This window comes from Sceloporus undulatus, chromosome 6 (genome assembly GCF_019175285.1).
Source record: "Sceloporus undulatus isolate JIND9_A2432 ecotype Alabama chromosome 6, SceUnd_v1.1, whole genome shotgun sequence".
Classification (NCBI taxonomy): domain Eukaryota; kingdom Metazoa; phylum Chordata; class Lepidosauria; order Squamata; family Phrynosomatidae; genus Sceloporus; species Sceloporus undulatus.
The window spans coordinates 5,456,149-5,527,326 of record NC_056527.1 but is presented as its reverse complement, the minus strand read 5'-3'; the positions used below and the strand labels follow the sequence as shown (position 1 = coordinate 5,527,326).

Genomic DNA, 71,178 nt, shown 5'->3' with positions numbered 1-71,178 from the left:
ATAAGCTGATCTTGCCATCTTTGCTTGACTTGTTTTCATGGCTCTTAACCAGCTCACAGACCCACCAGTCTTAGATAATTTTCACAATACACAGTACTTTGATACCATTTTAACTGCCACTTTAAGTGCCAAGACCCCACTTTATGGAATACTGGGATTTATAATTCTGTCGGGTATTTAGAATCTTGCTCTTGGCATCTGCCTCTCCTGTTTCCACACCTCTCTTTACTTGTCCTCTTCACCTCTAGACTTCTGTGGATGCCTCTTCTGCAGTAGTCACTCTTCTGCAGCGGTTTGGACTTTTGTCATTTCCTCTGGATGCCTAGAATTCCAAAAACTTGGCTTGATGCAAAAACCTCATCTGCTTTGTTCAAATATTTGTTAGTCAGCCTTCACAGTGGCTGTGAAGTCATTCAAGCTTACTATCTACCACAACACACACACACCCAAGATGTACTTAGTTTTCTTTTCTGAAGCTCCTGGCTTCATATCCACTTTTAGTTTCATCCTCTAGTTTGCCTTTTTACTATTCTTCTCCTAGAAGATTAACTTATACCTTGTCAAATTATTCATATATCTGGTCGAATATTGTCTACCTTGACTGGCAACAGTTCTCAGGAGCTCCATTCAGATAAAATCTCTTTCCCATCGTCCTCTAAAAAAGTAGAAGGAGTCCCCTTGACATGAATGTCTAGTCGTAACTGACTGTATGGGGCAGTATTCATCTCTGATTATAAGCCAAAGAGCCAATGTTGTCCAACAACTGCTCTGGTGGTCATGTGTCCAACATGACTTCACCGAACACTGTTACCTTCCTAATGAGAAGTGGTACCTATCAATCTATTTGCATTTGCATGCTTTTGAACTGCTAGGTTGGCAGAAGCTAGGACTAGTGATAGGAGCTCACCCCATCATGCAGCACTTAGCCTTAAATTGCCAATCTTCTTATTTTCCGATCATCAGAACTGGCGCCTTAACAATTTTACCAGAAATGCCAGGGATTGCTGGAGTGCCCTGTGCCTTGCCAATGCGCTAAGTAAGAGTTTCCTCCACCCAGGCAGAAATCTGCCCCCACTATAATTTGAACACATAATGTTTTGAGCTGGAGTCTGCTGCCATCTCAGCATGAAGACAATGCAATGGTTTTCATTATGATATTAGAGTAGGTCAACCAGTAACAACCAAAGACCATTCTGCCTCCTGCTGCTGTGATATTAGAGTAGGTTGGCCACACCAGCCCTTTAGCAGATTATGATTTAGCTGTCAACAATACTAAGGTGCACATACGGGGGACCCATGTTAGTTGAGTTTCTGCTGAAATAAATCTTGAGTAAAATTTCTTTGCTTTCTGTTGGCTTGATTTGTTAAAGCATGCTCAGACATGCACATAGGATCCACTGTGAAGGAGCAAAAAAATGCTGAAATGCTTACTGGCTGGGGGGTGCCACTCACTAGTCTGTCCTGCCCCCCAGCTACCCAATACACACCCTGATGCCACAGCAATCTGGCAAGACACATGTTGCAAAAAAACCCCCAGGAAAAGTCTTTTTCTCCTGAAACTGCAGAATAAAAAGTTTTTTCCTAGATTGCATTACCACCTAAACGAAACACATTCACTGTGAAAATGGCCATACGTTGTATGTTTCAACAGCACCAAAATCAAAGTGGGTATGGAATTTTTTTTTGCTACTGTAGATCCAGCCTAAGGTGCATATCAGGCCTCCTTTACTTTCTCAGGTTTACTGTTGCTGCTACTTGTTTTGAAACCTCAAAAGGGTTCCTTCCTTCCTCCTCCTTGAGCCAATTCCCTGCACTTCATCAAAGAACCTTTTCATCTCTCTCGGAGTAAAGAGGCGGCTATTCTTTCCAGTGGCTGGGTTGCTACTAGAAAGTTTCTTCAAATGTGACTCAGAAGTTTTGGAGGTGATACTTTGCCCCTGGCAGTTTAAAAAAGTAAAACAACAACTGATGGGGGCGGGGGGAGGGAGGGGGGCAACTACCAGCCAGTGTGCTTTAACTCATCTTAATGAGCAATCTTAACCTTGCAAATGAGTCACAATTTTAATGGGTTGCCATTACCTTGCTGGAGATGTGCAAGGAACATCTGAGTGATAGCTACCAGGCTTTCCTTGTGAAGGTCAGTGCTTTTTGTGCTCTTTTTCTTTCATATTACACTTTGGCTGTGAGTGTTCTTTGCCTTACCCTAGATATATGTTGGGGTTGTTAGAAGCAGAAGTTCCTTGCTTTGCCAGTCCTGGATTAAACATCTGCCATCATTTTTTTGAAATTGTTATGTGTTTCAGGTTATGAATGGAGTTGGTTGTTGTTGTTGTTAATTGTTGTTAATTGTTCTTGAATTGATATCGAGTCATGACGACCCTGTGGATGAGACATCTCCAAAGCCCCTTAACCGTTCTCCTCAGGTTCTCCAGATTGTATGCCTTTTACTACTTCTTGCCTGTATTGTTTTGTTGCATTTTACTGAACCTTTCCATTTAGGGGTCTGATTGACACCAATGCTCCATTCTTCCTGACATCAAGTTAAAACATGGCTTGTTATTAAAGCCCTGGGGATTTTGTTTACTCACACTACATGTACATGTAGTTTCCAATTTATGGTAACCCTAAAGCAAACCTATTATAGGGTTTCCTTGGTAAGATTCCTTCAGAAGAGGTTCGCCATTGCCTTTCCCTGTGGCTGAGAGCATGTGAGTTGCCCAAGGTTACCCAGTAGGTTTACATGGTTGAGCTGGGAATCGAACCCTGGTTCCCAGAGTTGTAGTCCAATGCTCAAAGCACTACATTTTGCTGGTACTCTGCCTCTGTGTGGTGTAGGGGGTGCATTTGGAGCATATTTTTGTTCTTGCACCATTTTAGTCACAAGAGAAGTTGTTTACTAAAAGAGAAAGTGAAGAGGAATCCTCAGAGTATATTGGGCCCTTGGTATTTGCTGAGGTTTGGTTCCAGGACCCCCCTTCCATGGATACCAAAATCTGTAGATGCTGAAGTCCCATTATATATAATGGCATAGTATAGTTGGCCCTTTGTATGCACAGATCTTTGCACCCACAGATTCAGTCATCCATGGCTTCTTCCCAGCTTTTTTGGATATTTAAAAATCCAAAAAGCAAACCTTGATTTTGCCATTTTATATAAGGGACACCATTTTACTACACTATTGTATTTAATGGGACTTGAGCATCCAAAGATTTTGGTATCCATGGTGGGGTCCTGTGGCGAAACCCCAGCCCACTATGAAATGATATCCCTTATTTAAAATTACAAAAATCAAGCTTTGCATTTTGGATTTTTTTAATTAAAAATATGTACAAGCCATGGAGCAGATTTTCCCCGGTGGGTCTTAACAGGCATGAGTGAATATAGGTTAGGAAGCAGAGTCTTAGGCCGTTTGAGGAAGAAGAAGACAGGACTTGAGTTTTCATACAGTTTTTCTTCATCTTTCTTTTTTTCATTCTCCTCCTGCTTTTTTCCTGACAGCTGATAGTTGAAAAGACGACTGACTACCCAACGGCCGAGTACTCCTTGGTGGAGGATGTAGCTCTCCACTTCACTTGTTTGATGGACAGACTGAATGAGCAGCGCCTCTTTCAACCAGACCTGTGTGACATTGACATTGTGCTAGTGCAACAGAAGAGTGTCTTCCCAGCCCACAAGGGTGTCCTTGCTGCCTATAGCCCATTTTTCCACTCACTCTTCACCCGGAACAAGCAGCTCCAGCGAGTGGAGCTTTCCCTGGAGGCCTTGACCTCCCAAGGTCTCCAGCAGATCCTGAACTTCATCTACACCTCCAAGCTCTTGGTCAACGTGTTGAACGTCCAAGACGTCCTGAGCACTGCGGCTGTCTTGCAGATGAGCAACATTGCTTCCTCTTGCCAGGAGCTCATCAGCACCCACTCTCTCAGCTTGGCCATGGCAAGCAATATGGCATTGCCACCGGACACCTGCGGCAAAAGCGTCCCGTCTCAGTACTACTGTGACATCAAGCAAGAGATGGATTCTCCTCACCCCAAGATCTATGCTCGGGAAGGGAATGACCCTTATTCAGTGAGGGTGGAGGACGGCACCACACAGGGAGGCAACCAGAACCTCTCGGCTATAGCTGGGAAGAAGTATTACAAGGAGGAGACAGAGGGTGGCCCTACCATTTGCAAAATGGAAGGTGAAGAATCCGAGGTGGACCTGGATGGTCATGGTTCTTACAACCATGGTGAACAGATCATTGTAGAAGTCAATCTCAACAACCAGACCCTCAATGTCTCGAAGGGGATGGAGGGAAAACCCACAGGTGCCACCCAAGTGGCAACCGTTACCACAGTGATTGAACATCCTGAAGAGGAAGGGCATGGTGCCAAGGAGGGTGGAGAGGAGGAAAACGGGAAAGGGGGTGAGGATGAGGAACCTGAAGCAGAGGAGGAAGAAGAGGAGGAAGAGCACACAGAAGAGGAAGATGTGGAAGAGACTACAGAGGAGGAAGAGGAGGAGGAAGAAGATGAAGAGACTGAGGAAACAATGGCTGAGATGAAAACGGAGAAGTTGGGGGCCACTCACAAGCCCAGCAGTAAGTCAACCAAAGCCACCAAGATGGCTGTGTCCTCCCAATCCCAGGAGATGGCCACCATTGCAGTGGTGCTGGAAGAAGAGGAGGAGGAGGAGGAGGAGGAGGAAGCTGAGGAGGAAGGAGAAGACCAAAGAGGCAGGGAGAAGTTGAAGGAGCAAGACGGCCAGAAGGTCAAGCTGGAGGAGAAGCAGCACTACCCCTGCCAGAAGTGCCCACGGGTTTTCAACAACCGCTGGTATCTGGAGAAGCACATGAATGTCACGCACAGCCGCATGCAGATCTGTGACAAGTGTGGCAAGAGGTTTCTGCTGGAGAGCGAGCTGCTGTTGCACCACCAGACGGACTGTGAGAAGAACATCCAGGTGAGGCCTCCTCTGCCCCCATCATGGCTGGTGCATTGGTTCCCCACTGAGATGCCATCTGTCACCACTGGGCAGGGGTGTCTCTAGGGGGTGCAGGGCGCACTCTAATGGTGGGTGATACCACTGGTTCCCAAACATCTGCCTTTTGGTGGAAACAGGCTGTAATGTTTGTCTGCATCCCTTTAAAACACTGGAGCTCAGTGGAAGAGATGGTGTGAGTGGGGCAAAGCCCAATGGGAGAAAAAAGGGGAGGCCTTGGGATTTTTTAAAAACTAAATATTAAAATTATAAATTAATTTTTTTTTAAAAAAATAATTATTTTAAAATTTCCTTTGAGCACACCTTACCAAATTTTCACTTTAACCACCTGAAACTAGGTACATGTAAATACATTTTGGTTGTGTGTATGATATTGTATGATATTGCAACTTAAAAGTGTACTGATATACTCATGTATAAACCTAGAAATTTTAGTCAAAAAATGACTTCGAAAACCTGGATCAACTTGTCCACAGGTCAGTGGACGTTCTGTACTTTAACTCTTATTTTAAAAAGGGAGGAATCCCCTGGTGAAAGGCAAGAGCATAATCTGTCCTGGAAGCACTGATTCCGTTCTGTTCTCTCATCCATCCAACCTTTAGTATGAGCACAAACAGTTATGTTTGCTGGAATTTTGTAAGTTCTTTGGCATTGCTTTCCTTTGCTTCATCCTTTAGATCTTTTGTTACATGCCCCTAGGTTTTACCCTCGACTTATCTACAGGTCATATCAAAATTTATAAGTATAACTAGTGATACGATAGCCTTGTGTAAATATTTTAAAAGATCATATGCTGAAAATGGAACAAGTTTGTACTAGAACACAGAGCAATGGATTCAAACTACAAGAGAGATGGAACTTCATGTTCCACCTCAACATTAGGAAGAAGTTCCTGATGGTAATAACTGAGTGGAAGATGCTGCCTCAAAGAGTGGTGGAGTCTCTATTTTTGGAGGTTTTTAAAGAGAGGCTTAATGACCATCTGTTGGGGGGGCTTGGATTGTGTATTCCAACATGGCAGGTTGCATTTAATGGCCATTGGGGTCTCTTCCAACTCTCGGAGTCTATGATTCTATTCTGTGTATGGTGTGGTATTTAGAGGAGATCAACGGAGGTGACACCATAAGTTACCACACTGAGTAACTCCAGCCCTAGTGATGCTGCTGCCACTGGGAGTGTGAGTGGGGTGCTGTGTGTTACTAGAAAGGAGGACAGCAGGTTTTTCTTTCACTGTCCAAGTAGCCTGGTTGCAGTTCACCCAGGGCTGGGAAAAGTTACTTTTGTGGACAACAACTCCCAAAGCCCTAGCCAAGTCCTGTAGCCTTCTGGGAGGTGTCTTGTAAGACAAGAACTTCCGCAAGCCTTGAGGGTAATGGTGCATCAGGAACATTGCCTGGCTATAGCAGATAAGAAGCCTCATTCTAATGACCACTGTCTACACTCTGGAAGGAGCAAGTCCCAGGCCAGCCTTCCTCAATTTGCTGCTCCCCATGTGTCTGCATCTTCCTTGTCAATGTTATTGATAGGAATGATGGAAGCTGTAGTCCTACATACTTCCAGGCTGCTGATTTGGGGAATACTAATCCCTGGCATTCCTCTGTCCAAAAGCTACCGGAGCAATGTATGGAGAGGGATTATAGAGAATTGCTGCTGAGAATAGCATGAAGGTCTTGCTTCAATCTGCTCCATTGTGGGTTCTGCTTCCTCAGAAGTACCCGGTTGCCTTGGTACAAGGGGCAAAATGTGAAATCTAAAGCTATCCTCTGTAGATCTGTAGCACCAACTTTGATCATATAGCAAGCAGCAGGCCATCAACTAATTTCACTTAAACTTTCCTCTAGCTCATTACGGTGTTTTGTTAATAGGGCCGGGTGGAGACCCATATGTAATTACATAGTGTTCACACCAACTTTAATATTGCATGCAATGATATTGCTTTGGTTTCAAGCAAATAACTTGGTGGGTTTTTTTAATAAGCATGTTTCTAGCCTCTAAGGCTAGAGTTGGAAGAAAGAGCCATCTTGTTCAGTAACCCATTTCCCAAAACAGCCAACCAGAAAACTTCTTAGAAGCCCTCAAAAATGATCATAGGGACACACTCCCACCTGTGTTCCCCCACAACTGGTATGTAGAGATACACTGCTGCAGAACATGGAAGTTCTATGTAGTTACCATGGATCCCCGTCTAATTATTATTATTATTAATGATGATTATCAGAATCAGCATCAGCATCCTGCTCCCTCCCCCAACTGGGATTTGGAGCAGTTTACAGCTTAAAAGAACAGCACAGTTAAAAATGGAATTAAACTATCACAATATTAAAACTGATCACTCATTAAAAGAATAAAATACATTTTAAAAAAGATAAAAGTGCTTTAAAATAGTACATTTTACAACAATACAGCACATCCCAGCCCATTCTTTAAAGGCTTTCTGTTTTAAAAGCCTGAGTGAATAAAAATGTCCTAGTTTGCCGATGGAGAGACAACAAAGCGGTTTGAGTATAAAGGTCAAGTGTTCTTCATTTGGAAATGCAAAATCTCCAAAATCCAAAACCACAGATGTGAAATTCATTTATGTTTCATATACACTCTTATACATGTAGCCTGAAGGTCATTTTATGCACAGTATTTTAAATAATTTTGTGCATTAAACAGAATCATCAGAAGGCGAAGATGTCACTATCTCAGCCCATCAGTGTGGACAATTTTGGATTTTGGATTATTTTGGGTTTGGGGATTCTGGATAAGGGAAAGTCAAACTGTTTTGGTTGATGGTTGTGCATTGAAATGGGCTGACATTGTAAAGGGTTATGTACCATTGGTAGAACTGAATCTTCTTACCCCAGACTGATATCCTGGGGGGCTCTTGCTGGGCTGATCTGAATGTTACAAGAGTTTTCGGAGAAGGGATTTGTCATCCTCTTGGCTCACAACTTCCAAGTGTGGCTTTGCCTTTTGCAGCAATGCCAGTTAGTGGCAGGAAGCGGAATTGCAGTCAAAGTGGGTAGTTTGAGTTTTGAGTATTGAGTGTTTTGTGTTGATCAGCAGCTGAAATCAGTAGAACAAAAAATGTGAGTGCCAGCATGGCACAGTGGTTTAGTGCTGGGCTACAACTCTGGAGACCTGGGTTCGAATCCAGCTTGGCCATGAAGGCCCCGGGTGACCTTGGGAAAATCATATTCTCTTAGCCTCAGGGGAGAGCAATGGCAAACCTTCTCTGAATAAATCTTGTCAAGAAAACCCCATGATAGGTTCGCCTTAGGATCGCTTAAGTGGGTTTCCATGACCAAGGGGGGAATCAGATCCAGGTCTCCAGAGTTGTGGTCCAACATTCAAACCACTACACTATGCTGCCTTTAATACCAGAACCATAGAATCATAGAGTTGGAAGAGACCTCCAAGGGCCATCCACTAAACCCCATTCTGCCATGCAGGAAGACACAATCGAAGTACCCCTGACAGATGACTCTCCAGACCTCCAAAGAAGGAGATGCCACCACTCTCCGAAGAAACATCTTCCACTGTAAAGTTGAAGGCTTTCATGGCCGGCATCCATAGATTATTGTGGGCTTTTCAGGCTATGTGGCCATGTTCTAGAAGAGTTTCTTCCTGACATTTCACCAGCATCTGTGGCTGGCATCTTCAGAGAAAGGTGTGGCAGGCATCTTCTGAAGAAGCCAGCCACAGATGCTGGCGAAACATCAGGAAGAAACTCTTCTAGAACATGGCCACATAGCCTGAAAAACCCACAAAAATCTAAGTTTTAGTGGACACTTCCTTCCTCCATAATGGTTTGTGGGCATGATTTCTTTGCAGTGCATAACATGTGGGAAAGCCTTTAAGAAGCTCTGGTCCCTCCACGAGCACAACAAGATCGTCCATGGCTATGCAGAGAAGAAGTTCTCCTGTGAGATCTGCGATAAGAAATTCTACACCATGGCGCATGTGCGGAAACACATGGTTGGTGAGTGACATAAAGGGACAGGCAGGGATGTGCTTAGTGCAAGGATAGATATCCTGCCTGCCAGATGTTTTAGACTCTTAGTTCCCATCAGCCCCAGCTATCATGGGCCATTTTGAACAATTTAGTGAGTTGTCCCAAGTTGCAACACCAACATGGGCTTTAAAGGGCAAACTAACTGAAGAGATAGGTATGTACGTGGATGGATGGATGGATGGATAGATAGATAGATAGATAGATAGATAGATAGGAAATGGGTTATAGACTTTTTGGACTAGAAATGTTTTGGATTTTACATTTTTTAAAAAAATTCAGAATACCTGTATTTATAAACATAATGAGATATCTTAGAGATAGGACCCCAAGTTGCTGGACATAAAATTCATATGTTTCACACACACCTTATACACATAGATTGATGGCAATTTTGTGCAATATTTTAAAATGATTTTGTTCATGGAACAAAGTTTGTATACTGAATCAGAAAGCAAAGAAGTTGCTATCAGCCATCCATGAAGAAAGATTTTTCTGAATATTTTGAATATCAGAATTCTGGATAAGGGAGACTTAACCTGTAGTAATTTTAGCAGGATTATCTAGTTATCTAGTTGTAATTGTAATGGTAAAATGATATACTGTATTTTGTTTTTCCTTTACTCCCCCCCCTCCCCAACAGTCTGGATGTGGGAGATCAGAGTCCTTTTGTGTTCAGCTAGTTAGTCTTCTGCATGTTAATTAGTTAGTCTTCAGTGTTTTAGTATTATGGACTAGTTTTCATTATATATGTAGCTGTATTTTGCTTTCTGTGTCTCTTTTTTAGTTTTCTCTTTCTCTTTTTCTTTCCAAATATTTATGGGTTTGGTTGTGAATTAGATTGTGTTAAAGTTACTACATATATAATTTAGTAAGGTGAGTTGTAGTTGGGAAAGATGATAACCCTTGGTTGAAACAAAAAGCAATAGAAGAAAAGGAAAACTGTGGAGCAGGTGTATTGATTCAGTCAATGAAGCCATAGCCCTAAGTTTGCAAGATCTGAGTAGGGCAGCTATTGAGCAGTACCAGATTACTCACTAATTTGAGGCCCAGATTGCATCTACATTGTAGACGTAATGCAGTTTGACACCACTTTAGCTGCTATAGCTCCATCATACAGAATCCTAGGATTTGTAGTTTTGTGAGGCACCAGCACTCTTGGGCAGAGAAGGCTAAACAATTTGTCAAACTACAAATCCCAGGGTTCCATAGGATGGATCTACAGCACTTAAAATAAAGTGTCAGACTGCATTATTTCTGCAGTGTAGGTGCACCCTCAGAAGGAGCAAGGAGAGGAGAGAACTGCCAGAGGTTGTTGCTTTGCTTTATCGGTGAACTCCTAGTGGCAAATCATTAAGCACTCTATGGTTACAATTGTGTAAAGTCTGGACAGACCACCCCAGTTAACAACATCACTCAACCCCTGCCATTGCCCAAACTCCAGTCAGGATTATGTACACTACCAGTTTAGAAAGGTTGATCCGGGACTTGGTTGCTCTAACAAATTTGCAACTAATCTTCACCCTAAATTTCCTTTTTGCTGTGCTGCCTGGTCATAACTGCAACAGGACTGTGCTTGCTGGATTGTCCAGTTTGATTGCAAAAGAAGGATCTTGACTAGTTGCCCATTTCTAAATTTCAGATAAATCTCCCCACATACAGAGGGTTAGAGTGCTGGAGAGAAAATTTCTAACACATCCTCCTTCTTGAGTCTGCTAGTCAAATGGCAAAAGTGTTCAGATTTATGTCCTCTTGCCAATGCAGTTGAAACGGTGTGTTCTGGACTTTCTTATCCAGCTTTAGACAGTAACCTCTGTTCCTCTTTCCTTGCTCTTTAGCGCATACCAAGGACATGCCCTTCACCTGTGAAACCTGCGGGAAGTCATTCAAGCGAAGCATGTCGCTGAAGGTGCATTCTCTCCAGCACTCAGGGGAGAAGCCATTTAAATGTGAGGTGAGACTAAGCATCCTTTCTTTCCTAAGGGTCAAATGATGCCTTTCCTCCTTCACCCAATTAGCAAAGGCACGGATGACTTCCTAACAAAAAGTAACTTGCAGCCCAGAACCCAGGATTGGAACTCGGGCTCAAGGTATCATCCTTTATTTCCCATTTTGTTTCTGATCTGGATTGGAGACATCATCATATGTGCCAACTTGTTTATTTTTTTAAGTTCAAGCAATAGCTGATGGTGCAAATGGCATTGTGTCTAATTCGGCTCTAAAATCTTTCTGGTATCCAGTGTCCCTCTGAGCACAGTATAGTGGGCTCTCCATATTCACTGATTTTGACATCCAAAAGAATAACTACAATGGGCCCTTGGTATCCACTGGAATTTGGTTGCAGGACCAAAATCCATTGATTCTAAAATCCCATTAAATATAGTGGCATAGTATAATGGTGCTCCTTATATAAAATGGCAAGCTCTGGATGACTGAATGTATGGATTCACTGCCTGGAATCCTTCTTTGGATATGGAGAGCTGATGGTATAGCAGGCCTTCCACATTCACTAGGGTTAGGGTTGCAGGACCCCCATGAAAGTGGGGGGGGGAACCCTACAAAAATAAAAAAAACACTTTTTTAAAATTCTGAGAGAACGCCTCTCTAGGAATCTGAAGGTCCTTCAGTGCAACTCTTTGGCCAAAATCCAGCAGACATTGACCATAGAATTACATTGGAGGAGCTACAACAAATATCTAGAGAAATGTTTCCTCTAGGAATCTCTAAGTCCTCCATCTTGAGTCTGTGATTAACATCTGGCAGAATCGTGCTGGAAGACCTAGAGATTCCTAGAGATAATATATTAATGAAATCTGTGAATAATCAAATCTGCAGAAGTCAAAGCCACAAATGTAGAGGGCTGGCTGTATAGGAAAATAGATTGACTGACCTGTATTTTGCTCGGTTTATTCTGCCGTTTTGTGCCATATGTACCACTGACGGTTCCATTCTAACATGGTGTCCTACCATTTCTCTTTCATTTCCCTCCACCATTTCCACTAAAGCATGGTGGGAAAAGTACAGATCCCCCCCCCCCCCCAAAGCTGTGTTTGATATCCCAGGATCCTCCCCCCAAAAATAAATTGTTATGTACCAAAATGACCTCTGATTTCCACCATGGTTTTTTGAGCTGCCGTGGGCCAGCTTATGCCCAGGAGAGGCCTTTTTTTTTCTGACAAAGAAGGTTAAATATCTCACAAAATGACAAAGCCCAGAACTCTATGGCATTGAGCCATGCCAGTTAAAGCAGTGCCAAACTGCATTAATTTTGCAGTGTAGATGCCACCATACAGCAGGAGTTGTAAAAGCAGTAGCCTAGTTGGCTTGCAATATACTTGTAGAGCTCTGAGCAAGACAAATGGCTTAAAATTGAACTTTATTTGCAACAAACCCTTGACTGAATGTGCATTTAAATTATTCCTTTCATTTGTCCATTGTGCTGAAATTAAGGAAAACTCTTTTTCAACATTTGTACTGTGTTTTCAAGCAACCCTTTGCATAACACATTTGCTGTGCTTTTCCCTTCCAAGAAACAAAAACACTCTTGAGCTCTGGGTGTGAGTCTTGTCTGCTGCTGCTCCAAGGGAAAAAACTTTAGAAGGATCCATCCTATTTCTCTATTTGCAGTGAAGACAGGTTGCCAAGTAGAGGAATTTCTGAAAGGGAACACCAAATGTGGTGCTGCTCAAAGGACTTCTTAGTCATGTTCAAAATGGAGGCTATTTTTGAATTCTTTCAGGACAGAAGGTTGAAAGGTAGAAGGTTGACATGTTCTGGAAAAAGAGAACCTCTGGTCACCTGGTGTACTGGACTAGACAGACCTTTGGTTTGACCCAGGAGGATTCATGATACACTCTCATGTGTCATTCTGTCTCCCTTTTTCTGCTGTATTTATTTTATTCTTCCTCTTTCTCATTCCAGAACTGCAACGAGCGTTTTCAGTACAAATACCAGCTCCGTTCCCACATGAGCATCCACATCGGCCACAAGCAGTTTATGTGCCAGTGGTGCGGCAAGGACTTCAACATGAAGCAGTACTTTGATGAGCACATGAAAACGCACACAGGTACAGGTCCTATCGTGCAGCTGGTTTTCCTCCCTCCTTTCCCACAGTCGCCATCAGCTCTTTTACTTGGAACGTGGTCAATTATTTTGATAAGATTTACACTGGGGTCCAACACATTCTCCCAGTTGAGGTTTCAGGGGCTCCCAGTTTAACACCTCCCAGTGTCTGCCCCTTCAGGTGAAAGGCCTAGAATCCATTCTTTATGAGGAGTGGCTTATGAAGCTGGGTGTGTTTAGCCTGGAGAAGAGAAGGTTAAGAGGGGACATGATAGCCACGTTTATATATTTGAAGGGACATCATGTTGAAGATGGAGCAAGCTTGTTTTCTGTTGCTCCAGAGACTTGGACACAGAACAGTGAATACAAGCTGCAGGGAAAATATTCCACCTTAACATTAGGAAGAACTTCCTGACAGTAAGAGCTGCTCCAGAGATGAGAACCTGGAGGAATGGATTCAAGGTACCAGAAAAGAGATTTCACTTCAACTTCATTTTTTAAAAAATGATTTTTTAAAAAAAAAGACACTCAAAACATAACATATGTACATATATATACATAATATTTTTTCAAAATATCCATTGAATTCTGGGAGATTTTTTTTGCAGCTGCTGCAGCAGCAGAGACTAAATAGATTACTACACATGGCTTTTAAACGGCGATTACACCAGGGAAAATGTGGCTTTAGTGAAACTGATTGCACAGTGCCGTCTCCAACCATAGCTGCTCTGTCCCTGACCTGTCCCTTTTTCATTGACAGGGGGAACCCATCAATGACTTCACAATCGTGCTAGTCCCCAGGTGTGAAACACCACTGTTCAGGCAGTTGCACAGTTGACAGTCACATGATATCAGTGCTCCCTAATACCCTAAGATAGAAATAAAGCTTATCATCATGATTATCTTTTGTTTTCCCCAGGGGAAAAGCCATACATCTGTGAGATCTGTGGGAAAAGCTTCACCAGCCGTCCCAACATGAAGCGACACCGCCGTACCCATACAGGAGAGAAACCCTACCCATGTGATGTCTGTGGCCAGCGCTTTCGATTCTCCAACATGCTCAAGGCCCACAAGGAGAAATGCTTCCGGGTCAGCAACCCTCTGGCCTCAGATCTTAGCAGCAATAGCGACGTGAACTCCATGGATCTGGCAACTCCTCAGAGCACCAACTCACCTCACTTGACGGCCGGAGCTCCACTCCACTCGACGCCACATTCCCACACACTCCCTTTGCCACTCATGCATGCTCATGCTCAGAGCATCCCCCCTCCTCCCCTCTTACCACCACCGCCTCCTCTCTTTCCAGGCAGCAGAGTGAACTTGAATAACTAAGCCTTGCATCAGTCTGTTGTGGGTGCACAGGAAACTGCTCTGTAATTCAGTAAGTGCCCAGTCGGTGTCAGTCTTGAACATTACTGACCGTTGGAAGGGAAATCACTTAGATTCTGGGGTGTGGTTGTTTTGAATGGGATTAATGGTTTGTTTTCTGCTTGAAGGGCTGGAGGTTTTCAGCCCTGAGTGGGAGCAGCCAGAGCTCACGCGTCACCTTTCATGTCAAATTACGTAAGATAAAAAACTAACGTTCTGCTCTGTTCATCCATGGAAGGGTGTAGACCAAGTGCTGCAACTGTTCATTGTCCTCTAGAGATATCTCAAAGGTCTTGTCTAATGGTTTCCTAACCTGTCCTGCCAAGCATTTCAGGAATAGAATGGAAGGGGAATGCATTTCCTTTGGAGCCTGGAGGAAAGGGTTTTTTTCTGCCCGAGCTGAAAAGCTTGGAAGAGATCATTGTGGCTTCATGGTTTCCCCTTGCCAATAAGTAATGCTAGTACCTGCTAACTTGTTATTCCTTTGGTAATAAGTGCAACAAAATTAGATTTTAAAAGCAATGCAGTGTGTGAGAGCGGAGCTACTTTATTGTTATCACAGATGGTAGTTCTTTTCAAAAGTTACTATTAAAAAGGTATTTTGAGATACAATTTCCAAATTCTGTGGCATTCTCTTACCAGTCCTAAGGGGGTTTAGGTCTCAAAAAAGTTGCAGAAAGGTAGTGAGCAGCGCAGGAAGAAATGTGACAAGTTACTTGCCCCTCTACTGTTGGGATTTGTAACTGCAACACCAACCTTTCCAAATTCTGTAACAAAGAACAGGAAGGAATTATTTTTTAAAAGGCAAATTTCCAAGCATTCCTTGAGAGGAATGAGGGAGATACAAAAACATCTACCCATGGAGTTGAGAGGAAATGGGAAATCGTAGGGTGATGGTATGAAATGCAAGCATTCTGGGAAAGTCTTGGAGCATTTGATGCTCTGCTTAGGAACCTTTTACACAGTCGTGGACTGTGTCACACAGCCACTGATTCTGAACATCAACACTTGGTCTACATCCTTCTTAAATTCCATTATATATTCCTCTTTCACAGGTTAATGCACTAAGACAAGCTCCTCTAGAAATGTACCATCCTTGTTTCTCATCCTTTAGCTGCTTTTGAGCTGGCTTGAGAAAAGGTATCTGGCCTTTTAAAAAAGAAAATGTTGATGATGTACTTATTTTACCCTTTTTTTGGCACTTTATTACTCCATTATAATAACACTCTCACAGCAGGACGCTTACACATTATTCTAGACTTTCTTGTAAGCTGACGAAACTCCTGAGCACCATCAGTCCACCAGCATGCCACCGTTGAACCAGCTGTGCTCATATTCAAAATGTATGCTCCCATTCAAATGGGCAAAGACTGAGCAGCAGTGGCACATGGGTGTGCCTGCAGGTCTCTGTGTGTGAACAGTATATGGATTTCATTGGATATTTGCTTTCTGGGGTTCCCCCGCTTTATGCCTCCCACCTCCAAAACCTGCGTTATTCTCTTCAACTAGGACATCCAGACCACTTTGCCTCTCTACCATGTTTTTGTTTGTGTGTGTGTATTTGTTTATGTGGACTACAGCAGGGCTGGCCCCTGGAACAACAGCCATAACACGTGAATGAGGAAGACATGACAACAAGGTTGTGGCTCAGATGAAAATAAAAGGTTGAGATAGTGCAATAAACCGCGAAGCAGAGGGACATTGAGACAGATGGCACAGTATTGAACTCGTTGGAAAGGCGTATTGACCTGTTAAAAGTTTGGCTTACCCAATAAGCCTTACTGATGGTTTCCCAATATGACCCTCCATGACAAAATATGTTCAAGAACAGTGGTCAATGTTGGGGAGTACAGTTTCCTGCCTTGAGACTTCAGTAGCATGTACCAGTTTAGAAAGAAGCGGTCAGAGATGAGGAAAACAACTTTACACGGCCTCAAAACTGATTTTCTGAATGCCTCATGTTTGGGCTTCTGCTAGTATTATAGCATTCAGTATCTGTGGCCCATGTATGCCAAGAAGCAAAAGAACAGGCGTGTATCGGTGACTCTCCTTTAGCGTGAAAAAGAAAAATATTTACAATAAAGCACTTTATTCTGTACAGAACTGGTGGGACTGGGATGGAGATGGGGGGGCGGATTTAAATTCTGATACTTTTTTAAAAAATTAAAGAAGCGGCTTAAGAAATAGGTATTTCAGAAGATAGGTTGAGACTTTGGGTTTAACACTCACGTGTGTAATCTGACTAAGTTTTTGTTTCTAACTTGCAAGAGAAACAGGACGCCATCCTAAATGATCTTGACTTCTCTCTTTTCTATGATCTCTGGGTTATCCGCAAGGCAAAAGTGAGAGGGTTTGGCGATCCAGTTTGTCACTCCCCTTCTTCCACGTGTAACACGATTAGGGAGAGAACAGCCCTCAAGACCCAAGTCCTCATTTCCATTTTTTCTGCAGGCAATTTCTTTGGTACCAAACCCATCTGAAATGGATTGAAACTATGGCTTAGAACCCACCCACCCACCCAAGTTTTAAGTACATTGGGTCCTCCACATTTACTGGGGTTAAGGTTGCAGGACCTCCGTGAAAGTGGGAAAATGACAAACTAAAAACAACATTTTTTTAACCTGAGAGAACTCTCTCTAAACCACATTGAGTTGTTGACCAATAAACCATGCTGGAGTATTTACAAATGTCCAGAGGCGAGCTTTCTCTAGGAATCTCTAGGTCCTCCAGTGTGACTCTGTGGTCAACTGGAAAAACTAGAGATCCCCAGAGAGAACATACAAATCAAATTCACAAATAATCGAACCTGCAAAAGTCAAAGCTGCAAATGTGGCGGACCAGTTATATGTGAAAAAGGTGTACCTTCCCTTTTGTTGGCTGGAAACAAAACTAAGTGATGTTGTTTGTGGTTGTAACTGTCTGATCTCTGATGCCGACAGGGAGTGCAGAGGGGCAAAATACTTCCCCATCAGAGAAAGAAGATGCCAGCCACAGATGCCGGCGAAATGTCAGAAACAAACTCTTCTAGAACATGGCCACATAGCCCCAAAAAGCTATGGATGCCAGCCATGAAAGCCTTTGGCCCACTGTACCATTGACCAGTAAATCTGTTTGAGGTACCACATAGTATCATTCCAGAAGATTCCAAAAAATGGCATCAAGATTGGGAATATCTTATAGGTTCCAGGCCCTGCAAAGGTATTTTGCATCCCATTGCTTTACCCATGCCTTCACCCTACTGCCTGCTACACCTATAAGAACATTCCCAAGTGTTCTCAATGACAACGGGTGTCCTAATATGTTGAGATACCCTGTTGAAGGGCAAATATATATATATATAATCAACCACTGTGAGATATTTCTTTGCATTTTGGGTTGGTGAAAATTTTTGCACAAAACATTGGCTTGGATTTTATGTGTTCTGCCTATATCATGTCCACCCCACTTATGTCTTGGCAGGGGACGCAAGGGGCTATCTTCTAGCACAGTGGCTCTTAACCTTTTCTTTGTCTTTTGTTGCAGAAGAGCCCTAAGACCTAACTCAAGGTTTAAAACCAAAATAATCGTTATTCCTGATCACTGAACCATTGACAATTACACCATCCATTTAACCTTCCCTCCTCGGATTTACCGAGGGGGAGAGAAGACTTTTCTCCTTTTTATTCCCCCCAGATTCTGGCTGGAGCTGAATGAAGGGCAATGTGCAAGGCCAGCCAGCCAACTTGCCTTTGTCTAGGCTCCTCGTGCATTCCTCCAGCACTCATGCTACAGGGGCATCTGCCTCCACCTTATTTCACCTCTTATTAAATAAATAACAAGGGCACACCAATTCCATTTTGCATTTCTTTGTCACTTTCAGACATCAACCCTGATACAACATATAATGTTGTTGGATTCTGTGCAGCTGAGGTTAAAATTTGCCAGGCAATGACCTCCACAGCAGACTAGTACCAATTTTGTCTTACTATACTGAAGCTGTGTAATCTGAAAGGGTGTTTTAACCTGTATTTTTATCTTCTTTTATTCTGTATCTCCCTTTTTATCTGTGTTGGTTTATGACCATAATAAAGATCCTTCTTCTTCACTAGGGAGAAGATGGGCTGAGCAGTCTGCAAGCCTTCATGCACCCCTTGCCAGGGCATCACAGCCCCCTGAGGGTCAGCGGACAACAGGTTAAGAACCAGTTTTCTAGCTCTTAGCACCCTGCAAATATCAAACCTTGAAAGAGGCTATTCCTATTCACTGGTTGGAATGGAAGGGAATGAGAAGACAAGGTAGACAATGAGGAACCAGCTTAGATGGGGACGAACATGTTAGTGCAATAGTTCCCAAAATTTGGTACTCCAGATGTTTTGGACTCCAGCTCCCCAGAATTCCTGACTGTTAGCCATGCTGACTAGGGCTTCTGCGAGCTGCAGTCCAAAACATCTGGAGGATCAAAATTTGGGAGTTGTTGTGTTAGTGCATCCTCCCATCCTTTCCTTGTGTGCTACAGCAGCAACAACATCCCCTCTCAGGGGTGACAGCTGCACTGGGGAAAGGTTTCAGATGTTGCACAAAGGGCTAAAAAAAACCAAAACCTTTGCTCTGCCTAAAAAAAGATACAGCACACCCTCCAGTTGTCCCAATTTGGCAGTGATAGGCCTGATTTAAGCCTGCTTTCTTGGTTGGTTTTAAAATGTCCTGGTTTCTCCCTCCTCTTTCCAATTTCCCCCTTTATCCCCATCTTACTTCAGTTGTTGCAAACTGAATCCAAAGTGCAAACAGTAGTTTGGACTCAGTTAACTTAGAAGAGGGAGAGAGGAGAAGAGATTTTTCCCTTCGCAATTGGCTCAGGCAAAAGCAAACTGCTGCAACATCTCTGAGCTTGCCTGTTCATTCTCATTAATACCTTTAGGCAACTTTACAGCACTGTGTTGCTTTGCTACGCATCCCAGTTTTCTGAAATGTTGGATGATACAATGTAGGCATGCACAAGAATATATCTTGACCACCAGCGTGGAATGTTAAGGTTAGGACTCCAGGAGAATAGGATTTGAATCCTTGCTCAGCCATAGAAACCCACTGGTGATTTTGGGCAACTCTCACTCTCTTAGCCTCAGAGGAAGGCAAGGGTGAACCCCTTGTGAACAAAGTTTGCCATGAAAACCCCATGAGAAGTTTGCCTTAAATTGGAAATGACTTGAAGGCACACAACAACAAAGCCACACTTATAAATGCACACGTCACTCGCAGTGTTCCGGCCATAGATTTTTTCCCTAGAAAAATATTTCACGTTTTTGCACCAGCAGCGCCACCCCCCCAAAATATAAAATGCCCTCTTAAGAGTCCCAAAGTGCAAAAAGTTATCAAAACAGCATGAACACGTAATCTCACCCGGGGACGGGAGGGAGAAGACTTTCAGTATCTTTCTGCTCTTGCATGTGTGAACAAGATAAATGAAGATTTACATCCCTATTGCTCAGTGAGATATAAACCTTTCTCAGAAATGGTGCTTTGCTTTTTTCTTTAAAAAAATAATTAAAGTCGGTTTAAATAACTTCAGACCCATTCGTGTGCTTGGTCTTTGTTGTGTTTGCAAAGGTTTACGTTAACTCCTGCTCCTCTCCCCTCTGTATCTGTTGCCAATTGCTTCACTTTGCCTAATGGCAGAACCAGCCTTGATACCTGGATGGGAGCCAGAGGATATTTGCATCTGCCTGTGTATGATCTTACCCTAAACCCAATGGATGTTCCTGGATGTGGTGTGCATCTGCTTGGTTGCAGTCTCGCTAGAGATGATACTATGCATCTTTTGTTGTTATCTGCTCTCAAGTCAACTTCGACTCATGGCGACCCTGTGGATGAGACATCTCCAATATTCTATTATCCACTGCTAAGTCTTGCTGATTCATGCCCCTGACCTCCTTGACTGAGTCTATCCATCAGACATGTGGCCTTCCTCTCCTGCTTCTTTCCACCTTTCCTAGCATTATTGTCTTTTCTAATGATTCATGCTTTCTCATGATGTGACCAAAGTAAAATAGCCTTGGTTTGATCATCTTGGCATCTAGGGCTATTTCAGGCTTGATCCGTTGAAGGACCCATTTGTTTGTCTTTTTGGCCATCCACATTATCCTCTTCTCTAGCACCACATCTCTAATGAATAGATTTTCTTTTTATCCACTTTCTTCATTGTCCAGCTGTCACATGGGAACATAGTGATGGGGAATACCATGGCTTGAATGATTCTAACTTTAGTGTTCAGATGTATATCTTTGCTCTTTAAAATGCATCTACACTGCAGACATAATGCAGGTTGATACCACTTTAAGTGCTCCAGCCTATGGAATCCTGGGATTCGAAGTTTTATAAGGTCTCCCGCCTTCGCTGCCAAAGAGTGCTGGATTCTGTAGGCTGGTGCCATGGCAGTTAAAATGGTGTCAAACTGCATTATTTCTACAGTGCAGATGCACCCTTAGACTGGGGATCTGTTTGGTACATTTTCCTAACATAATAGTTTGTTCCAATGCAATAAAGCACTTGTTGGAGTCATATACAACAGTGGAAGGAGGAGAACAGAGAAAATCATTCCTGTCATCAGAAAAAGCCACTCTGCCAGTTTTTGTGTGGTTCACCTTTCATGCCTGCAGCCATTTTATCACCATTCTTTCCTCTAGAGATCTCAGATCTCTGGGCTTGGCCTTGATTCTCAAGATCAGGATCTGATTTTTGCTTCTCAAGGATAAGGGGAGGAAGAAAGAGTGAGAGCATGTGTCTTCGAGTGACTGTGCATGTGTGTATTTTCCTCATTTCTTAGATTTCAGCTCTGATGTTGCTTGGCTACATGCAGTCGGGTTTTCTTCTGTTGAAAGGCATGCAGTATATACAAGCTGTGGGTGGCATGTAATACACATTTTCAAGATTCATCAAGGGCTGCAGAATTGTTTGGCACCACTTTAACTGCCATGGCTCAAGGCTATGGAATTCTGGGATTTGTAGTTTTGTGAGGTATTTAGCCTTCTCTGTCAGAGAGCTCTGGTGCCACAGCAAACTACAAATCCCAGGATTCCATGACAGTTGAAGCGGTATCAAACTGCATTAATTCAGCAGTGTGGCAGCAGTCATGGTGTTTTTTTATTGGAATGGTGCAGTGGTTTGAGCGTTGGGCTATGACTTGGAGACCAGGGTTCAAACCCCACTTTGGCCATGTAAACCCACTGGGTCAGCTTGGGCAAGTCCCACACACTCAGTCTCAGAGGATGGCAATGGCAAACCCTCTTTGAAGAAATCTGCCAAGAAAGCCCCATGACAGATTTACCTTAGGGCCACCATGAGTTGGAAACGACTTGAAGGTACACAACAACAACTCTGTGTAGTTGTGGCTGATGCTTGTTGTATCATGTTGAATGATGTTGCCACAGACCACCTCCTGTGAAATTGCAAGGGTCATCCCTAGATCTGAGGTTTCACAAGGGTCCTTGTGAGGATATCACAAGGGTCACCCCTATGATCTCAGGGCATCATATCAACCTAATGGGCAACACTATCCACCACTTTGGCCAGTAGGACCATGGCCACAGACAATAGTGTCAGTGCAACACAGCATGGCAACTTGATCAATGGAAACCTGGGAGGTGATGCCCTAAACCAAGAAGCAAATGGAAAAAACACAGAGTTTAGGGGGGGAAAAAGCTAAAAAAACTGTAATTTTATTGGAACAATGTGTTAAAAACTAAACAAGGGCTAAAGCCAGCTGTGAGGCTTTAGCTGACAAGTATTTGTGGCACACCCCAGCCTTAGGCACGACTCAAGGTCTTAGTTGACCTTCCACTTACCAAAAGGACAGCTGGTTTCCACATGCTCTACCTGACAAGGTGGCTTAATTCTTTGGACCACTGATGAAGACAATTGTCGAAACGCGTTTGGTCTTTTTTTGATACTTTTAACACTTTTATCTGTTTTGGGCATACTGTACATCCCTTTGTACTGTACAAGCCTCTGTTTGTGCACTCTGTAAACTATATTTATATTGTGTTTATTTGTTTCCATACATGGTGTGAGACGCAGAGGAATTGTTATAGTTTTGCATTATTCTGGGAATTGCAGTTTCCAAGCCCAGTTCTGCTCATCAACTTTCAGAGTGTGGCTTATAGGCCAGAATAAGCCTCACAGCTGGCTTTAGCCCTTGTTTAGTTTTTAACACATTGTTCCAATAAAATTACAGTTTTTTTAGCTTTTTTCCCCCCTAAACTCTGTGTTTTTTCCAACTTGATCAATGGCCCACTTACCCGAAAAAAGTAGCCACAACCATTTTTCACTTCCTTTTGTGAAAGCTCATCCACCTTTTGGGGGTTTCTCTTCAAGTCTAAGATGCTAGGCAAGAAATAACAAAATTTGCATGTTTTTCCTGGTTTTATCTAACAAAAAAAAAATGGCACTGCATCATCAAATGTTTAAATGTAGACATACAAAAGTAAGTGAGGGATGGGAGTGGGAGACATGGGGAGCCCAATGGTCAAAAGACAAAGTGATGCCCCAACATGATCACATCTTTGTTAGTCTCAAGATGTTGAGCCGCACCGGAAGAAATGTAGCGCCTGATGCGTACTGGATCTCCCGGAGGACACCTTCCCACTTCTTTCCTTCTTCATCGTATCTATAAATTCAGAAAAACACCTGGGTAAGAAATGGACAGATCCTCCCATTGGTGTAACATCTAGAGAGCCTAGATATTACAGACCTAAATACAATTGCTAGTCCCAAACAGAGTAGGTCCATTGAATAAATGGAACTTATGCAGGTTTTGAATCAGTGGGTTTATTCTAACGAGATTTAAACATTGAATTTAGGCCTTTGCTACTTTATTTTTCAATTCTACCTGTCTTCTATAAATCAGACTCTAGTGGATGTGCATATAGGAATGTAAATATACAGTCAGCCATCTATATTCACTGATACTTTATCCATGGATTCAACTATCCACGGTTTGAAAATATATTTTTACAAAAATACCAAAAAAGCAAACCTTGATTTTGCCATTTTATATAAAGGATACCATTTTACTATGCTACTGTATTGCAAAAAAAAAAAAAACCCAAAACCCTACAGTTCCCAGAATTCCATAGCCTTGAGCCATGGCAGTTAAAGTGAGGTCAAACCAGATTATATTCTGCAATGTGGATGCCGCCACTGTCACCATGTGATTGTGCAATCCCAGAACTGCTGCTGGAGTAATTTACCGCATTTTGGACTAGTGCTATTGGGATTTTATTGTCAGGTTTTTCTGCCAATGGGAAGATGTTGGTTATCTACACTTCACAGATGAGGCAGCAAAGAGAGGGAGACAGCATTGCAATAGGTATGGCCAAAGGCACTGCTATTGAACTTCTATAGTGGTTTAAAAGCCACATGTGATAAAGTCCTTAGACAATAATACTAGCGCCTTTTATAAAGGATGTGTGGAATCTCCACTTTGGTGCTTTAATGCCAGCAAAGGCCAACACTGACATTCCTTACCTCCAGACATCATTGAGCTCAGTTGGCACCAATTCTCCAGACTCTGTCTCTACTGTGGCAAAGCCTCCGATGAGGAAAAGTGTCCCAGCCAGGCTGACCAGGCTGACAGAACTGCGCTCCTGGGGGAATTCAGTGAAGGCTTCCCATCTACCAAAGCAGAGAAGACCATGAAGTTTAGAAAACTGAGCTTGCCATTCATATTACCTGCTAGAGATGCTTTAGCTAGAGATCCTGCATTGAGCATGAGCTGGATTCGATGGCCCATGAGGATCCGTCCAGCTCTATGACTCTATGATTCTACTCCGTAACAGACGTCTCAATACATAGACAATTTCAACATACGGCTGGAGCAACACTGATCCCACATGGCTAACCACACACAGAGGAGCCAGTGTGGTGTAGTAGTTTGAGCACTAGACTAGAACCCTGAGTTTGAATTCCTGCTCAGCCATGGAAAATTTGAAACCCACTTGGTGAATTTAGGCAAGCCACACTCTCTCAGACTCAGAGGAAGGCAAAGGAAACTCTCCCTGAGCCGATCTTGCCACGAAAACCCCATGACAGGTTCACCTTAGAGTAGTCTTAAGTTGGAACCAACTTGATAACATATAACAACAACAGCAACAACAAATTAAACAATTCAAGGAGTTAAAAGAAGACAGGTTAAACCAGTGACTGTGGGCCTGTCAATCTCTCTACTTAGTCTCTCCTACAGGATTATCCTGAGAGATATGACATGCCAAAATATATGTTCCCTATGACATGACTTGGGAATATGTTTAGGATATCAATACTGTATAATGAACAAACAGAGGTGCAGGTTTTTCATCCTGGCAGTGGTATAGTGTGGCTCTCCAAAGGTTGTTAGACTACAAGTCCCAGCATTATTTGGGCTATACCAGCTAGGGCTGCTGGGAGTTGCAGTCGAGCAACATCCAAAAAGAGGCATCATTCCTACTTCTGCTCTTTACACTGTGCTGCCAGACATGGCCAGTAAATTCTGTAGTGGTCAGTTATAAAGTGCTTGCATCCATTGTAATGGTCCCTATAGATATGCCCTCAAAGAATGTCCAAAAATTGCAGGTAGTATCTATAAGTTTGTATGTTTGCTGCTTCAAAATCCTTTGCATTGCAATGAGGATCACTTGGATTAATGAATCATCGCCTGGAAACACCCCACACAGAGACCCTTTCTTGGCCTCCAGGCTCCAGCTAAATTCAGAGGCAGCTTTGAGGAAGGTGGCAGATGGCATCACTGGCCCTGCTCCTCAAAAAGTCCCAGCACTTTGACCCCATGGGCGCTGGCCCTACTACCACACCAGGCATGGCACGTACTTGTCAGTTGCAATGTCATAAACTTCCAGTGAATTGGTCAAACCCGAGTCGGTCACGCCTGCCGCCACATAGATTTTGTCATTGTGTATGGTTGCCCCAAAGAGTGAACGGGCATTTTTCATGGGTGTCAGCTCCTTCCACTCAAATTTCTTTGGGTTGTAGACCAACAGTGTGTTCAGGCACTTCCTAAAGGAAAGGAAAGGACATTAGTCAACCCCTGTTGTCCCCAGCTCATAACACGGATCTTCCTGGTGGGCACAAAGCACTAACCTCAGAGCCATCCCAAAACTGTCAACAGGTCTCACTCAACAAAATCTTTGAATTTGAGCCTGTCACCTGAGGTATTAGCTAATATGACACCTAATATGGTGTCATCTGCAAATCTGATAAGCATGCCCTCTGTTCTTTCATCCAAGTCATTGATAAAGATGTTAAATAGCACTGTGCCCAGGACAGAGCCCTGTGCACCCCACTGGTCTTATGCCTCCATTGCTGGTGGAATAGTAAATTCTCTCTGTGGCCTGGATCCTACTGGTTAGACCAAGTAGTCTAGACCCATTGCTTAGTGAGTTGTTGAATGCTGAGTCAACAGATATGTAAACTCCAACAACTCAATGGATCTACTCTAATTGGGAATTACAATAGGAGTCAGGCCTAGGTTTTACTTAGCCTGAACTTAAAGGAACTATTTAACGAACTGAACTCTCCAAACCAACCACTGAAGCCAAGGATCATTGCAGATCAGATTCTAAACTATGATGTGACACAACTTGGAAAAGTTACTACTTTGGAATACATCTCCAAGAATCTCCCAGGTGCCGGGGCCAATGGGGTGTCACTTTATTTCTGCAGATGCTAGCCAGTTAACAGCCCAACCTTTTGCTTAATGTTTATTCAACTGTAAGTCTCTTACACCAAGGTATCAGCTGTCTTTGTTGCCAATGCCATTCCACTTCCCTCTCACTTACTTATCGTTTCCTTTGCCTCCTATGACGTAGATGAGGTCATTGTGGGACACCACTCCATGGCCATAGACTGGGTAAGGAAGAGTGTCTGATTCTCCCCATTTGAAGGACCTGGTGGAGCGGAAAGCAGTATTTTTTTTTAGAAGATGTTCAAATCCACATTCCTGTCCTTTGCAAAACTTAAAGGAGGTAACTATAACTTTGAGAACCACTATGCCAGTGTGACCATCACTTCCCCCAAACTTTTATGCTAATTGTAGCTGCATAACAGTTAAAATTCAACAGATAAGAGAGCATCCATTTTCTTTATCTAGGCGCTAGCAGCTGCTTTTCTTTCAAAGGTCCTTTTTGGATCTTTCTATCTATCCTAACACCTCCTAGGCAACGCTTGGAAAAGTTACTTCTTTGAACAACAACTCATGCCTGGCTGGAGGATACTGGGAGTTGCCATTCAAAAAGAGATTTTTTTTCAAGCTCTGCAGCTAGTCTCCAAGCTTCCTTATGATCCCAGACTTTCAGAAATCCTTTTTAAAAATTATGTTGTGAATGTTTTTTCTAAGGCTGCCTTTTACATTCATTAATTACTTTCTTGATTATCGCTGCTTTGCTGTGTGTTTCATGAGCTGCTGAATCTGCTCTGGGATTGCTTTGCTTTTTTTAAATAAAGGGGATTATAGCAATGTTTTCAACAGCCCCCGGGACCTCTTCTGAAGGTGAAAAGATGCTCTTGAGGTCAGCATTCGGACTGTAAAACTGGAAATGAATAGTTCAAGCCAGCCTCCTTCAATCTGGCATCCTCCAGAGGTTCTGGACTGCCATACCTATCATCCCCAGAATGGCACAGGATTTTAGTCTGAGATGTATGGAGGGTAGCAGTCACATTGGCTTGGCCCAGCTCAAACTAGACCCATAGATCCAATTGTTCAATGCTAAGGCAATAGAAAGGAGAATTCTGTTTATTCTATGGACCTACTTAGTTGGGTTTCATTCAATCCGTTTTTAGCACATGCCACAGCAGGCTTTATTGGTCAATGTGAAGTTTATTTTTAGTCCATACAGTTGGTCTCCATATCCAAGGATTCTTTATCCAGGGATTCAACCATCCATGGCTTGAAAATCTATCTATCTATCTATCTATCTATCTATCTATCTATCTATCTATCTTAAAATTAAAAAAAATGATTTTGCCATTTTATATAAGGGACACCATTTTTATATGCCATTATATTTAATAGGACTTAAGTATTCACAGATTTCAGTATCCACAGAGGGTCCTGGAACCAAGCCCCAGGGAAAACCAGGGGTCCTCCAAAATTTACTTTCCAATGAAATCCATAATCTACCCTTTCTGCTTGGAGGTCTTTGGTACTCACAGCCTGTCATAGCACATGACTGAATCCAGTGTCTGCTCGCCTTCCTTCAGTTCCTTTCCTCCTACCACAAAGATGGAATTTTCTGCTTCACCAAGTCCAAAGAGGCAGCGCGGAGATGGGAGAGGTGGCATCCCAAGCCAATCTGAATCCAAGTGATCATACTGTAGAGAAGCATAAGGAGACCATGGTACCATCGTCACCATATGAAATGGGTTAAAAAGAAACACAAAAACCCTAACAGGGCAACACAGGAGCCCATATGTAAACCCCATAATGCCCAGGAAGTGAGATTGGGTCTAGGCTTATGGTGGTTGTGTGCCTTCAAGTGGTGGTGACCCTAAAATGGCTCTATCATGGGGTTTTCTTGGCAAGATTTGTTCAGAGGGGGTCCATGTCCTGCGCATCAGCTTCCAGAGCCATCTGACTGGGCTGGGCTAGACAATCTTTTTCTCTGATCTAGCAAAGGTTTTGTTTCATTTTTAACAAAACAGTAAGGCTGCCACCAGTATTGTGTATTGAGAAACAAAATGGTTCCCAATTGGCAAAGGGGTTGGGCAAGGCTGCATTCTATCACCCTCTTTATTCAAGTTGTATGCAGAAAATATCGTATGCAGATCAGGCTTAGACCCAAAGTCAAGAGGAGTAAAGATTGGCGGAAGGAACACTGACAACCTAACATACACAGATAACACCATATTACTAGCAGAAACCAGTTACTGGAGCAATTCCTGAAGAAGATCAAGGATGAAAGTGCCAAGGTAGGCTTAATGCTGAACATCAAGAAAACAAAAATAATGCCCACGGAAGATCTACAAGAATCCATCCTAGATAGTGAGAAAATCAAAACAGTCAAAGAGTTCCCATACCTTGGATCAAATATTGATTAGAAAAGTGACTGCAGTCAAGACATGAGAAGAAAGCTAAGATTGGGAAGGGCAGCTATGAAAGAACTGAACAAAATCCTAACATGTAAAGATATAAATCTGAACACCAAAGTGAGGATCGTCCATTTTATTCCCTATCTCCAAGTGGGGATGTGAGAGCTGGACAGGGAAGAAATCCGATAGAAAAAAAAAATCAACACATTTGAAGAAATAGGGTGCCAAATAAGAGTGCTGAGGATACCGTGGGTGGCTAAGGAAGCAGATAAATGAGTTCTAGAACAGACCAAGCTTGGACTACCCTTGGAAGCCACAGTGCTTGAATTGAGGTTGTTGTGCTTTGGCCGATTCATGAGAAGGCATGAATCATTGAAAGAGACCATGGTTCTGGGAAAAGTAGAGGGAAGTAGAAAGAGAGGAAGACCATATGTCAGATGGTTAGACTTTATCAAACAGGCCATAAGCCTGAGACTGCAGAACCTGAGCAGAGTAGTAGAAGACAGGGGGTCTGGAGATGTCTCTTCCATGGGATCACCATGAGTTGAGGTTGATTCGAGGGCAGTTAATACAACTAACCCTCTGACCATCTCAATTTGGTGGCCACAATCCTGATGGCTGCTCTGTCACCCCACTTTCTCATCTACTTTTAACTTGTATCTTTCTTCCTCCCACTTTCTCTCTAGCTTACTTCCATTACTGGAAACTGAATTCAAAGTGCAAAAGTAATTGGACTCAGTTAACTCAGAGGTGACAGATTAGAGGAGAGGGAAGAATCTTGCCTTTCCCAGTAGGTGAAGGTAAAAGCAAACTGCAGCAGCCTCTGCTAGATCATCTATTCTAAATAATAACTTTCATCATTTTTCCCATGCTCTGATGTTGCTTGGCCACATGTGCCCTGGTTTTGTTCTGTGAAATGTTGGAAAGCTGTGGATGGCATATAATACGCATTTTCAAGAGTAATCAAAGGCTGAAGAATTAATGCAGTTTGATACCGCTTCAATTTCCATGGCTCAATGCTATGGAATTTTGGGATTAATTGTTTCATTAGTTATTTAGCTTTCTCTGTCAGAGAGCTCTAATGCCACAACAAACTACAAATCTCGGGATTCCATAGCCTAGATGGAGCCATGATAGTTAAGGCAGGGTTAAACTGCATTAATTCTTCAGTGTGGCATCAGCCACAGCCAACCCCTCCCCCATAAGATAACACATACTTGAAAGAAGGAGTCAAACCAGTCCCAACTGGGACTTAGCCAAACCTGGGCCCTAAAGGTTTACAGTAACATGTGGCTGATGCCCCATTCCAACAAGAGGCCAATACAGCTCTTGTCTCAGAAGCAAAAATTTTACATTGGAAAAAGCTCTCCAGTACCTGCAGAAAATAGGAATTCATTGGGTCCTCTTTATTGCCCTCATTGTAGTAAAGTCCACCAGCTATGAAGACCTGGTTCTCACGGGTGACCAAGCTGACATGGTTCTTTGGGATCTGAGCCGAGAGGGAGGCGTAATAGCACTCATTGGCCCCCGGGTCATAGGCCACCGCCCCAGAGTCACTGACCATGAAAATGAGATCTTGAAGGAACATCCCAAACCGCATGGTATCATTTAAGATCCCTGGAAGGCCTTCTTCTTCCTCCTCCTCCTTCTCTTTATCATCACCTTCTTCCTCTACTCCTCCATTGATGACATTGTCCCCAGGCTTCTTCTCCCCCTTTTTCTTTACCCTTTTCACCACTGTGAATTTCCCCTCATGGGCATCCTTCACCATCTGCAACTTCTTAAGCAGTTCTGGGTTGGACTTGACCAAAGGATGCTTCTCCACCTTGTCCCTGAAGTAATCCTTCTCCATGAGGCGGAAACGGATGCTCTCAAAGACTATCGGCAGGGACTTCCCTCGACTCTCGCGGTCCTTGGCTGTGGCCCATTTCATTACCACCTCAAAGACAGACTCTTCCTTTTCGATATTCAAAGAATCACTGGAGATGATGGCAATGAGCTCATCAGGCGAGAGCTGGGAGAATTCCTCATCCCGGGAGATCAGGGCAAAGCGGTCGCAAATGAAATCCCGGGCAGCAATTGCCAAGCGGGCACAGTCCAACATCAAACCCAGCCTGAAAATGGCCAGGCAGTTGCTGAGGCATAGCCTCTTCTGAAGGAAAGAGACACAGACTGTGAAAATGGAAGGGATCTGAAACATGTTGGCCACAGAAAAGATGTCTTGAACGTTCTGCTCTGTGATCTCCAGTTCTGAGGTGTAGATGTAGTGGAGAATCTTACCCATCACTTCTGGATCCACATCTTCTAAGCTGATCTCCCTTTTCTTACTCTCTTCCATGTCGGAGAGGAACATGGCCCTGAAGTAGGGACTGCAGGCTGCCAGGACCAGGCGGTGACATGGAAACTCCTTCCCTTTCACCTTCAAGACACAATCTAAGAACTTGTTGTGATCTAGCAAGTCCTTGAGCCCATCTTGGAGAAGAGTTTGCTGGTAGAGACGCAACTCTTCGGCTTGTTCTAAGGGGACGGCCATGGTCAAAATACTGTATTACTTCCTTCTCTTCTTCGATCAGATCTTCCAGCTCTTTTGATTCTGGGAACGTTGGGGTGACTCTTTTTTTGATTCTGGAGAGAGCGCCGTCCAAGAATAAGAGTGAGAGCCTCGCTGCCTGTACAGCTGGCTGTGTGGCTCAGTTTCCACAGTGCGAGAGGGTTTTTATATATAGCAACAGCGTTACAAAGCTTAGGGAATCCACTCGGGAGCATGTGTAAGCCGATCACCTTTTAATATGACAAACTGGCCCACCAGGGAGGGATGGCTGTTGTGGGAAGGGGAGGAGGGATGACACAAAGAGGGTGAGCAACAGCTGTAAGTGTAATTCTAGCTCTATGACAGAAGCTATCCTGATGATTCACTATGGAGAGGTCTTTTCCTAAAGGACTCTCATCCCCCTCCCCAAGACTTGAGATAGCCAAGTCATAGTGTGTGTGGAACAGATTACGCCTTGGAGTAAATCAAAGCAAAGAAGCCCCTGAAATCAGCCATAAGAGCCATGAGAAATGTTGGATTCACGTCTCTCTGTCTTCACCCTGCACCACCACAGAGGCGCATACACACAGATGCCACATCCCTGCTCTCCTCTTCTAAATCCAGAGCAAGGCTTAATGCGCTAAAAATACACTGTAAAGTCAGAATTGAATAAACAGGGAAGAAATACCTCTGACTATTGCTTGTAACATAAGGAAACCTCTTCTCAATCATGGATGCTGTCGATCCTTGCTGTCCTTAAAGATCACTCATTTGGGATCTGATTCATTCCCACCTATATTGTTCTGGGCTTCTCCAAGTATCTGGATGTTTCACGGGGAGTAGTTCTTTCCGATGCCACATGAGATACAGTGGAGTTAACATCAGACACATAGCCTTGCTAGGTCTGGAATATCAGTATGCAAAGGGATCTTGTAGCAGCTTTGAAACTAACTGTGCGGAAGAAGTTGTAGCATAAGCTTTTGTAGACTTGGGCTGCTTCTTCAGATGCATGGAGTGAACTGGTGCCAAGGAAGGACTTTTATAATCTGACTGTATGAATAGCCATAGAAATGCAAAACTTGTGGGTATGGTGATAAGGTGACAAGTTGAAGTTATCTAGGGCCCATACAGACAGGCCAAAATAAAGCTGCCTCGGGTCACTTTGGAGGTATGCTGTTTAAATGATGCATGCATCCTAAGAGGCCAGAAGCTGCACCAAAGCTGCACTCCAGTTCTTAGGACTGGAGCATGGCTTTGCTGCAGTTTCAGGCCTCTTAGGATTCATGCCTCATTTAAACAGCATACCTCCAAAGTGACCCGAAGCAGCTTTATTTTGGCCTGTTTGTATGGGCCCATAGAATCATAAGAATTGGAAGAGACCTCAAGGGCCATCCAGTCCAACTCCCTGCCATGCAGGAATACACATTCAAACACTCCTGACAGATGGCCACCCAACCTCTCTTTGAAAACCTCCAGAAAAGGAGATGTCACCAATCTCTGAGGCACCATCTTCTACTGTTAAACAGCTCTTATCATCAGATACTTCTTCCTAATGTTTAGGTGGAATCTCTTTTCCTGTTTTGCATTTCTACGGCTACTCATCCGATCTGATTATAAAGGTCCTTCTTGGGCACAATTTCACTCCATGCATTTGAAAAAGTAGAAACAGTCTACAGACGCTTATGCTACAACATCTGTTGCTTGGTGAGTCTATGAGATCACTTTGTGTAGCAGAGTTAAGGGGATATTTGTAATAAACTTTTTATTTATAAAGGTGCTACTTGAGGAGACAGGAAACAAACATCTGAGGCTTGCTAGTCCCTAGGCAACATCAATAAAGTAAATATCACAATATACTATGAACTACTTCTGCAAGCATGAAACTTCTCAGCAACCTTTTCCAGCGAATGTTGAACTCAGAGTGTATTTCAGATTCAGATTCAGTTTTTCCATCTCTCTGGGGATTACACTTCCTCATGTAAAATGTTTGCATTGCCAAATAGGCAAGAAGGGATAAGCGTCAAATGAGTCTCAGCTGTCTGATAATTACAACCTTCTCTGATCTGGATGTTTCAGATGACAGCTCCTGTCATCCACAGGCAACAGGACCATTGTCTGCGGATGATGCAATTGTAGTCCAACACATCCAGAAGATGCCAGATTGAGGAAGACTGATCTAGATCATTGCTATTGGCCAGGCTAAAGCTAAAGCTAACCAGAAGGTTGTATGCATGCAGGGCACAGTGGAGGGTGGGCCCTAGTGCTACAATGATGGGAAGGGAAGGAAGAAACTAAGTAAATACACAGACCATTTGCAAGCCAGTCCAGTGGCGGCCCTAGGGTTGGTGTCACTCGGTGTGGTAACTCATAGTGTCAGCCCTCCATTGACCGTCCGCCCATTTCACACAGTACAGAATCCGTAGTAATGCTTTTTTTGCACTGATGTTACTCATAAATCGTAATTCCCATATACCACTGGATATAATGCTAATAGTTGTGACATACACAACTAGCAAAATTAAAATTATACCTTCCAATTCCAATCTCATATGCACAACCTAAATGTGTTTACATATACATAGTGAAGATTTGGTTGAAATGTGATGTGTTTTTTTTTAATTTAAATTGGAAATATTAGTTTTAAAATTCTGAGGCCTCTTCCTTCTCCTCCCACTGAGCTTTACCCCACTCCCACCATCTCTTAAAACCTTTTAAAGGGAAGCAGATGAATGCCACAGCCAGTTTCTGCCAAAAGGTAGGTGACTGAGGAGCAGTGGTGTCACCCCCTTTTAGGTTTTCACCTGGTGAACCCCCACACTCCCCTAGTGATGCCACTGAGTCAGTCAATGAAGCCTTGCAAATTGTAGCAAGCTGCTGCTTTAATAATTCTCACCTAGCCCTTTCCTCTTGCCTTGGGTTTAGCATGACAAAACTGGAGAATTTGGTCTTTTGTCTCCTGAGTGAAAATTGGAGACTTGGAGATAGGCCTTGAGATCTGGCAACTGATATAGATTCCCCCCCCCCCCCCCCGCAGCCCCTAAAAAAAGAAAAAAGTGGATTTCTAGTCTCTTTAAATTTTGTTGGGATTATTATTATTATTATTGGTGTTTCTAGCAGTCCAGGTAACGGGCCCTTTCCTATGTCCTAGAGGCAGAAAATTGTTGTCTATATCTGCTAAAGTTTTATACCCTGTGCTACATATTTGCCTGTTTTTCTCCAGTTTAGTGCCTTCCCAAGGTTTTTGGTCACATCTCTCCTCATTTTAAGCCAGTGGCTGGTTTGAGGCAATGGGGCTTTGTAATCCAGCACATTTGGAAAGTACAAGACGTGAACATTGAGAGTGGATTAATTGTAGTTACACCCAGAACTTGGAAACATTAATATTTTTGGACTGCATCTCTTTGAATCCTTCAACCCATGTGACTGAGAATGCAAAGTGTTATAGTTCAGACTCTTGCCTCTGCTGAGACACACACCTGTGGTTTGGAGGTGAGGATTTGGAACTAATAGATGGTCAAAGCCAAAGAAGTTCTCAAGCTACATTATCTTATCATGATTCCAGAAATCAGATTTTACTGGTTACAGGCCTGAGTCTCCTTAATGCAAGAATACACAGACTCCCAATTATTCGCACTTACAGGTGTAGCCTTCAATGTGTAACAGCTGCAGCACATAATCCAGTGTGTACTTGGCATGCCTTTCGCAGGGAGCAAAGCCTTTGCAGAGCTTCCCAAAGCCGCGCATGGTCTTGGCTCCAAGCCATGTTCTTAATCCTCTCTGCTTCTGTGGATTATATTTCCCCATCTGCATTAATTTGCCCCTTTCCAAGGGGACTTAACGTTTGACTAGCTCTTTAATCTTTCAAAAGGCCCAGTTTGCCCTGTGAACTGCTACAAAGGCAAGTGATTGTGCAAGATCCATGAGCAGCTGCTTTGTCAGCCCCCAGCTTGGCCTTCGGCAGGCTGCTTGGCTGAGTGACAGGCCTCAGCAAACCTATGCGTGCTTCACTCCCCATTTGCCATGGGTCCAAGAAAGGCTTTGGAAGCTTTCATGACTGGTTTTGATTAACCACATTTAACATTGCCCCTGTACCCTAATCTATACTTGATCTTAACCTTCACTATACAGTATTATCAAAACAACCCAGTTTCATAAGCCACAGTTAAGGGTTGGCTTGTTTCAGCAAATCATAGTTAAGTCTACAAGTTTTTGATGGGTTGAAAGACAGATAAGTTCTTCGTCATTAGTAACATTTACCTATTTGGCCACATCCTGACATAGCTTGGCCACACATCTCAGTTTTCACCTACTGGCTCCAAATCCTTACCTCCAACTCATAGATGTGTGTATCAGCAGAGCCAAGATTTTGGACGATAGCACTGTGCATCCTCAGTCACATGGGCAGAAGGTTTCAAAGAATTGCAATCCAAAAAATACTAATGTTTCCAAAGCTCTGGGCATCAGTACAACTAATCCATTATCAACCTTCACATCTAGTACCTTCTAAATATGGAAGATTACAAAACCGCATTGCCCCATACCAGCCACTGGTTGAGAATGATGAGAGGCGTGTCCCAAAACCTGTGAAATATTGAAACGTATTATGCAGGTGTAAGTGAAGATTATACTTGTATATGTCTATTTGTAGTATTGCAGAGGCTGGTGTTTCCTTCCTTCCTCTATAGTGATAAAAACCCACCATTAACCTACTGTAGAGCTATTGAAGCCATCTTCCCAATGGCTATTCTGTACCAGCTAGGTGGGGAGAATCACAGAAGCGTCTGACTATGTACCTGTAACCAGATGCAAAATGAATTCTTCAACTGCTTAGACCCCGAGAGGACCTTGCTGGATGTCAGGAGTTGCATAGGCAACTGGCTTGCCATAACAATGCTGGGAATTGTGTGATGAGTTATACAGTAGAAATTGTATTGCTAAGTATATGAGAGATTGTGACGCTGTACAGACCGGCCACTAAGGCCAGACTGTGGGTAGATTCAGGGCATGGCGTCCATATGACGCATGTCTTGACTCTGCCCCTGGGCCAGTGTGATACCATGTGCCACACAACACGGTGCATGGCATTACAGTGCTCCTCTGGAACAGCATCTAGATGATGCAGTGCCAAAGGAGCACTGAAAGCTGTGGCACCGGCAGCTATGGTGCCCTTTCCGCAGTGCAGAAAGGAGCCATTTTTAGGGCTCCTTTTTGCACCATGGAAAAGCAAGATGGGGGCTGCAGTGTGTGGTTGCCACAGCCCCAATTTGGCACTAAAAGGGGTGGTCTGTACAGCCCCTATATCTCCCCATACAAACCTGCTAGAGCCCCAAAGATCTTCAGGATAAGGCTTTCTCTTGGTCATAACAATGTGGCTTTTTATATGGTGTGCGCATGTGTGTTTTAGATTTTGGCTCTGAACAGACCAGCGATAAACACCAGGATCAGGGCAAAGTGGGGTCATGGCAACCGTGTATCGCATGCCCTGACTCTGCCTCCATGCTGGTGTGTCACCGTGCACCCCACCACATGGTGGGAGGCATCACAGCATTCCCCTGGCGCAGCATGTACATGCACTGTGCCAAAGGAGTACTGAAAAGCCGCAGTGCCAGCAGCTATGGTGCCATTTCTGAGGTGCAACCTCCTGCTTTTTGCAGCTTCTTTTTGTGAGGTGGACCTGCTGGGTTGGGGGCATGGTGTGTAGTTGCCACATCCCCAATCCAGCAGGGAAAGGGGCGGCATCCCACTTCCCCTTAAAGGCCATCTGTAAAGCCCCTATGTTTTTAAACTTTTGTATGTTTTCACTCTTAATTTTATATTGTTTTGACTAGGTTATTTTAATTGCTTTTTAAAAATGTTTTTAATGTGGTTTTATCTTGTGAGCCACCTTGGGTCCCTTTTTGGGGGAATGGTGGCATAAAAGTAAAATAAAATTTGGTGAGCTCAGATACAGGTGCTGAGATAATGCTGGAAGGGAGGCTGTCAGGAGCCAAGATTGTTCAAGCTCATTTCTGTGAAAGAAATGTAAGCATAACAACAAAAATAAGGTCAGCATGGGAATGAGACAAGAAATGTGTTTATTAATTGTAATGAATAAAAAATAAGCCTGCTTGAAGTTTGAAACTGCATGCAGTTTAATTAGGGACGTTTAACATTTTCTGGTTATTATTCTGACAATGAATGTCACTGGACTGGATCTACATTTCCTTAATAAAGGTTTTCTGAGTTTTAACTTCTGAAGCCTGAATTTCCAAATTTGGTATCCCTCTGGACTTGACAGGAGACCTCAGTGGACAATGCAATTGCTTTGTGACTGGCTACAGAGACATAACCTGGTGTTTCTGCCTTATATCTCTCGGCTTTTCACCAGTCACAGAAGGGTGATGATGGCTCTATGGGAAGTCCATAGGTTGGCAAATGGCTCAGCATAGCATAGCCCCATAGATAAGAGCTGTTTGACAGTGGAAGATGCTTCCTTGGAGTGTGGTGGAGTCTCCTCCTTTGGAGGTTTTTCAACAGAGGCTGGATGGCCATCTGCCAGGAGTGCTTTATGTATCCCTGCATGGCAGAACAGGGATGGACTGGATGGTCCTTGGAGTCTCTTCCAAACTCTGGGATTCTACGATTCTGTGATTCTAGGTGAAGCAACTCCAGTATGCTGAGCCATGGGAACCTTGCCTGTCAGCCTCCTGTTTAGAATCTCACTCCCCAACAGTCAGCTCATCGCTCAGTTGGTAGGTGTCTAACTTTAGATCCTTCTGTAACATTCCAGCAGATCTAGTTCCTTGATTATATTTAGGTTCATTGTGGATGGAGCCATTTCTGGGACAGGGTTTGGAATTCACTCAGTCACTGATGCGTCACGGAGCTTACTACTTCGTCTTTCTGCTCCAAAGCCAATAGGCTGGATGGCTCCATTTCTTTCGCAACAATGATCCATAGCCTGAGTCATGCAAAAGATCTGGAAAAGGAGCAATTGATGAACCCAGCAGTGTTCAGTCTTATTTATGCAGGGCCCAGTCATTCAGTTAGTGCAATTGCTCCAGGACCCTCACAGTCAAAGGGCCCAGTGCTGAAGAAAAAAAAAAGACATGCCTTCCTTCCTTCCTTCCTCAATCACATCCCAACTCAACCAATATTTCTGCTGTCATCAACATTTTGTGTGTTTCATAACTGAATAAAAATGCATTGGTTCAGGCCTTACTGAGAATGTAGAGATGAAAAGAGGTTGGGACATGAGGACTTTTGTGCTGCTGCCTACGTACTTTGGATTTTATTCAGTATTTATTCATGTATTTCATTTAATTTCTATGCTACAACTAGGGTTGCCAGATATCAGGGCCTGACACTGTGCCTCCTGTTTTTGTGGGTCATTCTAAGCAGGAGACTAGGGTACAAATTCTCCAAATCTGAGGAGCTCATCTCCAAGCAAGAATAAAAGGCTGTGCACTTATCTTCAGGTTAGTTAGTAGCTTGGCTTGCAGTAATTTGCAAGACTTTGTCGATCTGTTGCTTGCAATTGACAAAGACTCCCCAGGTGGGGGTGTGTGTAGTTAACTTTCTCCTTCAATCCCAGTTGTTCTGGGACCAGGGCTCCCCCTCCATTCTGCTTTACATACACCTTTTGACTAGAAGCAAGTAGGCTAAATTAAATTCTCCTTCTCTCTGTGTGTGTGATTGCATCATAACCTGCAAATAACTGTGTTTGGCACAATGCACAATGCTTTATGCATTATATTATGCATTAATACATCACCAGGAGCTGTTCCTAGGTCTCAGGTTTCGGTCCAGAAATCTCAGAGCCTGGGATCCTCTTCTGGCCACCCGTGATGGCTAGGGTTGCCAATCTGGGATCATCCCTGAGTTTTCAGAGCCACTTGGAGATTACCCCTTGTTATGTCACAGACCCTGGTGATGCTACAAGGATGAAGTTAGCAGGACCAAGGCCTGGGGGTGACATTAAATGCAATAAATTAAGCACTAATCACAGTTACACAAAGTACTTCATTCAGATTTTTTTAAAAAAAACCCACAAAAACAAATAATGAGGAAAATATGTATACACACACTTTTCAAGGAGGGCGTCTCATACTTAGATTCTTCCTTCTTCAGAATTGGTAAACAAGGTATATATTCAAGGCCCATTCACACTACACCATTATAGCACTGTGGCTGCTGTCACGCTGCAGAATTTCACACTGTGTTAAAGTCATGCCTCCATCCTATAAAATCCTGATATTTGTAGTTTGTTGAGCACCAGAATCCTCTGGCAGTGGAAGGCTAAATGTCTCACAGACCCAGAATTCTACAGGATGGAGCCATGGCAGTTAAAGCGGTGTCAAAATGCATTCAGTGCAAATGCAGCCAGAGTGAAAAAGAGATTGATTTTCTGTCTTGGCCAGCCTTGGCATTAGGCAGAGGGAGAGAGAGGGAAAGATGTAGCTACAGTACAGTTGCTAGTGTGAAAACTGGAGAGGGCTCTTGTACCTTTAATGGTTGTGAAGAAGAGAAAGAATCAGCAGGTGTTGCTTGTGACCTGGTTGCTTGATCAGCAGCACCTGCTAAAAATCCTTCCTCTACACACCATTCGAAGTACAATGGGCCTTTGGAATCTGCTGAGGTTTGGTACCAGGACCCTTGTGGATAACAAAATCCGTGTAGGTTCAAGTTGCATTAAATACAATGACACAGTAAAATAGCATCCCTTACATAAAATGGCAATATCAAGGTTGATTTTTTGGAATTTATATTTTAACAGATTTTTGTTTCAAGCCGTGGATGTTTCAGTCCATGGATGCTTGAGTCCATGGATGAAGATTCCATGGGATATGGAGGGCTGACTGTATAGGTGCCTCCTCCGATTTTTATTCTGGCAACTCTAAGCTACAGGGGCCACTGAGGTTGTTGTCACCTGGAAAAGATTACAGGGCTGGAGTGGACTGTCCCTCCCTCCTGGTACTGAGCTAACTGGCCCCTCCTGGCTGACCACCCACCACCTGGCCAGACCACTGGGGCCTCCAGAGGATTTCTTTGGGGTCTGGTGTGGCTGTTTGCTCAGTTGTTACTCCTGAGCAGACAGAGCTTTGACCTCCAGAGGGCCTGTTCGGGATCTGGCACCAATGTTGAGTGTGCAAGAAAAGGAGGTGATACTCTTTGTTGCTCACCTAGGAACTTATCACTCGGTCAAATAAACCGGCGTACTTCTTCCAGCTTCAGTTCTGGATCTGGGATGCCCCTGAATGTTATCAGACCTAAATCACTGCCGATTTAGCCACAATGCTGCTGCCCGGATACATTTAGGGTCAAAGCCTCATTCAGCTGGTCAGTTTTTGAAGTCATAAGCTCCTCAACTTCAAAAAAGTGCTGGCTGAGCAAAGCTTCGACCTGGGATGCATCCGGGCAACAGCATCATGACTAAACTGACAGTGATTGAGGTCTGATAGCATCCAGGGGCATCCTGAGTCTAGATGTTACCGAGTATGGATTTATATAAAATTTTGGGTGCCATACAGTCTGAAGCTATGACCCCTGACCAACCCCACAGCAATCCGCCATTAACCTAAAGGCGAAGAGACCGTGTAGACAGCTGCCCTGCCAAGGCATGGTCTCAGAAAAAGATAGAATTAAAATCTTCCAGAGGAAGTTTGGGGAGTTGCAAAACCAGATCCGCAGGGACCAATACCAGGAAGACAATAGATGTGGCTTCCTTCGTAACGAGCCAGTGATTAACTTAACGGCTCGGCCATCAAGGTAGCTGCTCTCCTGAGAGGTGTCAGACCTCATGCATTGTGCAACTATTGTGTAACTTCTGGCTTAACAAAGCCCAAGCAATCAATGCCTTTGTTTAGCAAGTCCTATAACCTGAGGATATGTTTAGCCCTATATATACCCTGAGTTTTCAGCCCTTCTTTGGGCTTTTGAGCATTAAGTTGTTTGAGCCTTAGTTCTCCGAGCCTTGTGCTCTGCTTAAATCACTGAGCTAAGCCAAGCTCACACTGTTACCGGGCCTCAAGTTAGCCTTTGCCTGCTTGAACTCAGCTCTTAAGCCACTGGGGCCGCTCCTCCATTCCCGTTCCCACGGCCGTGATTCGCTATCCATCCAAGCATCGTCCGACTTCCTGGAGAAGACGTCTAAGGTAATATTCCCAGCGGTGCCTCTTTCTTCCATCCTTTACCTCCCGAACTCACCCCTCCCAGCTATAGTATTGAATGTGTGTGTGCGTGTGTGATCCCTTTTGTTGTGTGACTTTAATAAATGTTCATAGTCTAATTGTACCTCATTGGTATCTGAGTCTCATTCTCCTGGGGGTGGACTAGGTGACCTCTGGTATACACATAGGGACACGATCCCGTGTGTGCATTGTTAGGGCATGCCTCTTGCAAATATTTGAGCTAATTAAAATTCCCCTAATTCGATCCTTCCTAACATAGAACTAAAACTGGAAGAGGTAAGCCATTTTATCAGACCATGCAATAAGCTCCCCAGTTGCCCCACCAGTCCCACTGGTACACTTTCAAAAGTGTCACCCAGTGCAGTCCGCACCCTTGCACCGCATAGTGATGCCTCTGTCAGGGACTGGATCAAAATGAGGGCATTGCCCTTCCAAATAAAGAATTCTGCCTCCCCCCCCCCCAAGTAAAATTTTCCATCAGTCTCCATAATTATAGCCTTGCAGAGTGAAACACTAGCATTCATTCACACCAGGAAGTATTCTACTTGCTGTGTTCACATTCCCTGGGTCACTTTGCCTGTCTCTTTTCTTTGAGTGCCTACACTGTATTTTTTAAAGCTCTGCTGAAGTTTTAAGTGACTGCAAAGCTAGAAAATTGGTGACTGAAACAAATTTTTTTACTGGCGCTGAGGGTTCTGATTTGGAGGGAAAGATGCTCTCATTTTCCCCCACAATAAACACACCCTTGGCACTGATTACATCAGGCGGCAAATTTGGGATGCCATGAAAATACAGGAAGTGGTTTCTTTCTTTCCTGTGAACCTATCACACAACATTGTCCTAGTGTCACACCCCACTTTAACTGCCATGGCATCTTCCTGTGTAATCCTGGGGTTTGTAGTTTGGTGAGGTGCTAGAGCTCTCTGGCTGAGAATTTTAAATGCCCTTCGCTAAACCGCAAATCCCAGAATCCCACAGGATGTTGCCATGACAGTTAAAGTGGAATCATTGCACTATACCAGTTATTGCTGTTGATTTTTACATTGCCAAGAAATTGGATGAGTCCTTGTGAGATTTTTCTGTCTCTGGTATCGGAATAACCTGACCGGCCAAGGGGCTCACCTTGACTTAAAAATGGGGTGGTCATCACTTTGCCACTTGTGACAGCCCAATCCCTTGGACCTGACCACAGCAATAACTTTGATCACAGACATGTTCAAGTCTTATAGAAAATATCTTTTTATTTAAACTGGAAAAGGATTTGTATTACACAGGTGAGGTTGTCCACAGTGACAGAGGAGCTTTGCAGCTGGCTGTGCTCAGTACCCGAGGCGTAAAGATCCGGTGCTTTGGCTTAGTGGATCCAGGAAGACAGTGAGAGGCAGTCTCCATTTTGCAGACCAGCCTTCCTTCATTCGTCCTTTACTCTGCCTTTTCCTTGGCTTCTTTCTCCTCCTCTCGGATGGCCAGGATCCGTTCTCTTTCCTTGATCAGCTGCACACCACAGTAGGTAATGAGCCAAATGGAGAGAGTGCTAATGGGGAAACCTGAGATGCAGAAAGAGAGGGAGAAGAAGGAGAAAGAGATGCTATCAGGATGGTCTCAGGGCAGGTATTGCACAGCTGAGCCCGGTTAGATAATGTCCATCCTGTGAGTGTTGAGGACCGGTAACATTGTGAGCAATAAAGCATATCTGGGCCACAGAATTAAATGCAATTATAGTGGTTTTCCCCTCTGTCCAAAAGATAGTGGGCCTATTGTTCTGTCAGCGGTGTCATCATCACCATCTTTGGGGCAGTGTTTTCGTGGCGGAAATGGGCCACAATGTTTGCCTGCATCTGGCCTCCCAAATACTGAACTGCTAGTTTTTAATTTCATCAGTTCATAAATGGAAATGACTTAAAGACACGCAACAACAACAAAAACAGTATATATCCCTGACTGATGGGACACAGAGGAGAGTCTCTCCAGCAGACTTCAAATCCTGGGCAGTATTTTTTGGAGAGAGATGTTCCTTCTTATATCAAGGTCCCAAGCTGTTTAGGGCTTTAAATGTCATTTACCTGTTAGAAGAATTCTCCTGGAGACAAGAAGTGCAAAGTCTAGGCTGTTGAGGGCGAGGATATTATAGAGGACAATGGCCCAGAAATTGGCCGCCCCAAAGAAGGCCCGAATCCGTCGGGACATTGCCTCGGACAACATACCCTGCAAAGAGAGAAGATATGAAGCATGAGCAAGGAAAGAGGACAAAAGTAAAACCCAAAGACCAAAGAAGGAGTAGGGTGGTCTGCAGTGGTTCTTGGGTAGACAATGAGGTGTTGCAGGCCAGGAAACCTCCACAATTGCCTACTCCTAAAGTAGAGGGTCTTAGAAGGCTGACAGTACATTAAGAGCTGCATCTACATTGCAGAATTAATGCAGTTTGATACCACTTTAGCTGTTGTGGCTCAGTGCTATGGAATTTTGGGATTTGTAATTTGTTGAGGCACCAGAGCTCTGTGAAAGGGACAGGTAAATACCCCGGGAAACTACAAATCCTGCCATTCCAAAGCATTGAGCCATGGTGGTTAAAGCAGTGTCAAACTGCATTGATTCTGCAGTGCAGATGTAGGCAAGGAAAAGTGTCTTACCTCTATCCAGGCAAATGGCTTCAGCTGAAAAAACTGCTGAACCCACAGCTCAAAATTGAGGCCAAAGCAGTTGCAGATGGACCAGATGTAAACAATTTCGCAAGGGCCCAGCCAGAGAGTAGTGACAACAAACGTGGAGATAGTGGCCACCAGCTCTTTCAAGATGTTGTCATGGTTCCCCCCAAGATAATCATAGACATACCTGGGGGTCAAAAACAAAACAAGTCACATCACTGGAATGGTGTGAGATTTCACTGATCCAAGGAATTGTGGAGAGTCAATGAACTTTAGTTATTTCCCCATCCTAATAATTTGTTCTGAGATATGAAAATCTCCTGGAGAACCCAAGAAAGAAAGCCAAGAGACATTAGTAAAGAAACTTACTTGCACAGCCAGTCATTAATTCCTCTGTCGAAGTGCCTGTAACAAAATGAATGCAAAGGTTTTTAAAAATCAAATCTTTCCAATTAAGCAGCATTTCCTAGGGTCCTGCCTAAAGCTGCATCTGTTCATGTTCTTATAAGGCGCATTTCCAGAATATTAGTGAGGTGTTTTTAATAACTGAGATTCTCATCCACCAATACAATACTCATGATAACTACATGAAGGCTGCATCAGCGCTGCAGAAAGAATCCAGTCTGACATCACTTTAACTGCCATGGCTTAATGCTTGGGTAACTCTAGATTGTGCAAGTATACATCACCAGCAGAATTCTGGCCAATGGGCATTATTTGGCCTTTAAAATTTCCCAGGGTTATTTTGTTTTTAAAAGCCCTATCCCCTGAAGCGGTTAGCCAGACCATGGAAGGCAGTGTCTGGACCATCAAACTGTAGCCACATCAAGGAGCACTCACGTTTCTGCAAAGACGTAGAGCATGGTGATGCACTTGGGGGGCTGAGGTGGGTCCAGGTGATCCAGCCTGGCGATGGTGTTGACAACCCCAAACATCACAGCAGCTTTTACCCAGTCATACACCAGGTTGGAGTAAGCCAAGCCAGCTGTGAAAGAAAAGAGCAAAGAGGAGGAACTATATGTTAGAGGCTTGATGGCAATCTGGCAGGAATGCTTAGATTGTATGTAGTCCTGCATGGCAGGGTGTTGGACTGGATGGCCCTTGGGGTCTCTTCCAACTCTATGATTCTGTGTTTGAAAAACAGAAAATCAACAGCAGAGGGATATATGTGCAACATTCAACAGGGTTATGTTTCTAAGAGCAATAGAGACAAAACCTAATGCTAAAGATTTTTGGGCAGTAAAGGGAGCATAGCTTGATAGGAATTGAAGCAGACAGAACTAGGAATAGCGTAATTGACCTCAAAGAAGCGAATAAGGTTCAGCAAACATGGTTTTCTGCTGAAAGACCTGGCTTTGCCTGAGATAAAAAGCAAGAATGATGCCTTCCTATTCCATTCCAAGTACAGATGCTGACCAGATTGACATTTGAATCTTATTTAAAAATGGTGATGTTCAGAGCTTGAGGATACAGGTTGAGGCTCCCTTCCTTGGAATTCCAAAATCTGAAATATTCCAAAATCCAAAATTGTCCACATGGGTGGCTGAGATAATTACTTTCTGATGGTTCACTCACTGTACACAAACTATATTTCATGCACAAAATTATTAGAAATCTTATTTTAAAAAATATCATGTATAAAATTACCACCAGGCTATGTGTATAAGGTATATAGAACATAAATGATGTTCGTGCTTTGACTTGGGTCCCTTCTCCAAGATATGTATAAGCAAATATTTAAAAATTCAAACAATGAAATTCAAAACACTTCTGGCCCCAAACGTTTCTGATAAGGGAGATGCAACCTATATTTTGAACAGCTGCGCAGGGCCTCCACACACAGTTCTTTCACCCAATATAAGACTGGGTCTCAACACTCACAGCAGCAAGTTGCAACTACAGATACCCTTCACAATATTGTGTATTTGCATGACAAAAGCTGACTTGATGCCAGTTTCAAGTATGGCATCAGAATGCAAACATGGCTCATACTGCAGTGGGGTTGCTAGAGCAGCATAGAAATCAGAAGAGCTGGGAAAAGTAACTTGGATTACAACCCCTGAACCTCCATCTAGAGTGGCCACTCCAATGGTCCAAAAAAGTAGTTCTCCGGCAGTGATAGACTCCAAGGCATCTTTCTTTTATGTGTTGTTCTCCAGATGTCTTGGACTCCCAGAAACCCATAGCCAGCAAAACATCTGGGAGCTGCACTACAATACCTTCAGATGTCATCAGGTTGGGGAAGGCTGAGTAATGTGATGACTATGCCAAGGAAAACAATAGACCTGGCTCTTCCCCTTCATTCCTTGTGGTAGATTTGCCAGACATACAATTCCTCTACTAATGTGGAACTGAGATGACAGAGACAGCTGAAGGTCCTTGCAAAATGGGGTAGGTTACAGTATATGGGGTAGGTGGTCAGAAGAAGAAGAGTTGCTACGAGTGGAGCCCTTTCATCCATGGAGGGCAACTTTTGATTCCAGCCTTGCATATGCAAGCCCAGATATGACAATAATGATGATGATGATGATGATGATGATGATGATGATTTGTAACCCGCTTTCCCCACAAAATTGGGAGGAAGCAGTTTGCAGTTTAAATTGCAATACAATTTAAAACTTACAAAAGTGACAAAATTTTAATTTAAATTTTTATTGCATTTCTATTTACATGTATACATCAACGTGGCATCATTTATTTGTTTCCCAGGTTAACAATGAGAATTAGGAACAAAAATTTGAAGAGCAAAAGCTAAGTGGAGCCCTTAGACAAATCCTGTTTCATGTCTAGTTTTTTGTGGGTTTTTTGGGCTATGTGGCCATGTTCCAGAAAAGTTTCTTCCTGACGTTTCACCAGCATCTGTGGCTGGCATCTTCAGAGAATGCTTTGCCTGGAAAAAATGGGTGTATATATACTGTGTGAGCCTGGGAAGGCAGGAGTGATAAGAAGAAACCCTAGTGAACAAAATTTGGCTACCAGTCCTGAGGAATAGCAAAATAAGAACTCAGCAAATGCAAATGGGAAACCATTCAGAGTCAGGGGCTTTCCCAGCAGATAATGATCACCAATTAGCAGACATTAATCCTCTTTTGCATTAGCCTCCCAGGCTGAGGCCAGCCATCAACACAGAACAAGACACATGCAAATCACTCCTGCATTCCCAGGCTCACATAGTATATATACACCCAATTTTTCCAGGCAAAGCATTCTCTGAAGATGCCAGTCACAGATGCTGGTGAAACGTCAGAAAGAAACTCTGCTAGAACCTGGCCACAGAGCCCGAAAAACCCACAAAAAACTATGGATGCCAGCCATGAAAGCCTTCGACCTGTTTCATGTCCCTTGTAATATACAGAATCTGGTGAAGCAAGGAGTCTGGCATGTGCCTATGTGGCTTGTTTTTCTCCTCTCTCCTCACCAGGCATTTCTTGTGAAAGTAATTTATGAAAATATATTATATCTTTAACATAAGAAGCACCTTTGGAAAATAAATCCAAGCCACTTACCCAAGGCCCAGTCCGAGAGTTGGCTTACAAATTTGATGTCTGAAGGGAGAGTCAGAATGTAGAAGAAGTGGAAAAAGACATCCACAATCGCAATGGCCAAAAGATGGATGACAGCATGGACTCGGATGTGCCACATCTCATAATCTTTACGCCGCAGCTCACTGATGTGGACCTGGGGGCAGAGGATTGGGGGAGAGAATGATGATGAAGGTGCAGAGAATACACTATAGTATATGGGTAGCAAAAGAGTACCATGGGGAAAACAATGCAAGTGAAACCTCCTAGTTCCTGCAGAACAGACATGGAAATACTAGCAGGGCCTTCCCCACCTGTTGCAGTCTAGGTGTGTTGGTATCAGAGCATGGGAGATATGCGTTACATCACACAACACAGAGCCTTCCCTGGGTGCATCTACACTGTAGAAATAATGTAGTTTGTCTCCACTTTAACTGCCATGGCTCCATCCTTTTGAATCCTGGGATTTGTAATCTTGTGAGGCACCATCACGTGTTGGCAGAAAAGACTAAAGATCTTGTAAAACTACAAATCCCAGGATTCCACAGGATGGAGCTGCAGCACTTCAAGTGGTGTCTTGTACATTTGAGCAGCCATAACGGGACAGGGTCAGATGCAACTATGGGCGGGAGCAAGATGAAAGCATTGCTCTGCCAAATAAAAATTCTGCCCCTGCAAATTAAATGTTTCCTTCAGTCCCCAGATTCAGTCAATTGAGCATTTAGAAATGCAATGTAGGCAACCAAAGAAAAGAGTAACAAAAGTAATGTGGATAAAATATAAGACTTCTAAATGCAGCTTTGGAATGACAGAGGTGTTGTGGAAGGAGGTACGGGTTACTAACTGAATAGGAACAAACTTAATAGGACAGATGTGCATGTAAACCCATGCTACATGCATGTATGCCACTCACACGACCCTGGCTCAGATCTGTTGAGCTACCATTTCCAAAAAATCTCCTGAATTGCACTTGGGCACATTTGGAGGTCACCAGGTTGGGCTAAGCTTTCCTGAATCATGTTACATGTTGTATTGGATTTTTGTGCACACAGGTATTGACAACAATCATGTCAGAGGGACACATGAACCAGCCCCTAAAAGGGGCAACAAGGCGCATAGAGTGGAGGCATCCCACCTGCTCACAGAATCGGTCGAAGGTCATGACTGGCCCAAAGAAGAAGAAGGGGAGGTAGAAATTGTATTTCAATAAGGCGAAGATGGAGTAGTTGCCTTCCTTCTTCTCACAGTTCTCCAGGGCGAAACTCATGCAGCGCATGATGCTGAAGCCACTCCCTCCATAAAAGAGAACATCTTGAAGATCAAAAGTTCCTGTTACAAACCCATTCTGGACAAAAGAGAATAGTTACCACATATACCAAGGAAAAGAGCTCATTTCAGAGTCTTGTCAATTCTAGAGGACCCTTTGGGTGCTAGATCCTTCCTCTATCCCTGGTTTAAATTGGAAGCCACCTTTGGTCACTGCCTGGGAGAAAGGTGGCATATAAATAAATGAGTAAATAATAATAATAAATTGCATTTTAAGGGGAGAAAACAGCATAGTCCTAATTACATTGCAAAAAATCATATTATTTTCTAAGTGGAAAATGCTGTTCCCTGCACAGAAAACACAGTTTTCTGCACAAACTCCCCATATGTGTGAATTTTGCACAGAATAAGTCCCAAACTGCCAATACCCTTGAAAACTATGCAGTTTTTGAAGACCTTCTCACAGTGGGAAGAAAACTGCTAAAATACTCATTCTTTCTTTTGAGAAGCAAATTAGGAACAAATTAAATACCTAATGAGAGGTTTAGGCTCAAATATGCTGGTAGTTTTGGGTCAGAGAGCCAGTATAGTGTCGTGGTTTGAGCATTGAACTCTGGTCCTGGAGACCAGAGTTCAATTCTCTGCTCAGCCATGGAAAGCTACTGGGTCACCTTGGGCGAGTCACACAATTGCAGCCCTAGAAAGCCTTGTGATAGGTTCACATTGTTTGTATGTTGTGTGCCTTCGAGTCATTTCTGATGTATGGTGACCCTAAGATGAACCTATATGGGGTTATCTTAGCAAGATTTGTTCAGAGGAGGTTTGCTATTGCCTTCACCTGAGGCTGAGAGCATGTGACTTGCCCTATGTGGTCGAAATGGGAATACTCTGGTCTCCAGAGTCGTAGTCCAACATTCAAACCACTACCCCATGCCAGCTTAGGGTCACAGTAATTGAGGAATAACTTGAAGACATGCAACAGCAACAACATTTTGGGTCCACCACTTTTACCTTTGACCCCATCACCTACCACTGGATTGTGTCCACCAACCCAAGATCTCCTCTGGAATGGAATCAAGCACTCAAACTCAGAGAAGTTCCTTGCCTGAAGTATTTGCCAAAGGCCATCTTCAGAAGGCACCTACCTGCCAGGTGCTGAAGGGCTCCACCTTGAAGGAAGCCAGGCTGCAAAGGCCAGCAGCAAAGCACAGCCACTTCTGCTTAGTCAACGCAATGGTGTAGAGCACCAGGCAGTGGGAGAGGATGATCATCAGGTAGGTAGTGCCCATTGTGCCCAGCACTGCCAGCATCCCATACACCATGTATACCACAGACCTGTACTGTGAGGAAACAGAAGAAGAAATGTTATGATTGCAAGTTCCTAGTGCACTGAAATGTGAGGTGGGCCTGCGGAGGTTCTTGTGAGGCTTCTGAGGTCATTTTGTCCTCCATGTGGCCGGAATAGTTGCCTCACCATGCCCAGCTTTCAGAAGGGATCTTAAGTGAAAGCCCAGAAAAGTTACTGCATTTTGTTTTCCTACTTTATAGTAGTGGTGGTGTTTGAATATGACTCTGAAGATCAGGGTTCAGTTCTCAGCTCAGCCACGGAATACCATTGGGTCACTTTGGGGACATACTCTCAGCCTCAGGGGAATGCAGTGGCAAACCTCCTCTGAACAAATCTTGCCAAGAAAACCCCACAATAAGGTTTCTTTAGGGTTGTCATAAGTCGGAAACAATTTGAAGACACACAGTGACAACTTCTCCAGCAACAGATTTCCTTCAGGAAAAAAAAGGCCCACCCGGGAATCCCATTATTTTATTTATTTATTTAACGTATTTATACCCTGCTCTTCAGCCATTAGAATGTTGTCCAAAATAAGAATGAAAATGTGTATCAAATGGAGAATATTTTAATCCTATTCAACAAACTCCAATATGCAAAAGTCTCACACTACACAATTATCCAGTTATTGCACTTTGATCAGACTTTAACTGCTATGGGCTGCATCTGCACTGCAGAACTAATGCAGTTTGGCACCGCTTTAATTGCCATGGCTCCATGCTATGGAAACATGGGATTTGTAGTTTGTTGTGGCACCAGAGCACTCTGACAGAGATGGCTAAATATCCCACAAAACTATGAATCCCAGAATTCCATAGCATTGAGCCATGGCAGTTAAAGCAGTGTCAAACAGCATTATTCCTGCAGTGCAGATGCAGCTATGTTTTGAAATCCTGGGATTTGTAAACTCATTAAACTACCAGACCCAAAATTCCATAGTATGTAGCCATAGTAGTTAAAAGTGGTATTATAGTTCTATAATTGTTTGGTGTGAAAGAGACTTAAGTCAGTTTGCAAAACGTAAATATATTTTGGCTCGTGAGCATTCATTTATTGGGTATCTCTGATGTGTTTCCTCTGCCAGTTTACTTGTCTCTGTATGGCCTACCTGTTTTGAGAGATTTAAACAGACAGAATTGCTTTTACATTAGCTTGCAATGAATCCTTCCTTCATTTTGTATTCCCATCTATTTCTTTATTTCTTGGATTTATATCCTGTTTTTCTCCCAAAACAGGACTCAAGGTGGCTGCAAGCTTTTTACCTCCCCTTCTCCTCACCCATGTATGTTTGATATTTTTAAATGTAAGTGAATGCAGATATTTGTAAATGACTGCAGTTGTAAAATTTACGAACAGTCACCCTTTTCCCATTCCAGCCATAGATAAATGCTTTTCAGTCCCATTCTCCAGCTAAAAGCAAATCACACAGCTTTGGATGAACCATCATACATTTTTTTTCATTATCAGTGATTTAATGCCGAAAGCTATATTTCTGAGGAAGGAACTGGCAAAACCGCCTCTGTGTATTCCTTGCCTAAGAAAACCCTATAAAATTCAAGAGGTTTCCGTAAGTCCATAGGCAACTTGAAGGCACATACACACAGTCTTTGTGTAATTTTTGTGTAATTTAAAAGAATTTCACTAGATGGTGGTGTTGCTTTTGTACATGTATGCGTCTTCACATCGCCTATCAATTTATGGTGACCCCATGAATTTCGTAGGGTTTCCTGAATACTCAGAGGTGGTTTTGCCAGTTCCTCCCTCTGAATCTTATTTTGGGAGAAAGGCAGGATAGAAATCTAATAAATAAATAAATAAACAAATAAATAATATAGCCTTTGTTGGTCATCTCTCATCCAAGTATTAACCAGGGCTTTCCAAGATCAGGCCAGGACTTGGGGTCTTTAGGGTATTGGTGGCAACTTCTTGAATGGGGCAGAGAGCTTCCTTACCTGAGGGACAGTCATGGAGCAGATCTTGGCAAAGAGAACATGCCCTGAAAGGGCAAAGATGATGAAGTTTCTGAACGAAGTGAACCACATGGCCCATTCAAAGTCAGCAGAGTCCTATGAGAACAAAGTCATGCCGATAAAAGCACAGAATAACAAATGTGATGCTCTTAGCTCTGTCTCTTACAATATATCGGCAGAAGCACTCAGCACAGAAAGTAGTGGATGTTCTGCCCCTGTGTCTTATGGAGATACATGAAAATGTACAGCGCCGCTCACCCTCCTCCATCAGGGCAGCGGCCCAAGAGGACTTCTCTCCGCTGCTGGAGCGGCATTTTTGGAGGGGTGGGGTTTGGTTAATTTGGTTAGTAATGCTGGGCTTATACTGTTTGGATATGTTATTGCTGCTATGTAATATTGGTTGTTCTGAGACATGTATAGATTTTTATCTTGTATTGAATTGTATTGCTGTCCTGTAGTGAAATGCATTGTTATTTGTTATTATGTGTTGAGTTGACATATGTAATGCTATGCCATTGTTGTATTTTTATCCTTGTATTGTAGTATTTGCTTTTTATGCTGCTTGTAAATTGCATTGTATAGTATTTTATTTGTTGTAAACCGCCGTGATCATGGGAACGGCGGTATATAAATAAAATTTCATTTCATTTCATTTCAAAATGACAGCTAAAGCTTCAAGTGTTGCTTGGAAATGCAATTGCATTCATCATTTTTCAAAAAATCTTTCATTTGTTGTTAGCAATGACAAAGCATCCAGACAGGCAGCTGGAGAGTCCTGCTGCAACTGCTTTCCCCAATGTATCCAACAATTAGGACAGTGTTGTGGTCATCATTTCCCAGCGTCATATTCTTCAGTGGCTCAGAAACACTATGGATGGGGTACTGCCTGGCTTAAGAAGTAGTTTTGGGGAAACATGTTCAGAGCATAAACGAGAATCCCAAAAGGAAGGCGCGTATAAGTCTATCTTATGATCTTATGAATACAGTATAACCCCCATATTTGCATGAGATATGTTCCTATGTGATCCCACTACTGCATGAAAATCATGGATAATAGTGAACCCTATATTTCTGGCAGAAATTGACCATATAGTCACGCTGGAGGACCTTCAGATGCCTAGACAGGCGTTTTCTCTAGACTTCTTGAGGTCCTCCAGCTCAATTCTATGGTCAACCTCTAGCAGAAGTTAACCATAGAGTTGCACTGGAGGACCTTGAGGTGTCTAGAGGGACCATATTTTTTCCAGACATGGGTAAAATGAAACCATGGTTATTAGACCTGTACATAAGGGGTTCATACTCTATGTATTTTTGCTCTGGCTTCTGCTTTATTGCTTTATTGCAAAAAAAGAGTGGTCAACAGAGGGACCTCAGAGGGAGGTCAGAGGGAGCGATCAAGCAGACCCAGCAACATCGGGGACTGCCTGAAGGAAGAGGCCCCTCCCCCCTCAACTGTCACCTCGGCCTCAGAGGGAGCGATCAGGCAGACCCAGCAACATCGGGGACTGCCTGAAGGAAGAGGCTCCTCCCTCCTTTAACTGTCACCTTGTATTTTGTATTATATTACAATTTTTACTGTACACCACTATGATCATTGCGGAATAGCGGTCTATAAATAAAACATATTATTATTATTATTATTATTATTATTATTATTAACATATTGCATCACTTACCATTTTCCTGCCAAAGTAATGCCATCCTGGTTTTATGTTCTCCCGAAAGGCCTTTCGGTTCATGCTCTCTGGGGGAAATAAAAGAAGAATAAGCATCATATTGAGGTGCCCCCAGCAATATTGAAGGAAACACCTTTGCTACTTGGCAGGAAAAAGATATACATCAATGATGTCTTTAACACAGGACTACATGCAAACACATGTTCTGAATAAGGTTGTTTATGGGTTGTACCTGGAAGAATCAAGAAGTGCTTGAATAAGACAGATTAGGAGACAAACAGATAGAAAGAACCATGGAACAGATTGCTATGTTCATAGAGACAGCTCTTGGGAAAGATCCTTTTTTGATCCATGAGCCAGGCAAGAACATCTCCTTAGAACTCATTGACATGGAAGGAGGTGGGCCATGTTTACTAGTGGATTTGGGACCAGGAGCCCCAAATCCAAACGTTTCCAAGCTCTGGTTGTGATTCAACCCAGGGACATTTCTAAGGCGGGTGCAAGGAGTGTGAACTGCGGAGGGTGACACTTTGGAGTGGGGGCATCTTCTGGTGTGTTTGTGGAAAGGGACTATCTTCTGGTGTGAACTGCTGCACCTTTCCAAGGGTAGACTGTGAGTCCTGGAGAATGAAGGTTCAGGGGAGGACTTGGGTGGCAAGGAAGAGTGCTGGGACACTGTCAGCACATCATGGTGAAAACCTGGAGGCCACTCCCTTCACCGAATAGTGCCTGGACCCCTTCAGGAGTTGCAAACAAGGCAAGTAGACTGGAATGGCCTGGGACACAGATGATCCCTTCAGGTGCCCCAGTCCACCAGCTATCAGAGCCTTTCCTTCCAGAAAGGAATCCCGATCTACTCCTGTGGGACCAGTGACAGCATGAGTTACAGCAAGCCTAATGATGCCATTGACTCAGCCTGTCCTGACTTAATGGATTCAACTGAACCTTGCATGGAGAGGAAGGCTAGAGGTGAATTTTTATTCCGCACTGTTAGGACCAAAGTTCCTCCAGCATACAGTACTTACATTGAGGGTGATGATGGGGAGGGATGGCTACTAGCCGTTTGACACTCAGAGGGAGTTTTCCCACCAGTCCCCACAGCTAGACAGTGGTTGTTGAGATCTGAAGGATGGAGCTGCTGTCTGACTGCCCTCTGGCTGCCACTACACAGATGTTATAAGGAGGTACTGAATACCTCCTTATTTGTGTACATGTTACCTTCAAGTTACCTATCCACTTATGCATGGAGTCTTGTCCTTCTCAGTAGGCTCAGGCAAAAGCAAGCTGCTGCAGGCACTTCTAGTTTGTCTGTTCTCTTCAGTAATAACTTTTTGCCAACTTCACCACAGTCTGATGTTGCTTGGCCACATATGTCCCAGTTTTCATTTATTAAATGCTAGTGGGTATGTCATGCACACATCTCCAATGGGCATAGTTTATTGTCTTGTATCCATCTCTTTCCACAGACAACAAACGAGGCCAAGTACATCCTCTAGGTCCATGGAGGGAAGCCAGAACCTGCCAGGGATCAGGAAATCTCTGTTCTGGGCCAGGAATAATTCCTCCATAAATAGCACCCCATCATGGATTCCATTGACGGAGGACGTGTCCAGAGATTAATGCTACAGCACCAAAGTCAGCATGACAGAAGCCTTTGGACACAGTTTCAAACTTTTAAAGTGTATGGCTTGTCTATTCCTGCTGCAGCAGAACACATGCACAAGAATATTATTTTATAAGGCAATGTGTGTGTGTGTGTGTGTGGGGGGGGGAGACCTGCTTTTGTTGTTAACTTTCTTTATATCTCACTTCTTCATATCCCAAGACTGGGAGTCAAGGTGGTTTACAGATTATAATGACTTTGTTGTGGAGGTGTGCCTTCAAGTCGTTTCCAATTTATGGCAACCCTAAGGCGAACCTCTCAGTGTTTTTCTAGGGCTGAGAGTGTACGACTTGCCCAAGGTCACCCAGTGGGTTTCCATGGCCAAGAGGGGAACTGAATCAAAAAATAAAATGAAAAATAATAAACATCAATGATGAAAATGACTAATGAAAAAAATAAAATGATTACCATATACAGTTGGCCCTCTATATCCACTAATTCTTTATCAATAGATTCAACCATCCATGGTTTCAAAATATTCCTAAAATATCTAAAGGCCAAAAGCAAACCTTGACTTTGCTATTTTATATAAGGGACACCATAGTATCGTTTTATAGTATGGTATTTTAACGGTTGGTTTTATGTGTTTTCTTTTTTAATTGTGTTCTGTATTTTGGCATGTAGTACCTTGTCTCAAGCCTTGAGGAGAGGTGGGAAAGAAATAAAATGTATCATTATTATCATTATCATTATTATGGTAATGCTATTGTGTTTAATATGACTTGAGCATCCACAGATTTTGGTATCCACGGGGGGATTCTGCAACCAAACCCCAGCAGATACCAAGTGCCCACTGCACCAAATGTAAAAAAAGTCAACATTAAAATAAAATTTAACTATTAACTGTATTAAAACAATTTAAAATGTACACTTAAAATGATGAAAAGTAATTAAAAACAAGACAATTGAAAACAATACAATACCCTTTTAAAAGCCCATTCCTTAAAAACCCTCCATTTCCAAAAGCCTGTTTGAATAAAAATGCCTTTGCCAGTTGACAGAAAGACAGCAAAGAAGGGGCCAGTTTAGCTGCCTTTGGAAAGGAGATCCAGAGTGATGGGGCAGCCACTGAGAAGGCCCTTCTCTGTCTCCACCAACCATACCTATGCAGACTAAAAAAAAGGGTCTAAAGGTCTGGGCTAGTTCCTATAAGGAGAAATAGTCCATCAGAGATCTTCTGACCGATCTTCATTTTACCCCCATGTCTGACCTACTCAAAGTACAGCTCTTTCCTGCCTCAGTGGGATTGGAGAATTTACCTTGAGAGCTTTCAAAGATCTCCATCCCACTGTAAATGATGGCGCCCAGCACAACCAAAGCGTAGAGCCCCAGCTCGTAAGTCGGCAATGTCGTTTTAATGCCCATGTTGGAAGGTCACCACCGGCAAAAATGGAATCCAGAACTGTGGAGGAGCGGGGGAAAGGAGAGGAAAAGAAGAAGGGAGAAATGTGTCAGCATTTTAGCAATTTGGCTGTGAACTGCAATTAGATGTCGCTCAAATTGTACTGTCCATCTAAGAACTGGAGATGTCATTCAAATTGTATTCTCCATAAAACTGTGTAGTTTTCTCTCACACACACATCTATGCACAAACAACACTATTACAAGTTTCCTGTAGCCTTTCCCTGAACAGATGTCCCCAACCTGATCCTTTCTGATGTGCTGGACTACAGCTCCTATAATGCCGCCACCAGCTTCCAATGCCCTTAACAAATGCATGACAGCCAGACATTCAACAAATGCAGTGGCATCACTAGGGGGGTGCAAGCCGTGCCAGGTGACACCCTAACAGGAGTGATACTGCTTCTGGGCAGAAATAGGTTGTGGCATTTGCCTGCATCCTGTTAAAATGCTGTAACTCAGCGGAAGAGATTGTGTGAGTGGGGTGGAGTTGAATCATCATAATCATAATTATCATCGTCATCATTATTATCATCTTATCATTGTTATTATTATTATTATTATTAATAATAATACAGGAAAACCAGACTAGTTACAACTTCCCATAAAGCTTTCACAGCCGCAGCTCCTGAACTATGGAACAGCTTGCCGGAAGAGATCTGCCTTATTATTACACTGGAAGCCTTTAAGAAGGCACTTAAGATGGATCTCTTCCGGCCGGCCTATCCATCTGATCTGCTATGATTGATATTAAGAACACCCTCACTTCTGATTTAAGAGCATGGGAACAGACGACGATTTGGATATTTTAATGATTGGTAGCAGTATTGCTGACCATTTTACTATTTGTATTTTTAGATAACATTGTATTTGCATTTTGTATTGTTGATTTTTTTTTTGCTGTAATCCCACCTCAATCCGCAGGGAGAGGCGGGAAATATAAATAAAATTTATTATTATTATTATTATTGCTACTATTATTATTATTATTATCCATTCTTACTGCTATCGCTTTCTCTTTGTCATCCTGCACAGCACATGATTAGTATTTTCAGCTCCTGTGTCTTTAACAGCAGCCTGACTTACTAGGGCAGACAAAACTTTGGCAGCCCTAATACCAACCATAGTCAGCATTCTACCCACAGTGCACTAAGAACTCACAGTATGGTTCATTATTAGCTCATAGAATCACAGAGTCATAGAACTATAGAGTCAGAACGCACCCCTAGGATCATCTAAGCTAAGTATCTGCTGGTACAGGAATCTATGGTTTTAGCATCTCTGGCCAATGGGCATCCAACTTCTGTTCAAAAAGTTCAGTCAAGGAAGGTCTACCAGCTTCCAAAGTACTGCATTGCACTATCAAACAGCTCTCACTATCAAGGAGTTCTTAATGTTTTGCCAGAAATTCCTTTCTTGTCATTTGAATCTATTCACGCAGGTCCTATTGCCCAGAGCACTAGGAAGCAAACTCACTCTATCTTCTACATGACCACATTTTCTGGCTGTCATATCACCACTCATTATACAACAGGATCTTGTAGCACTTTTGAAACTAACTGAGATAAATGTATCTCAGGAAGTAGACTTAGGTCTATGAAAGGTTATGATACCAACTCCTTTCTTTCTTGTGGTTAGTCTGAAAAGTGCTACAAGATCCCTTTGCGTGCTGTGTCTTGTATCATCTCTCAATTTTCTCCGGGTTAAACATACCCAATTCTGTCAACCAGTTCCCATCAGCCTCTGTTTCCAGACCCTTTGTCATCTTGGATGCCCTCCTCTGGACATATTTCAGCTTGCCAATATTCTTAAATCATGTTGTCTGGATCCAAACACATTACTTCTGGTGAGGTCTGATCAAAGCAGAGTCCATTGGTATGATTACTTCCCTTGATCTGAATGCTCTGCAGTACAACCCTCATGTCCTTGAGACCAATATCTATAGTTTCACTTACATCCAAAAAAATTGTTCTCTCTAGGCATTTTCTAGGTCCTCCAACACAATTCTGTGGTATGCTTCCAGTGGAAATCTCTCTCTAGGAATCTCTAGGTCTTCCTGTGCAACTGTATGGTCAGCTTCCACCGGAGGTCATTCATTTCAATAAGGTTTGGTTTTATCCAAGGTTTTGCATTTCCACTATAAGCCCCAGAAAGTATTTCCCATGGATATCAGGGTAAAACCATTCTCCTGTTGATGCAGCCTATGATTGTCCCACTTTTTCAGCAATTTTTTAAAAAGTCCCAGTTTCTCTCTCCTCCTTCCACACTCCTCCTTTGTCCTTGGATGACTTCAATTCGTGCAGAGTTCAAAGTGCAAAAATATTGTGCTCACTCTTTACTCATTGGGAGAGAACAAAATAAATCCTTCCCAGTAGACCAAGGCAAAAGCAAACATCATCATCTTCTAGCATGTGGATTCTGCTTCATTAATAACTTTTGATGTCTTGACCACATTCTAATGTTACCTGGCCACATGACTCTTGGTTTTCGTATATGAAATGCCAAAGGGTATCCAAACAGCTCAGACGCACAACATGCCTTAATCCAAAATACGTGCATTTACTTGCCTCTTCTACCAACCCCATGGAAAATGCCCTGGTTTACTTGACTCCTGTTCATCAGCTTGAAGAATCTATGAAGTCAGCTATATAGAGCTAGTCACTGCCTTTGCCTCCAACCAAAAGGCTAATATCTGTTGCACCAGAACAGTTTCTTAATGCCATGTGTCACTCTTATCAGCCATGGACTCTTGACTATCAGCTGCCCACAGTCAGTGAGGCTGTCATATATTCTCACTACACACTTCCCCAAAAATTTAGTGTAGTCTGGGAGAACCCAAGCACCTCACAAGGACTGACAACAACCCAAGACACAACCATATTTAAACCTCTGAGTACTGTTATGAACAGGGCCTAAATGCCCTAAAGGCACCAGACTCCATCTCATCTTGGAAGCTAAGCAGGTTCAGCCCTGGTTAATACTTGGATGGGAGATAAATATCAGGAAAGATTTCAGAGGAAAGGAATAGCAAACCACCTCTGAGTTTTCTTTGCCGAAGAAAACCCTATGAAATCTATGGGGTCACCATAAATCAACAGGCAGCTTGAAGGCACCCACACACTGCACTCTTGTCTGACCTTGGAAGGTAAGCAGGGTCAGCCCTGGTGAGCACTTGGATGGGAGGTCACCACCAAATCCCAGGTGCTGTAGGATCTATTTCATGGGAAAGAACTGGTAAAAAAACCCTCAAAGGATTCGTAGCCTAAGAAAACCCTATGAAATGCAAGGGGTTGTCATAAGTTGACAGGCAACTCATGAACAGAATCCAAACAGGCAGTCAGAGTTCTCACAGATCTACCTCCTCAGACTGCAAAGGATGCAGGCTTGCAGCACTGAATGATAAAAGGTAAAGGTAAAGGTAGTTCCTTGACATGAATGACTAGTCGTAACCGACTATAGGAAACGTGGCTCATCTTATTTAACCAAAGATCCAGTATTGTCTGAAGATGAATCCAGTGGTCATGTGGCCAACATGACTGCATCGAACGCTGTTACCTTCCCACCAAAGTGGTACCTATCTATCTACTTGCCTTTGAATGCTTTTGAACTGATAGGTTGACAGAAGCTGGACAGGAGCTCACTTCATCATGTGGCACTCAGATCTCAAACTGCCAACCTTCTGATCACCAGACTTGGCCTCTTAACCACTAAGCCACCGCATCCCATATACTAATAGAATAAAATAATACTAATATACTAACACAATAGAATAAAAATTCCATGCATGTGGAAAGCTAGCACATCAGGAAAAAAGCTGGGCTAGTCCATGAACTGTTGTTCCTTCTGCTTCCAATGCTCCATATTCACCATTTAAGGTTGTCACACTGAAAACTGGGGAAAAGTTTTGCACCAGACCCTTGTCTCATGCAGCAGTTGGCAACGTTCTGTGCCTGTTGCTTCCCAGCCCTGCTGTCCCCATCTTTCCTCAATGTTCTTTAATGGATCAAGGCTCCAAGGAAGTAATGTATTTTTGCATAGCAAGAGGCTGGATCAGATCACTCTCAAGGTCCCTTCTAATTCTATGAATCTAAGTCGCACACCAAGCCATTTTCTGCTTCAAATCCAGGCGTTCAGGAATTTCCCAAGGCATTTTGCTGCCTGAGACACAGCAATATAGGCCTGCCTCCAGACTCAACTGAGTCATAGTACCCAAAACCAGCCACGTTATTTTGGCATGTGAGGCAGAAAATCCCATAGCACCTCTTTCCATCTCCAGCAGTAAAAATGCAAAATAAAGATAAAGTAATGGCAACATACATAATGATGAGTGCTGCCAAACAAAGGCCAAAAAGGCACCTATTTTGTCTTTCCCTCAACCCATTTAGTGCTCTTCCAACTCTATGATTCTATGATTCTATTATAATTTTTCAGTGCTTAGTAAGTGATAAACGAACATGAAGAAATCATCCCTCCTCATTAACCTGGATGAGCTCATTCTGTGAAATGTGAAAGACATACATGGGACTTAAACAATAATCAGATGGCAAGCAGGGACAAGCATCTTTTGCTTCTTTGACAATTAAAGGTGGTCATGCTTGCAATTGCATCCTTGCCCAATGCTCATAAACCCTTCCTTTGAAAACATGCCTGCCACCTTACTAGACAGGTGAGTAACAAAGTTGAGTGGAATCATCCCTTGCCCAGCCTCAGTGAGGGCATCACCTTGGACAGAGATGGGAATCATGCAGCCTTCCATGTCTGCTAGCACAGCAGGCCCCTAGAACTATAATTTCCAGAAACCTTAGCCAATGTAGCCAATATGAGCAAAGCTGGGAGTTAATGTCCAATAACATCTGAAGCAATGTTTTGCATTTCTGTGACTATTCATATTATACAGGTCCTTCCTGGGCACCAGTTCACTCCATACATCTGAGGAGGTAGACCAAGTCAATTTCCTTCACTCAGTCGCAAACATGTTGCAAGATCTCTTTGCATGTTCAAGACTGATCCGGCTATATATCTCTGAACATATGAAAGGCTTAGAAATTTCTCATCCTTGATATAGGAAGTTTACTTAGGTGGCCTTTAGACTTTTTGTGGGTCAGGAATCTTGATGGAGGGAGGGGATGATGATGATGATGATGATGATGATATAACCATAGAGTTAGCAGAGATCTAGTCCAGCATCTGCTTGAGGCAGAAAATCCAGAGCTAATGTATGTTCTGGAAAATGACTCCTGTACCTATAATAGTCTATGTAGAACATAAACTTTTTTTTAATTTGCAATGCCCCAAAGTAACTTTTCACAACTCTGCAAATAGGAATAGGCAGAAGGTACATCAAGGTCTGCTGAGAGCAGTTGATGAGCCAATTTTCCCAGTTGCTGAATCAAATGTTTCTTAAAACATAAACCGAGGTGTTGAAATAAAGAACAGGAGTGCATATTCGTCTTATTGTTAACTGCGTTTGAGTTGACCTCGACTCACAGTGACCCTGTGGATGAGACACCTGAAAGATCCTCTATCCTCTACTGCAAATTCATCCCCGTCACCTCCATAACTAAGTATATCCATCTGGTGTTTGGTCTTCCGTTCTTTCTACTGCCCTCCACATTTCTTAGTATTGTTGTCTTTTTCTAGTGAGCCAAAGTACAACAGCCTCAAGTTAGTCATCTTGGCTTCCAGAGAGAGTTTGGACTTAATCTGTTCCCTGTCTCCCAAAAACAAATTTCCAGGCTCCAAAGGTGCTCAGAGGCACCCTGTCCTTTAATTTGGATTGTACCTTTTGAACCTGGATCTGGGTGGTAGATCCTTAGCTTCTTGTGGAAGAAACAAGCACACATAACTAAGTCAACTCAGGAAGCCAGAGGCCTACCTGCCTTGCTCAGGTGTAGAGAAGGAGATTTTAGCCAGTGAGGTCTGCATGATACCTACACGATACCTTTCCTCTACAGCTTACAAAGGTGCAGGGCCCTTGCCTGCTTTTGCATCTTGACCCATTTGTTTTTCCTGTGTGTTGTTGTTGTTGTTTATTGACTTCAAATCAACTTTTTCCTATGGCAACCCTATGAATGAAAGACTTCCAAGTCTCTCCAAGACCTACTTTCAACCGCTCTGCTCAGGCCTTGCAGGCTCAGGGCCATGACTTCCCTTGAATCTGTCCAGCTAGGATGCCGTCTTCCTTTCTTCCTATTGCTCTCAACTTTATCAAGCATCATTGTCTTTCCTAGGGCTTGTCTGCATGACTAAAATACACCTCATTCCAGTCGAATAGAATGTGATCTGGCCGCATGCAATTCACAAGAGTTTGGGCTTCCAAAAAACTCCTTAAACTCTGCAGTTTTTACCAGACTATTTGTGGAAATGTGCAGAAATACACATTATTGCATGTGTTGCCATCTGTTTGCTTTGCATGAATTGGGATGGCTGCCTTTTTTGGGGAGGGTGAATAGATGTGAATAGAATAAATACTGTAGTTTTCTCCCTACTATTCCTCTTCAGTATTTTCATATTCCAATATCTCGAAGTGTTGCAGATAAATTATATTGCAGAGAAATATAATGATTTTTAATGCAACCACCCACAACCTTTCTGCATAGAAAAGTTTCCTGGATGGTTCCTGAGAAGGTAATATGTTTTCTGTGCAGGAAACATGTTTTCTGCACAAAAAAGCCACAGTGTATTTCTCTGCACAATAATTCCTCCACAACACTTCAGAAACTTCAGATACTAGAGAAAACTGAGCAAAATTCATCCAGCTCTATTGTTTTTCCAAATGGATTTTCCCAGCGGTCATCAGCAAAGCAGTTTTTGATCTGGAAACAAATAACTGTGAATATTCTTTCCATCTCTAGTGTATTCTTCCTATGGTGCCTCATGCCTTCAATGTAAGTGGAGTGGTGCATCCATTCCATGATTTAGTCTTTGAACTTTGAAGGACCTGTCCAAAGTCTGGACTTCCTTTGGAAGTGGAATTCAGCACCTTGGATAGTTCAGACTAAGAGACCCTCATTCTACCTGATAGGCTCCTCATTCCTTGACCATAGAACACCAACAATGTCTTCAAAGTAGATTTTAGATTATAAGGGTTTAAAATCCCCCCCCCCAGCCACCTCTAGACCAGGGATTCCCAAACTTGGCCCTCCAGGTGTTTTGGACTTCAGCTCCTAGAAGTCCAACTACTTGGGCCAAAAGTCAGGCATTCTGGGAGCTGAGGTCCAAAGGATCTGGAGGTCCAAAGTTTGGGCATCGCTGTTCTTGACCAAGGATGGGGAACTGTGCAAAGTCAGCAGACCACATTAGCTCCCTAGTACGTCTTAACAAGTCACACACTCCTGAAAAACAACAACAACGACACAATCAAATGCATTGTAAGGGTCAAGGGGTGCATTTTTGGCCCAGAACTCCTCTTAAAGTGTTCTAAAAAGGGTCTGTCCTGAGCAAAAATGCCCCCAATGCTCCCTAAAGAGTATACCAAGGCACTTGGGTGCAAAATATATGACCCCTCTAGGGCCTAAAGACCACAAAAATCCCCCAGGGGACAAATGTAGCCTGCAAACCACACTTTGCCTACCCCTACTGTAGTCTTTCTACCTGCCTTTCACAAGTCAAATGATACTCTCAAAGTCTGCATTATCTTGATTTCAATGAGACATCGCCAATCCTTTGCCCCACCAAAATTAAAGCTCAGTAGTCAGTGGAGATTGATTCAAATCCCCGCTCAGCCACAGAAATCCACTGGGTGACCCTGGGCAAGTCACACTCTCTCAGCCTCAGAGGAAACTCCTCTTAAGAAACCTGCCTGGAAAACCCTGTGTTAGGGTCACCTTAGGATTGTCACAAATCAGAAATGACATGAAGGCACCCAACAACAACAACAACAACAACCAGTGCAGTGTTATATAGGACTTAAAGCAATTGAGAGTGATGAACACTTCCAACTTGGTTACCTTTCTGGTTAATTCACTGTCAAGAGAAAAATAACTGTTTTGGTCCCAGAACAAACAATCTGGTGCGCTTGAACGCTGCCAGCCTAACCCCTCTCTCCTGCATTTATGGTACTGAGTGTTTTTGAAGGATAACTTTATTATTGATCAGTGGTGAGGGAGGGAGGGAGAGAGTTAATGGATCCAAAGGACTTAAATAGCATAAAGCAGGCAGTGCCACTCCAGCTGAAGTGAGGCAGGAGCAGAGGGAGAGAAGGAAAGTCAAAGCCGCTGTCCGTTCCAATTTTAGCTTAGCAACTGTTCTCTCCGCAGCCTGACCTGCAATGTGATAGCATGGGCAAGCGATCCTTTCCCTGGGACAGTATCTTTCACAGATACTGTGAAGATGCCCTGAACATAGAGAGAGCTGCAGTGGAAGTTCTTATGTGACCCTTTTGAACAAGCTTCTTTCCTTAGCCTCTGCTTTTTGCTGCATCGCACCTGCACACAATAAGCCAGAGTTGCACTACTGGGATGTACCTCTGAATTGAGGATGAATCCTGTAACTGGAAGCAGGTAGCTCACATACAACCTTCACATTCCCTTTTAAAAAGAAAGACATTCATTTCTTCTTTTTCCTCTTGGTACCACAAATGCAAAAGGCCATTTAACCCTTTGAAAGGAAATCCCCCCTGAAGCTGCCTCTTTCACTCAAAAATGGTAGCTGCAGAAACAAATTGCTGGCAACTTCAGTCATCTACCGGTGCAAATGTTACCCTGGTTTCTCTCTTCCCTTGACTCCCATCCCTCCATTGCTCTCCTGGTAACATGCAGTTCTTCCTTACTGACCTTGAAAGGCTGTTGGCAGAGTTCGACACCACAATCACGGCCCCAAGCAAAGTTGTGGGGTCAAAAATGGGGAAAGCCCCCAAGGTGATCTCTCCCTTTAGAATCCAAAGTTTATAAAGGCGTGAAGAAAAGGCAACTTCTCTTCCTGTTAAGGCACCTGATTTGGTGGTGGTACAGATCTATAGATATGTATTTGAAATAAATGCTTGGCCCGTGGATTTCCCCCCCTCCTCAGTAGGTCCCCGGTGTGACTTTAGCACCGAATGGATGGTGGACGGCTGCAGATATTTTTATTTTGGAGCTGCATTGCAGAGAGGGGGGTTGGCCCAGGAGCTGCCTGTCAAAAGGACTGCTGAGGACGGGCCAGAGGAACAGTCACAGAAGCAGAAGCAGCCAAAGTTAATTCAGGGCAATGTGAGAGAGGAGGATGGAGGGAACCAGGGGAATTAGCCACTCCAAGGTGCTTGGCTGACACTGCACAGCCCAGAGATCAGTTCACCCATCGGGCCGCTACTCCATTAGTGAGCTGGCTCCTTAGGCTTCTGGGTCAGCGATATTAAATTGCTCCCCAGGAGGTGTTTTCTCTGGAGCTGCCACCACAACTCAAGGCTGGAGGATGCCTCTAAAGTAGTAAATAAGGGCCTACGAACATTAGCACTAAACGTGCAATGTGAGGAATGCTGGAGCTGCTTTGGCTCAACTCTGGATCCAAATGGGTGGGTTTTCTTGGGCCTTGACCAGTGATCACTCCTGCAGTCTCCATGCTCTGAGTCCAATGATGTTGGGTTTAGATCTGTGATCCCTTTCCCTTTCTTCTTTTCTTGGCTGTTGTAGGGGGCAAGAAGCTGGCTTTGGGTGGCTGAAGGAACCACTAGAAGAGGGAAGCAACTGGCCAAGTAGCTATGTCAGCATCTCTTTCTGCAGCATGCATGCCCTCTAATTGTCCCATTTTGGCAGAGACAGTCCCCATTAACCCTCAGTTATCCACTTTTTCAGTAGGTTTTGAAATGTCCCAATGTTTCTCTCCTCCTCCCACTTTTGCCCTTCGTCCTCAGCTTGCTCCAACTGCTGCAAATTTTCAAAGTACAAGAGTAGTTTACACTTACTGTATATATTTGACTATAAGTCAACCTCATGTATAAGTCGAGGACAGGCTTTGGTGCCAAAGTTATGGATTCTGACATGACCTGTGGGTAAGAAGAGGGTAAAACTTTGGGACATGTAACAAAAGATCTAAAGATGAAGCAAGGGAAAACAATGGCAAAGGACTCACAAAATTCCAGCAGGAATAACTGTTTGTGTTCACACTAAAAACTGGATGGATGAGAGAACAGAGGGGGGTCATTGCTTCCAGGACAGATCATGCTCTTTCCTTTCAACAGTGGATGGTTCCTTTTTAAAGTAAGAGCTAAAGTACAGTACTTACACTGACCCATGGATAAGTCCACAAAGGGTTTTGGGGAGGGGGTTGAGTGTTGTCCTTCCCTGTGGGCTCAGGCAAAAGGAACCTGCAGCAGCATCTTCCATCTTTCTCTGCTCACTCTTCTTTCTCACTAATAATATTTGCCTTCTTGAATATACTTTGATATTGCCTGGCCACGTGTCCCAGTTGTCACTTGTAAAACATTGAAGGGTATGCAGCATGGCCAGAAGAAAAGTAGGATGAGGGGTCCCAGTCCTTTCACCAGGGAGGGGAATGTCCAGATTACTGGCCCAATCCAGCCTGCAGAAGTTCCCACTTTAAATTTCCAGTGCTTCTACAGCTCTTAACTCCAATCAGTGATATGAGATTGGAGATAAGAGATTATTTAAAGCCTGGAAAGGTTTTACACTGAAAGCAGCTTTGGTTTGCCACCTTGGAAGGCTTTGCATGGAACAGAAACTTTGGTTTTCAGATTGGAAAGCTTTTAGATCTTTGAAAGTTATTTCATAGGGTCAAATAAATAAGATTTACATCTCATAGGATCCTAGAGTTGGAAGAGACCCCAAAGGCCCCATCCAGTTTAACCCTATTCTGCAATGCAGGAATACACATCCAAGCACTGTTGACAGACGGCTATCCAGACTCTGTTTTAAAACCTCCAAAGAAGGAGACTCCACCAGAGTGAGGCAGCATCTTCCACTGTCAAAAACCTCTTATTTTCAGGAAGTTCTTAATGTTTAGGTGGAATCTTTTTTTTCCTGTAGGTTGAATTCATTGCTCCATGTCCTTGCCTCTGGAGGGGTAGAAAACAAGCTCGCAACAGTCTCAATATGAGATCCAGTCAAATATTAAAACAAGGTCACCATATCACCTCTTAATTTTCTCTCACCCACCCACTTCTTGAATGCACCCCGCAAGAACCATCCCAAAGTGGAAATCTCTCCTTGGTTCAAAAAGAGTTGAGAAGGAGGGAGTAGGCAGGTGAAACCTGTCACCCAAAGGTCAAAAATTATCCTCTGGCTCAGAATCCCATTTCATGCATCTAACAGAGTGGACCTCAGTCCTTGATAGCTAATACTGCATTTAATTCGGTAGTCACCAGAGTCCTGAAGCAACCCCAGACATTTTTCTGCCTGGTATGAAAAGTAAGATGATTGTCTTTCTCCTCCATTCCCGACACAGAAGCCAAGGAAAGTGGCAGCTGGATCTCACTTCAACACTGGTAGTGCAAGAGTGTCCTGTTAAGGAAAAAGCAACATGGGATATACAGTAAAAGAAATAAAACTTGTATGTGAGAGTCAGGATGACTCAGCAGAAGCTATTAGAAGTCACACAGGTGTAAAAGGGATGTAATTAACAAGTCCTAAATGCCAAGGACAGAAATGCAAAGTGGTTAATTGGACACACCTGAGAATTGTTAAAGTGGACAAGGTGAGATGATGAAATCATTAATTATGGGATGAACCAAGAGAACCAATGAGAATGGTTGTACACGCCCACTGGGTGGAAACTGACAAGAGTGGGTGGTGTTTTTCCAATGACTATAATAATGGCTATGAATCCCAATGTATTTTGTGGATAGTAGTGAGGAGTTGTATTGGATAGTTTTGGAGCTGTATATAGTAGAATAAAGTAGATCTTTTATATAAGACTACTGAGTTGTCTGGTGTCTTGGGTGAAGCTACAAGAGCCAGCTGGATCCTGAAGAAGTGTGAAGACTTCTGTGGAAGCAAGAGTGAGAAGGCTTGGAGAGTTTGTCAGGGTCTTCAGCCTATTCTCTGTAACTTTGCTGCTTTAGAGCAAAGCTTTAACCACTGACCAAAACTGGTCAGCGCCGGTGCGTAACAAGGTGGTGAGTTCGAGCCAGAGGTGTATAGCTACAACTCCCATCATCCCTGACATGTCCTCCATTGAACCTGAGAGCAACAGGCCAACACTGAGAGCACTGGCCAGCATGCAGGTCTAATGGCATGGCTGCCAGCCCTGGAGACAAGCTAGAGTTGTTGTCGGGCTTGGAGCTCTGGACCATGCAGTATGGCCAGTATTAATATATTTTAAGATGTTGTTGTTGTTGCTGTTGTGTGCCTTCAAGATAGTTCTGACTTATGACAATGCTAAGACTACCCTATCATGGGGTTCTCTTGGCAAGAATTGTTCAGGAGGGGTTTGCCATAAAAGAACCTTGTCTTTTGCTTGTTGATGTTTACCTCCCTTCACAGAAAACTCTTCTGAATGTCAGACACTGCTTCTCCTGGGGGATCCTTCTCCATCTCTCAAGACTGACCTCCTTCCACCTGACACACTTGGCACTTTGTCATTGCTGTGTGCCTTCAAGTTGTTTCCAATTTATGGTGAAAACCGGGGTTTTCTGAGGCTGAGAGTGTGTGACTCACCCAAGATCACTCAGTGGGTTTCCATGGCTAAGAGCAGAATTGAACCCTGGTCTCCAGAGTTGTAATCCAATGCTCAAAACACTACGCCATACTGGTTCTCAAACCTGGCACTAGATGAGATGACAGCAATAGGAACAATTGGTGGCAGATCGGCTGGAGTAATCCATTGCACCATCGGACTGGTACAGCCTTCCTCAACCTGATGCCACCCCCAATGTCCTGAACTAAAAGTTCAATCATCCCCACCAGCATGGCCATTGCTAGGGCTCATGGAAATTGTGACCCAAGATGACTGCTGGCTTCCAGACTGAGGAAAGCTGGAGTAGTCACCATGGTTTGAGAAATTAATAAGCACTTACCTTGAGTTCTCTTTCGCTCTCTACCTGGCTTTGTAACTGGGGAATGCTCTCTTGGATTGAAACCATAATGGAGCTGCGCACTCCAACCAATACTTATTTTCCCCTTCCCAACCCTTAGAAACAATCTAGCATTGCAGCACAACTAAAAGAAGCTTGGGGACAGAATGGGAACCTGTACAAAGACTCATTTCTTGAGCGAGAAGAATTTCTGGCTCAATGGCATGCATCTCCTGCCAACCGGAGGCTGACGAAGACACTAAAGTGGTGCCTGAATGGAACGTATGAGATTAAAAGAGCCTAGTTTAAAGGGGAACTATCTGATGATTTTCATTTATTTATAAGATTTGTGTCCTTGTTCCCCCCTATAAAGAGGCATGCAAGCAAGATCACAATAAAGCATTTATCAAGGGTAAATGGATCTTTCTAAACTCTTGATATTTTTCTGCTGGTGCTCTCAATAGTGTTTCTTGTGGCAATTCTACTAATAGCTTCATTTCTTTGAGCTTGCTGTACCTCCAAAGGTTCAGATTCCAGCCTTGCCAGTTTCCTCCATCCATCACAAGATTAATCAGGAACCAGGAAAGCCGTTTGAAACTGCAGCGATCTTGCCAATGGCTTCAGGACAACTGCAACCTGACACTACACTGCTTTGAATTAGGGACATTATTCTGAAGTCACTGTGGATTGACTTAAGCATTTCATGGAAATTAGTCAAGGTACAGTAGTGGGTTGTCAGAACATTACCTGCTTAATATTTGGTATGCCTCCATATTCTCTAAGTGTTAAAGTCAATATATTACTATACTATACCACTGTATTTGTGTATTATTGTCATGCCTCCAGAGCATCTTTGATGTTCTTGAGACATATATTTAGTTGAGATTATATTAGATTTTCTATGTATTAGTTTAGAAGGGAAAATAGAGATCTACAGCTTTAAGAAAGACAAGGATTGTGGGAAATCCCAGGGTCTTATGCTGTCTCCCTCTAGCTAAGTTTCATTTCAGCCAAGTCAGACCTGGAGAGAGTATTTTCCTTTGACAAAAAGATAAGTCCACAGAAGAAGAAAGATAGTCCTCAAAAGAAGAAAGATAGAATCCACCAAGAGAGCAAGGTATTTAGGAAGGACTATCATATTACTGAGCATCCACTGATTTTGTACCCATGGAACCAAGCCCCAGAAGATACCAAGGACTCACTTTAGATATATATTGTTTATTGTTGTTATGTGCCTTCAAGTCCTTTCTGACTTATGGCAAACCTATCATTGGGTTTTCTTGACAAGTCTCTCCAAAGGGTGTTTTCCATTGCCATCCTCTGAGGCTGAGAGAGTGTGACTTATGCAAGGTCACCCAGTGTGTTATCATGGCTAAGCTGGGATTCAAACCCTGGTCTCCAGTCTTAGTCCAACACTCAAACCACTACACCATGCTAGCTCTGTAGATATGCAAACACACTGTTATGTAATGTGTGGCAGTGTCTTTTAGGCAGTGGGATCACAGGAAAATGAATGTCAGATGTAGTGAAGGTGAAAATTATATCAAAGCCTGAGGATGATATAAGCATTGGGTGCTTTAGTGTAAATCT

General features: G+C 43.3%; 3 protein-coding genes across 6 annotated transcripts in view; 1 reads left to right on the top strand and 2 right to left on the bottom strand.

The window, feature by feature from the left end:
* Positions 1–15,104, top strand: part of ZBTB47 (zinc finger and BTB domain containing 47) — a 35,977-nt gene extending 20,873 nt beyond the window's left edge. For both annotated transcript variants that reach the window (XM_042476083.1, XM_042476084.1), the window contains exons 2-6: positions 3,499–4,941; positions 8,800–8,947; positions 10,816–10,931; positions 12,899–13,043; positions 13,959–15,104. In XM_042476083.1, the coding sequence (XP_042332017.1) occupies positions 3,499–4,941; positions 8,800–8,947; positions 10,816–10,931; positions 12,899–13,043; positions 13,959–14,371 (2,265 nt within the window). In that variant the 3' untranslated portion in view covers positions 14,372–15,104. The remainder of the gene's footprint in view (positions 1–3,498; positions 4,942–8,799; positions 8,948–10,815; positions 10,932–12,898; positions 13,044–13,958) is intronic.
* Positions 15,095–31,181, bottom strand: KLHL40 (kelch like family member 40). Of its 2 annotated transcripts, XM_042476085.1 has the most exons (8): positions 29,832–31,181; positions 27,579–27,739; positions 26,209–26,316; positions 25,241–25,426; positions 23,906–24,052; positions 22,970–23,045; positions 22,678–22,762; positions 15,095–15,174 (listed from the first exon to the last, which is right to left on the bottom strand). In XM_042476085.1, the coding sequence occupies exons 1-7, from the start codon at positions 30,987–30,989 to the stop codon at positions 22,724–22,726; spliced, it is 1,875 nt and encodes a 624-aa protein (XP_042332019.1). In that variant the 5' UTR covers positions 30,990–31,181; the 3' UTR covers positions 15,095–15,174; positions 22,678–22,723. The 2 variants fall into 2 exon arrangements, with proteins under 2 accessions (XP_042332019.1, XP_042332020.1); XM_042476086.1 differs by lacking the exons at positions 15,095–15,174; positions 22,678–22,762 and having other exon boundaries at positions 22,789–23,045; positions 29,832–31,180.
* Positions 31,182–42,378: 11,197 nt separating this feature from the next.
* On the bottom strand, positions 42,379–65,686 carry HHATL (hedgehog acyltransferase like). 2 transcript variants are annotated; one of them, XM_042475241.1, is made up of 12 exons: positions 65,417–65,686; positions 56,501–56,643; positions 53,579–53,646; positions 51,885–51,998; positions 49,733–49,927; positions 48,457–48,666; positions 47,307–47,478; positions 44,641–44,785; positions 44,170–44,205; positions 43,786–43,987; positions 43,219–43,360; positions 42,379–42,702 (listed from the first exon to the last, which is right to left on the bottom strand). In XM_042475241.1, the coding sequence occupies exons 2-12, from the start codon at positions 56,604–56,606 to the stop codon at positions 42,578–42,580; spliced, it is 1,515 nt and encodes a 504-aa protein (XP_042331175.1). In that variant the 5' UTR covers positions 56,607–56,643; positions 65,417–65,686; the 3' UTR covers positions 42,379–42,577. The 2 variants fall into 2 exon arrangements, with proteins under 2 accessions (XP_042331175.1, XP_042331176.1); XM_042475242.1 differs by lacking the exon at positions 65,417–65,686 and adding an exon at positions 57,646–57,751.
* Positions 65,687–71,178: the final 5,492 nt, after the last annotated feature.

Bases quoted from the DNA above. Each gene is read 5' to 3' on its own strand.
- HHATL (XM_042475241.1), bottom strand. From the start codon at position 56,606: ATGGGCATTAAAACGACATTGCCGACTTACGAGCTGGGGCTCTACGCT. The intron at 43,361-43,785 runs GTAAGACACTTT...CTCTCTTTGCAG, and splicing joins AGCCATTTGCCTGGATAGAG to GGTATGTTGTCCGAGGCAAT. The intron at 42,703-43,218 runs GTAAATGACATT...TCTGCATCTCAG, and splicing joins CAGGAGAATTCTTCTAACAG to GTTTCCCCATTAGCACTCTC.
- KLHL40 (XM_042476085.1), bottom strand. From the start codon at position 30,989: ATGGCCGTCCCCTTAGAACAAGCCGAAGAGTTGCGTCTCTACCAGCAA. The intron at 26,317-27,578 runs GTGAGTACCAAA...CCGCTCCACCAG, and splicing joins GTCATGTGCTATGACAGGCT to GTCCTTCAAATGGGGAGAAT. The intron at 24,053-25,240 runs GTACGTGCCATG...CTGCTTTGGTAG, and splicing joins TATGACATTGCAACTGACAA to ATGGGAAGCCTTCACTGAAT.